Raw genomic sequence first — 62,289 nt, 5'->3', positions numbered from 1 at the left:
AGGGAGTTACCTAAGAAAAAGAAGATAAAAAATATGAACAGTAAAAATGACAGCAAACTCACAGTTATTAACGACCACACCTAAAACCAAAACAAGAGCAAACTAAGCAAACAACTAGAACAGAAACAGAACCACAGAAATGGAGATCACATGGAGGGTTATCAATAGGGGATTGGGAGGGGGAGAGAGGGGGGAAAGGTACAGAGAATAGGTAGCATAAATGGTAGGTAGAAAATAGACAGGGCGAGGGAAAGAATAGTGTAGGAAATGTAGAAGCCAAACAACTTATAAGTATGACCCATGGACATGAACTATAGGGGGGGAATGTGGGAGGGAGGGGGTGGGCAGGATGGAGTTGAGTGAAGGGGCGGAAATGGGACAACTGTAATAGCATAATCAATAAATATATCAAACAAAAAAGAGGAAGCATTGGATGGCCTGGTTCAAATCCTGGTTATGCCACTTAGTAGCTTTATGATATTGGGTATGTTTCTTAGCCTCCCTATTCCTCAGTTTCTCCATTAGCAAAATGGAGATAATAACAGAACTCACCTTTTATGGTTGCTAGAATAGATGCTTTGATGTATGTGAAGCATTTAGAAGAGTGCTGGGTACTTAATAAATTTTATTGATGTTAGAGATTATTATTATTATTGCTATCATTATTAATACTACCAGACAACCTGCATCCTTCCTATGCTTCTCTCCCTTTCTCACTTCCCAGCCTCCTCCCTTTGCGGTGAATCCTCTGCACCCTGCCTTCTGTTTACTCTCCCTGCTCTCTCCTTCCCCTACCAGATGAGCCATCAACAATTTTCCCTGCTGAGATGGACAGATCACTATTAAAATTAAGTTATTAATGTTTAAAGAATGAGTCAGAATGCTAAGAAATATAGGTTTCTGGTGGAGCAGTAAGGCATTTCTCAATCTTCTCCCATTCACTATTTCTCACCCATAATTTGGCTGAAAGTGTAGAAGCCACATATCAGATATGCAGGCAATTAGAAAAATAACAAATTTTTTTTAGAAAAATAATAAATATTTTTAATGGAGAGTAAGCATACAAAAATATCATGACCCTTAAAGCAATGGGTGAAATATAACCAGATGAAATGAGCAAGGATAAATGTAAATCTTGTGCAAGGGTCCAAATAAAACCCCACTTGAAAATATATAAATTAATATGTTATATATTATAACATATGTTATAGTATAATAACATATAATAACATGTTATTATACTATATACCACATAATTCCTATATTAATTATTAGATATTATTTATTATATGTTTACATAATGAATAATATAATGGAATAAAATATATTACTATGCATAGCTTACAATTTGTATATCCTTTCGATGTAGAAATTCTACTTCTAGGAATTTACCTTAAACAAAAAGTGTGTGGATGGGTGGGTAGAGGGAATGACAAAAAAAGGGACTAGAAATACAGTGAGTGCAGAACTAATAATAATATTTAAAAACTGGAGAGCAGCCTACAAATATGTCAGTGGGGATTGATAGCTAAATTATGGTAAATGTAAACAAAAGAAAATGAGGCAATTTTTAAAAAATGATGCTGTACCAATTGAGTATTTATCAAACTGGGATCTGAAAACCTTCTAGGTCCTCCTTAGCATAATGAATGAACATCTCTGGGGGAGGATCAAGGGAAATATGTTTTTTAACAAGCACCCTCAGATAATTCTGATACAAAGTTAAAGTTTGAGAATTTCTGTGTAAAAGAACATTTAATGGCATAGGAAAAATGTTCATGATACAATAAGTGACAAAACAAGTTCAAAGCAGGATGACCTGTTTCAATAAAAGGCAAAAGATTTATACGATCTGAAGAGAAACCAGAGTATATGATGATCCCTTTTATATAAAAATACATATTTGTGTAGAAGAAATTATGGAATGATAAAGGCCCAAATGATAGCCATGGTTAAATTAATGTTACATGAAAAGATGGTGTGCAGATGGGTAGTCTCACTTTCTTCTGTACTTGTATAATACCTAGAATATATAATACTTAGAATATTCAATTTGAGGAGGTAAAAATCTATTTATATTAAAACAATATTGGATGTAAAGTCAATGGAGAGGAGGAGTCAAAATGGACTGAAAGTTTAAAAGAATGGTGATGCATTAATATAGCAAGGAGTTCACAATGATAAACTGATTTAGGGAAGAATGATGCGTTGCTTTTGAACATGGCAAGTTTGAGGTAGTACTGATGGCATATCCAGCAGGAAATAAACAAAAGGCAGTTGGAATTCTGGGTCTAGAATCCAAGAAATTGACTGGGGCTAGAGTTGTTGATTTAAAGACAATAAAAGTTGTAACATCGGCTTAATCAAGGTGGAATACTGAATAAAGATAGAAGGTGGCCAAGATCAGTTCTCTAGAGATTGCCTTTGATTAGTGGAAAGGAAAGGAAGAAAAGTGAGTAAAGGAATAAAAGAGGGCATGGTCAGAAAGGTAGAGGATGAGCCAGTAAACTCCAGTGTTACCAACTATGCCCCAGAGGAGAGTTTTGGGGAAAAGTCAAAGATTTAGCCACTGGTCTGGACAAATAGGTCAGTGGGGACCTTCCACAGAGCTGTTAGGAAGAGCAGTGGCACCCATAGCCAGGTGGCAAGGAGTTAAGGAACAATCAAGTAGTGAGAAAGATGAAATAGCTGGTGCAGTCATTGCTGCATTTTGAGGTCATTTAGTGGCCTTTCTCATTGTGGAGAATGACTCCCTGGTCTTCATGCTCCTTTGAAGATGAACTTGGGATAATTTCCCCCAGCATCCTTTCTCCAGAGAAAATGAACTGGAATTTGGGTGTTTCTCTTTTCATGGAACTTTCAGTCACCCTATGCAATATAATTTTAGAGAGATAATTTATACTTCCTTTCTGTGCATTTTTCCTTTTCTTTCCCTAATCTGGTGGTTTGTTTGTTTGTTTATTTAGCCATGGTGAAGGTTTGAGGCTAGACAAAGAGTAGCAGTTACCCCCAAAATATTTCCCTTCCTGGCTTTTGTTTCCAAAAGTCTCAGTCCCTCCAGAGAATTTTAATACTCTCCTAGAGTGTGAGGCAAAAGAAAGAGAATACTTTTGAGAAGAAGAAAGATTTTCCTAAGACAAAAAGCAATTCCTCTAGCTTGGGACAGGAGAAATGCCTAAGAACCTGGAGAGCCACGAGTCCCTACATTCCTCATCCTGGAAGTACCAGAAGAGGAGGCTGATCTCAGACAATAGAGCTGAAGGAGAAAAATTGGACCAAGGCCTAGGCTTCCAGCCAGCCAGGGTTTCCACAGCTCCTGTCACAGCCAAACTCTAGCCGAGTCTAGGGAGCTAAAGGGATCCTTCCGTCTGGGGCTGTTACATCTCAATAATACCTCTGGGTCTGTGTTCCAGAAGGTCTCCCTGATGTCTTAGCAGTGCCTGAGACCCAGAACCTTGGGTAGAGACCTCTCCTCCACTCTGGGTCTCGGAATGGAGGAGAGGACCTAAAGAGTGTAGGAGAGGAACTATGAATGTCTGGGGTTGAAATTCCCACCAGCTTGGCAGGATGAGGGTGGTTGCTTTATTGATGATAAAGACAAGCAATGTTTCTTGCTCCCCTGAGCTTGTGGATTGAGATTCCTGTCTACTGCACTTGGGAAGTCAGATTCATGTTCTCAAGCAAGATGAATGTTGTCTTCACCTGGGAAGAAAACTAAGGGATTGGAATGAGGGGCTTTGGATGATGTCAGAACTGGTGTATAGGTAGGAAGCAATTTGGTAAGATGTCTAGAGGAGTGTGAAAAAGGGTGGACTTATTGTCAGAGAAAACAGATTCTAGTCCTTCTCTGCTGCTTCAGCTTCCTGCAAGTTCAGCCAAGATATTCCATGTCCCGGGGCTTCGGTTTCTTCTTATGTAAAATGAAAGCATTAGATTAAGTGACTGCTTAGGCTCCTCCCACATTCCAATACCCTTTGGCTTGGTTCTCTCTTTTCTAATGGTAAACTGAGTTTTCCTCTCTAAGAAATGAGGTCCATTAAGCAGCCCTATAACCTCTGAGCTACTGTCAACTAGCCTCGAGCATGGGAGAAAACCAGTAAGCTGGGGCAGCTTGCATTACTGAGGAGGATGCAAGACTGCATTTTGGACTCCAGAGATGGTCCCTGAGCTCCTGCAGATTTAATTGAGGGGAGCAGAGGGTGATAAAATTACCAAGTTGTCTCTTTAAGGCTGGGCCATCCAGTGAAGATGGGTTTGCATACTAGTCTCAGAGGGCTAATTTATCACTTTGGAGAGCCATTTTTTATTAACACAATGTCAATATTGCTGGGGATTGGCTAGACCACCTTTGGAAGAGGTTAAATTACCTTTTAATCAGTGTATGGAAGAACAAAGCTTCTGTTCCATCATGGTATAGCAGCCTTGCTAATTTGACATCTTATAAAAGCCAAGGCAGCTCTAATTACACCTGTGTGATACAACCAGGATTATTTCCAGAGAGGCAGAAGACAGGAAAGGAGGGTTTCTGTGGCTGTTATTCCAACTGGCATAATTGATGTGGGTGTGGTGTGTTATAGCTAATGGTCTGTGTTTAATTATGGAGGCAGTTACACAGGCTTCCAGGATGATAAGGTACTAACCACATGATGTAGCACTTGCTCAGTGATGAGCTCACTGGCCAAGGTCAGTAGAGTAGCAAGGTGCTCTAAATTCCATGTTTCTCCTGGCATGTGGCCTTGGTCCCCAAGAGGCACAGGGCTATATTTATAAGATGTGTCCTAATCCACTCTGACAAGGTCTCCTGAAAGAGCAGTCACATACAGGCCCTAGATGTAAGTGCTTTGAAATCCACCTCTCTGGGAATTCATTCTTCATTTAAACCAAGATAATTTACATTTTATGTATTGATATCTAAAACTCATCAGCCATAGTGGAAAGATGGGACTTTTCACCTGCTCTCATTCCTCAGAGCAATAAAACAACAAACAAACAAAATATCCTTTATCTACTAGCTTAAAAAATATTGACAGTAACTGTTGTTGAACTGCATATTATCACATATCTATTATCAGCTTTTAGCAATAAAACCTTCAGGTTTTAGCTGGACACATGGCTGCCCAGCTAAAGACTATACTTCTCAGCCTCTGTGGCAGCAGTGTGAGATCATGTGACTCAGTTTTAACCAATAAGAAAGGGACAGAAGTGATGTGTGTAACGTCTGTGTCATTCTGTAAAGGAAAACTACTCATCCTACCTCCGTCAACTGCTTACAAGCTTGGACTTTTAAAGAGTACTGGATGTCTATCTTGTTTAAGCCATTGTTATTTTGGTCTCCGTTAAAACAAATGCAGTGATTTATATCAGTAAAACACCTTCCAGCTTGCAAAGCACTTTCTTTTATATGTTCTATCTCTTAGTTGCACAAGACAAGTAGATGAAATAGACAGGCAGGGTGTAGTTAGAGCATCTACCTGACAGGGGAGGAAACTGAGGCTCAGAGAGGCCATACATTTTGTCCTCAGTCACATACCTATGTAGACATGGAACTACATCTTAAACCCAGGTATTCTGACTCCTGTTTGAGTGCTCTCTTAACTGTAATATTGCTTCTTCATCGTTGGAAACCTCAAGGCAAGGTCCTATATGTGCACAAGAGGGAAATCTCCATTCATCAAAACTCTTGCAATTTTGATGGCTTAAGCATCCCCATTCAGCTCTTTCTCCTTTCCACCTCTTACAGACTGTCCACCAAAACAACAAAAATGCAGCATTCCATAAAGTAGGGTTTTTGTTTGAATGGTTGATAGCGTTGCTTAATATCAGAAGTTCTGAGGGTCAGGGGTGACAGGGGGAGTTGTAGTGGAAGGAGTATTTTACCAACAACATTGTTTAGAATTGCCAGCACATGGGGTAATAAAAAGCAGAACTACTTTTAGTCAGTTTTATTATTGTTTGTAAATTCTTTACAGACAATGAACCCCTTATTACCTGTACCCCAATTTTTGCCCGTACCTTGGATGGATCACTTCCATCACTCCCCCCTTACTATACCACAAACTAATAGTAATGAAGGAAAAGCAAGATCATGAAATGTCACATCAAATTAACTCTTGCCTTGCTTCCTTTGATATGTATAAATGTCCAGGAAATGTCTGGGATGTATGTAGCAATTGTCATCTGTTACATTTAGAAGAGCTTCTGTAAAGAAAAGGAAACCTTGTCTATTTCCTTGTTTCTTTTCCTTCCTTCTTATCTCCATAGTTACAAGAGTTGGTGCATTTTTTAAAGCTGGCATCTTGCCCAACTCAAATTGCTTATAAAGGATGGGAGGGACAGTTGAGATCTGTGGCTTGATTCCCGGGTAAGTTGGCTGTTTAGAAAGATAGCATTGACAGCCGAGACAGCCTGCAGATGGGAAGGCAAGTCTGGAGATTCCCTTGTTTATTACGGAGCTGCTGAATGACTCACTAGGTTGGGCTCTTCCTTGGAGGAACACATAAAAATAAGTGCTTAAGTGTCTGGGAGAAATCAGCAAAAAGGTTTTTTCCTCAAAGGCTTTATAGGAGAGGTTGCCAGATTAAATATAGGACACCAGTTAAATGTGCAGTTCAGATAAACAACAAATACTTTTTTACTATAACTGTGTCCCTGATATTTCATGGGACATGCCTACACTTACATATTATTCCTTGTTTATGTGAAATGCAAATTTAACAGGGCATCCTATATTTTTCTTTGCTTATAGAAATCTAGTAAGATTTTATGAAATGATCTCTTTCAATTCAGGGATAGCCAATATTGTTTGTCTCCTAAAGGGTTATGTAAGGTAGGCTGTTTGGTTTTATTTATGGCTCAGGTGGAGATATATGGGGAAGGGGGATGCAGATCAAGGGGAAATAGATTGGACGGCAGGACAGGAGACTGGTGTCTCAGTCTTACCTGCCAGCAACTGGCTGTATGTATAAAGTTGGACAAAGCATTTCACCTGTCTGAACCTTAGCATCCTAATAGAAGGGGATTAAATGGTGCCTCTAAGGATAAAATAATTCTATAGCCTTATGTTTTTCTCCACACTACAAATATTATAACAAAATTCATTTTCCCCAGAGATGATATAGGTTGGCACTGTCCAATAGAAATAAAATGCAAATCACATGTGTAAATTTAGGTTTTTTAGCCCTGGCTGGTGTGGCTCAGTGGACTGAGTGCCGGCCTGTGAACCAAAGGGTCGCTGCTGGTTTGATTCCCAGTCAGGGCACATGCCTGGGTTGCAAGCCAGGTCCCCAGTAGGGTGTGCGTGAAAGGCGACCACACATTGATGTTTCTCTCCCTCTTTCTCCCTCCCTTCCCCTCTCTCTAAAAATAAATAAATAAAATCTTTAAAATTTTAGATTTTCTAGTAGCCACATTATAAAAGTAAAAAAGAAATAGGTAAAATTAATTTTTTAAAGATTTTATCTATTTAGTGCCATTATTAGTGCCAATATTTTCAGAGAGAGAGGGGAAGGGAGGGAGAAAGAGAGGGAGAGAAACATCAGTTGGTTGCCTTTCACGCCCCGCTACTGGGGACCTGATCTGTAACCCAGGCATGTGCCTCCAACCAGGAATCAAACTGGTGATCCTTCAATTTGCAGGCTGGTACTCAATCCACTGAGCCACACCAGCCAGGGCAAGTGAAATTAATTTTAATAATATATTTTACTTATCAAGTATATTAAAATATTGTCATTTTAATACTTATTCAATATAAAAATATGAATTAGATAACTTTTTTTACTAAATAGTCAAAATCTGATGTGAATCCTTATAGCACATTTCAATTTGGACTAGCACATTTAAGGTATCAATAGCCTCATATAAACAAGTGTCCTATTTTTGGTCTACTTAGTGCCATGTTTTTCACATTTTTGTGCCTTTTGTGGATGATTTCACTGTTTAAAATGGCCCCCAAGCATAGTGTTGAAGGGCTTGCTGTCTAGTATTCCTAAGTGCAAGAAAGCTGAGATGTGCCCTATGGAGACAATTCGTATTAGATAAGCTTCTTTCAGACATGAGTTAGAGTGCTGTTTGCCATGAATTCAATATTCATGAATGAACAATACATATGAATAAGGCATCTTTAAACAGAAACACACTTAAAACAAGGTTATTCCATGATCCCAAAATGTGACCAGAGGCTCATAGCTATGGGTAGTGGCTCAATATTCACCAATTCAGTGTTCACAATGACTTTATGGAACATAACTACTGCAGGTAATGAGAATCAAGTGTACTTTGTCTTTTTAATAGTTTTAGATTTATAGAAAAGTTAACCAGATAATACAAAAATTTTTCATATACCTATCTACTGCACACACTTTCCCTTCTTATTGACACCTTACATTAATATGATCCATTTGTTACAATTAAAGAACCAATATCAATGCATTATCATTAACTAAAGTCCATAGTTTATTCAGATTTCCCGAGCTTTTACTTAACAGCCTTTTCTTGGATAACGGGATCCCGCAGTGCATTTAGTTCTCATGTCTCCTTAGGCTTCTCTAGGGTGTGACAGTTTCTCAGACTTTCCTTGTTTTTGAGTTTGACAGGTTTGAGGAGTACTGATCAGGTATATTGTATGATGCTCCTCCCCAAACATTGGGGTTTGTCTGATGTTTTTCTCATAATTGGACTGGAGTTATGGGCTTTGGGAAGAAGCTCACAGAGATAAAGTATCCTTTTCATTGCATCATATCAAGGGTACATATAATCAACATGATTTATGAGTGTTGATATTGGTCTTGATCACCTGGCTGAAGTAGTTTGTCAGGTCTCTCCACTGTAATCTTTTCCTACCTTTCCAATACTGTCCTCTTTAAAGCAAAGTCACTATGAGCAGCCCACAACTAAAGAGTGGGGAGTAATACTCCATCTCCCTGAGTATGAATATCTGTATAATTTATTTGGAATTCTTGTACATAGGAGACTTGTCTCTTCTCCCCTAATCTATTAAGATATTCAATCAATTATTTATATCAGTAAGGACTTAGGGATATTTATTTTTACTTTGAGTTATAATCCAATACAATTTATATATTTTGTTGGTCATGTTATTCCAGCTTTGGCCATTAGGAGCTGTTTCAGTTTACTCCTGTGACATGACATATCCCCATCATTGTGGGGATGTGTTGTGTGCACTTTCTTACTTTCTGGCATTATAAGATACTCCAGGCTCATTTTATGTATTTCCTGCCCCAATCATAGAATCAACCCTTTTTTCAAGGAGCCCTTGTTCCTTGTAATGGAAAATGGTATTAGAAACCAGGATGTGGATACTAGATTTGTTCTTTGTTACTGAGATGTTGTTTGTTTTAGGCCCTCTCAGCTGACAGGACAAAGAAAGATATATGTGCGTATACTAAATATATATAGATATCTATAAATATTTCTATATGTAGCCATCATATCTATATTAAGCTAAATACAAGTTTGTACCAATGTCTCAAGGTAATCCATTACCAAATGGATCATTCTAGCTTGCTCTACTTGCTAATCTGTAAATTTCCACTGTAACAATGAAAAACCTGACTCCCACCATCTGCCATCCATTTACTTAATTATTCAGTTACAGTGTACATGTATGAAGGTGTTAGCTATACACAAATATCATAGACTTTTATAAAAATAAATTTATTTCTATTATAAAACAAATACATGTTTAACGTAAGAAAATTAGAAAATTAGATATAAATTGGGAAAGAACATCAAAAGTAGCATCTGTCACCTAAACATATTTAGGGTTATTGCTGATATTTAGGATTATTTTCTTCCTCTCTGCCTTCTCACTGGCCCTTTAAACCAGTGAAACTCTCCCAACTCCCCCTAAAATGATTAATGTCCATATTAGGACCCTTCCTGTCTCCCCCTGAATGGCCCTTAACTCCAGTCTCCGCACCCAGAAGCTGACCTGCTCTGCAGCCTTTGGACTTGATGCTTTACTTGGCCTCCCTGGATTTGTCAGCCATCCCAGGGACACTAGCCTAGCCCTTCCCTTCACCTCTTGAAGCAAGAGACTGGTTTGGCTGAGACCCTACTCTCTAACCCCCAAGCCCCAGGATCCAACTACAGCTTAGGTTGTTTCCAGTCTCATTTCTAGTATAATGTTTTTGTTAATTTTCAGTTGTATTCACATTTTAGATATGACTTTTTTAAAGATTGTATTAATTTATTTTTAGAGAGGGGGAGGGAGGGAGAAAAAGAGGGAGAGAACATCAATGTGTGGTTGCCTCTTGTGCACCCCCTACTGGGGACCTGGCTTGCAACCCAGGCATGTGTCCTGACTGGGCATCGAACCAGTGACTCTCTGGTTCACAGGCCAGTGCTCAATCCACTGAGCCACACCAGCCAAGGCTAGATATGATTTTTAATACTGCCTTTTCACTGTCAATATTATATCATAAGCATATCCCATGTCATTGCAGTTTTTCTCATCGCTATTTTCCTGTGTAAGTTCAGCAGCAGGATTTACCATGCTTTTTAAAAACTCCTTCCTACTATACCCTGAGCAGTCCCAATTTTCAGCTATTATAAATCACCCTGAAATGACACCTTTGTATCTTCTTACCTTTTCTGTATTTAGAGCAAATAAGATACATTAAAATATATTTAGATTCATTCCAAGAAATTGAATCAGTAAGAAGAAGAATATTTGAAATTCTCAATGTACATTAGTAAATTCCTTAAACAAGTGTTGTACTAATTCAACTTAGGCTTAGTGTCAAAAGAGAAGCTCCCAGCCCTCCCACTCTCCAGCCCCATAGGGCTGGCTTTTGGTATTCTTTGGAGAAATAGAAAGGACCTGATATCTGATCCTGTGAGGCAATTCTTTGGTTTTCTTTTCATATTATGACAGAAATCCAGATATATCACAGATAAATCGGGGCCTATTGGTATTGTAATACCAATAGCTGACATTTATTGAGGGCTTCCTACACGCCAGACACTACTCCAACAGCTCTACCTATATTAAGTAATTTAATTCTGACAACTCTAAGAGGTAGATATCTGGTGGTTTCCATTTACAGATGGAGATACTGAGGCATAGAGAAATTAAGTAACTTGCCAAGGTCACTAGGTTTGAAGAGGGTAGAGACAGGCTCTGAACTCAGGCAGTCTAATGCCAGAAGTCATTCTCTTGGTGCCTCCACCGTGGTTGTGTGAAATAAAAACACTGTGGCCTCATTGCTGTTGACTATTTCTCAATACAGCATATATAAAGGGCTGTCCCTTGTCAAATTTTATGTGACCTTTTAAAAAAAGTTTTCATTATAAAAAAAAATGTCTTATTTAAATGAGTCAGAGAACACTGTGAATAAAGGTCACAGTGTTTCTTTATTGACAAGCTTTCCAAAAAATAAATTTGCATTTCTGTTAATAAAAACTGTATCACAGATACAGATGATGGTCCACAGTTTTCAGCAAATACGGAAGTGCAGGGTGCCGAGCTAAGCTCAGCAATGGAAATCTGGACTGTCCTCACTCTTCAAAGAGCAATCTTTCCCCTACTGTCTCAGGGATGCCTAAAAACAATCTTGAAAAAGGTACATGAGTCTAGAAAATATGTTCTTACTTATAAAAAGAAGATCAGTTCCTTATCTTTTTGGATATAGTGTCTAGAAATTGTCTTTCCTATACAAATAAGGGGTTCTGGTTGCTGTGGCCTTTAGTACCTGGAAAAAGCAAAACATGATTTAAAAAATAGCCTTTGAAAAGTTTTAGATCCCCTTCACCATTCCTGTTATGACTAATTTACCTCAGGCCCTACTCCCTAACCCCCAAGCCCCAAGATCCAACTCCAGCTTAGGTACTGTTACAATAACACTTGAATATCAGCAAATGAACCCACTAACCATTTATTTCCCTAATATCATGTCCAATGCCAAGGCTTTTGCTCAGCAGGTGGCCTTCGATAGCCTCTCATCTTGAGCTAGGCCCTCAGGGTCTAAGGATGAAGAAAGAGACCCTGTAGAAAGCACATTTGCATCTTAACCACCTCAGCCCAGAAGCGAAAAGTATATTTCCACTTCCATTCCACTGATAACAAGGAGTCAAATGGCCACCCCTGGAAGGCCTTGGAAATGGACTCCCTGGCTGGGCAGCTGCTTTCCAGCCACAGCTCTACATCATGGAGGGGAAGGTCCATCCTGGCAGAAGATGCTCTGTGGAAGGGTAGAGCACCGATCCTATGCTCTCTGCTGATAGGGATCACAAGTTCCCAGACTGTCACTGGCTACCAAAGTGAGGGGGCAGCTATATTTCCATGCACTGGGTATAGAGATCCTGGGAGAAATCATGGTCCCAGATGGTTTGATCATAAAATGAACACAAAATAAGAAAAGGAATTTTAATATGGCATGTAGAACAAATACATAGAAGTGGAGAGTTGGGATTGTTCATCTACAGGCACCGACTTAGTGAGCAACATAAAAACTTCCTGATATTTTAGAACCAAAACCAAAAAATCAGATGCTTTCTAACCACGTGGCCTTGTATATGACATTTGACCATTCCCAGTCTTAGTCTATGCAAAAATGATGATGTTGGCCTAATTGTTTCAAAAAGTGTCTTCTATGATCCTATAACCTATCAACTACAGAATATTAATGAGAACTTCCAGAGTCCTCAGAAAAGCTTACTGTTATATATCTTGATCTGGCTGGTAGTTACACAAATGTGTTTACTTTGTAAAAATTCATTGAGCTGTACACTTAGGATTTGTGTACTTGCCTTTATGTGTGTTATTCTTCAATTTAAAACATTTACAAAGGGGGAGAAAAGCCTATCACCTTATCCACCTCTCTTCAAATATGGAGGCTAATGTAGTTTTCAAAGTCTAAGAGTCATCAAAACGTAGAGCCCAGGAAAGGCAGCCATGAAACCATGAGCTGCTAATGAAGAGCCCCTCCCCCAATACCATTCCAGCTCCTGTGAGGCCACCTATGCTGCCATTCTTGCTTTTCCTTCTAGGTATAAGCACAAGATCAAGATTACTCTTTTATTAAATCTCTCAGTTCCCTCATCCATAAATCAAGGATAATAATAATGCCTACTTCTCAGTGTTTTATAGAGATTAAATAAGTTAATACATGTAGAACACTTAGAATAGTACCTTGCACATAATAACTTTTCTTTTTTTTAAAGATTTTATTTATTTATTTTTAGAGAGAGGGGAAGGGGGGAGAAAGAGAGGGAAATATCAATGTATGGTTGCCTCTCATGTGGCCCCCACTGGGGACCTGGCCTGCAACCCAGGCATGTGCCCTTACTGGGAATCGAACCGGCAACCCTTTGGTTTGCAGCCCGCGCTCAATCCACTGAGCTACGCCAGCCAGGGCACATAATAACTTTTCAATAAATATTTGTCAAATTGCTAATGGAGAAGATGATTATTCTCACATGTGCTCTTGCCCACAAGACCCAAGGCAACCAGAGTGACTTTCTGTTACTTTCAAACAAAAGAGCCTAATTATTTTAACTGGTTATTTTTAATTCCAAAGTGTACAAATCAGTATCAATTCCACTCTGGCCTTAACTCCACTCATAACTTTGCTTCTAAACACAGTCCAGTGTCCTCCCTTAGAGCTGTTCTCTAAAATAATTGATTATCTAGTGTTGTGACTATTAATGCCTTCACCATCATATGAAGGAAGTCTATGGATATTTTAGGAATTAGACAATTTGTGGCAATCTAGAGGCATAGGAACCAAGCAGTAAAGAAAAAAGACATGCTAGATATATGGATGTGAATTTGGAATGCAAAAGTGACTTTTAACCCAAATGGTAAACTGGAAAATGTGCACTCATTTGGCACAATATACTAATATATGTCCTCCTCAACTGAAGCCTTGACATCTTGAAGCCTGCCAAAATGCTAAGTTGCCAGGACCTCTGAGAGAAGATAATTGTCTTAGACTGGGTTCCTCCAGAGGCTAACTCAGAAAAAAGGAGTTAAGTACATGTGGCCGATTTGAGAGTTGGTCCAAGGAATCACCATAGAGGAACAAGAAACTGAAACAAGGAAGGGAAGGCAGCCAGTGAAGAGATTGGTATCAAGCCAGTTATCACTGTGGGCAACTGGTGTTCATTCCCCAGCACTTCTGACCTGCTGCATGACAGGGTTGAGCAGACTTCGGGGGCCAGAAAAGGCAAAGAAATGCAGGCTCTGGCAAGTGGAAGTCAGGCTGGAAGGCCCTGAAATGGTAAGGACAAAGGGACACAGCAAACCCCTGACAGTGTCTGTTACAATAGACCAGACCTCCTCTGAAGATGTGGCTATGTCTGCACTTCCGGGGATCAGGCTGACAAGCTGCAATGTGTCATTTTGCACATCATTTGGGTTGAGACAAATGTGGTGTCTCTCCTAAAATGATAATTGTATTTTCCTGGAAATCAACACAGGTTTGTTTATATACCACTTGTACGTTGCAGCACGTAACACATGCAGATCTTGAACATCTTGAAAAAGCAGTACAAGGTCCCAGCATAAGTCTGTTCATAGACCTGCCCGGACAACACCAAATGGTATGTTATTTCCTCCTTTCAACTGCATGTCACCAACACAGGAACCCTGCATGTTGGAAGTGGTGCATTTGGAGATCTCGCAACAGGCTACAGATGTGAGATTTATGTCAGTGGAAGGTCTGGCATACTTTCTGTGGTGTGTCAGTGGGATGGATCAACACTGAGGGCCAAGAAGGTTGCTATTTTAATTTACATGCTATTGTTACCCATTTTGGCTGGAATACTCAGAATGCCCCAGATACCTATGTGAACGGGAAGTATTCCATATTTGTAAGACAGACCATCTTGTAGAAATTGGTGTTTTGTCATTTTCCTGAGCAGTGTGAAGTTAAGAAAATGGCTTGTGTGTCTTGTTTGTGTTATAGAATTCTAACATTTTTCTCCCTTTTTTTTCTTATCAGCATTTTTCTCAAGGGAGCTAAGTCAAAGGATCCTTTTTACCATTTTTCAGAACCTATAAAACATGAAAAATATAACCTTCTGTTACACTTTAATTATTGTTTGCAAAAAAAACTATTAACAGTTTCAAACCATGATTTCTATACATTATCAAAATTGCTTGGTAGTGCCCCGGCTGGTGTGGCTCAGTGGATTAAGCACGGGCTGTGAACGAAAGGGTTGCTGGTTCGATTCCCAGTCAGGGCACATGCCTGGGTTGCAGTCCAGGTCCCCAGTGGGGGCCGCGTGAGAGGCAACCACACATTGATGTTTCTCTCTCTCTTTTTCTCCCTCCCTTCTCTCTAAAAGTGAATAGATAAAACCTTTAAAAAAATTGCTTGGTAGTAATTTGAAAGCTATCAAAAACCATTTTTGTTTTTGAGAATTTCTTGTTTTTATTTTTCTCTTGGAATATTGATATATTAAATAAAAGTTGTCCTATGTTCAAGGCCCAGTATGATAGTCTGATTTAGATGTTTACTCTTAGAAACCATATAATTTCTTTTGTGTTCTAACTATTATTTTGCAACATATTTGTAGGCATTATTGAATTATCACATTTCCAATTTATTTTTACACAAGTGAGTTTGTTTATAAAACACTTAAATTGCCATGTATAATATACATCCTTATTTACAATGATAAAGAGAAGCATTCAAAATTCCAACACAAGTCTCATATAATTGTGGTAATGTAGTAGAATATAATGCAATAAAAAAGTAATTTATCCTAGAACAAATTTGGCAGAATGCAAAGGTCACTGTTTTCTGACCCTAATTTTCAAGCTACTGTCTGACATTTACATTGTATATCATTAACAACATACACACATATATCATGTCTTTTTGAGACTAATTTTACATAAATTATGTGCCTGTATGATTTGTTTGCATGATAGGATATTCAGTCTATATTAGGAATGTCACATAGATCATCCCCCAAGCCAGTCCCCCATCACAAGAATGTTGGAAGTAAATCAGAGAAAAGAAAGATTGGAGAGTTCTTCTGAGACATTCTAGAAAGAATTAAGAGCAGACTACTTCCAGCAATAAGACAGACTGAGCTTATGAGTAAGACCTCTCTCATTATTAACACACAAAAATGTTAGATGAAAAAAAATCACAGATTTTAAATATATAAATGAGCTCAAAAAAGGATAAGAAGGGAATCCCCAATGCCAGACATGAAGGAATTAAAAGTCAGAGCAGTAACACTGAACAGGTACCACAAGACCATGAATATTTCACACCCGGGTTTCTAATACCTGTGTGGTACAGGAAAACAGGCTCTAGACCTTGATGATGCAGGGGAGCAGGCATCTCAGAGAACCCTCCCATCAGGTTCTGAAAAGGGGCCTGGAAAGTTTGCTAGGGAAGCAACTGTGGCCTGGGGAAGTTATGAGGGGGCTTGTGTCTGGGCCCTTGGGTGGAAAGAAGTCATCTGCAGGAAATGATAAACCCAGGACTTTACCCCACTCAATGTGGAATTCAAATCCACACTACCCATATGGTACAGGAAACCCAAGCAAAATAGCTAACACAAGAATTGTTCTAGAACTTTTGAAACTTCCAGAATTCCTAGTTGAAACAAATGCAAAACCATTCTTCAGGTCCATTTTTACAACTAGTGGCTCACAAGACTCTAGGGGAAAGAAAGAACCAGCTAAAGAGAAATTCACATTAAAAGGTTATGAATGTATAAAATAGTGCATCCATTGTGAGGGACAGTTAGAAAACTCAGAAAATGAGACTCAGCACCCCAAATTGGATATAATAGAATAATCTCAAGGACACTTTAAAATAACTATATTTTGAATAGTTGAAGACATAAAACAGAGAAGAGAAACCAAAATAAAAGCCCATAATAATATGAAAAAAAGCAGAAAGAACCAGAGTTTCTAGTAATGAAAAATAGAGTGATGGAAATTAGTGGACAGGTTAAAAAGCAGTCTAGACTAAAGTGAAAAGAAAATTAGTGAACTAGATGGTATATAGGAAAAAATTGCCCCAAATATGTGGTGTAGAGTGGGGGGAGAGAGGAAATTAATTATGAAAGTTATTGGGAAGATGTTCCAACATATCCTTAAGTTGCAGAAAACAAGTAAAGGGAAATGGGGGAGAAGCAATATTCCAAGCAATAGTGGCCGAAATTTTTTTTAGAACAGGAAAATGACTTGAGTTTTTATTTTTTTTTAATTTTTTAAAATATATTTATTTATTATGCTATTACAGTTGTCCCATTTCCCGTCCCCCTCACTCCACTCCATCCTGCCCACCCCCTCCCTCCCACATTCCCCCCTATAGTTCATGTCCATGGGTCATACTTATAAGTTGTTTGGCTTCTACATTTCCTACACTATTCTTTCCCTCCCCCTGTCTATTTTCCACCTATCAGCTATGCTACTTATTCTCTGTACCTTTCCCCCCCTCTCCCCCTCCCACTCCCCTATTGACAACCCTCCATGTGATCTCCATCTCTATGGTTCTGTTCCTGTTCTAGTTGTTTGCCTAGTTTGCTATTGTTTTTGTTTTAGGTGTGGTCGTTAATAACTGTGAGTTTGCTGTCATTTCTACTGTTCCTATTTTTGATCTTCTTTTTCTTAGGTAACTCCCTTTAACATTTCATATAATAAGGGCTTGGTGATGATGAACTTCTTTAACTTGACCTTATCTGAGAAGCACTTTATCTGCCCTCCCATTCTAAATGATAGCTTTGCTGGATACAGTAATCTTGGATGTAGGTCCTTGCCTTTCATGACTTGGAATACTTCTTGCCAGCCCCTTCTTGCCTGTAAGGTCTCTTTGGAGAGATCAGCTGACAGTCTTATGGGAAGTCCTTTGTAAGTAACTGTCCTTTTCTCTTGCTGCTTCTAAGATTCTCTCCTCTTTAATCTTGGGTAATGTAATGATGATGTGCCTTGGTGTGTTCCTCCTTGGGTCCAGCTTCTTTGGGACTCTCTGAGCTTCCTGGACTTCCTGGAAGTCTATTTCCTTTGCCAGAGTAGGGAAGTTCTCCTTCATTATTTGTTCAAATAAGTTTTCAATTTTTTGTTCTTCCTCTTCTCCTTCTGGCACCCCTATAATTCGGATGTTGGAACGTTTCGAGATGTCCTGGAGGTTCCTAAGCCTCTCCTCATTTTTCCGAGTTCTTGTTTCTTCATTCTTTTCTGGTTGGATGTTTCTTTCTTCCTTCTGGTCCACACCATTGATTTGAGTCCCAGTTTCCTTCGCATCACTATTGGTTCCCTGTACATTTTCCTTTGTTTCTCTTAGCATAGCCTTCATTTTTTCATCTAGTTTTTTAACAGATTCAACCAATTCTGTGAGCTTCCTGATTACCAGTGTTTTGAACTGTGTATCCGATAGGTTGGCTATCTCTTCCTCGCTTAGTTGTATTTTTTCTGGAGCTTTGAAGTGTTCTGTCATTTGGGCCTTTTTTTTTTTTTTTGTCTTGGTGCGTCTGTTACTTAAAGGGGTGGAGCCTTAGGTGTTGGGGGGGGTCAGGGGGGGTAACGCCGCTCTCTGCGTTGTGAGGCTGTACGTGGGGGAAGGGCCGAGAAGGAGCAATGGCACCTGCTCCACTCTCCACTGGATTTCAGTCACTCCCTCTGCTACCCACAATCAGCTGGGCCCCTCTGGTGCTGGTTCCCGAGTGGGTGGGCTTGTGCACACTCTAGGCCCCTGTGGGTCTCTCCAACGCCCTCTCCTGTGAGGCTGGGAGTCTCTCCTGCTGCCGCCCCAACCCCCACAGGTGTTTTCAATCAGAGGTTTGAGGCTTTATTTTCCTGCGCTGGAGCCCTGGGTTACGCAGTCTGCTTCGCTCCCCGCCGTTCATCCCAGTTTATCTTTGCACGAGTGTGGGGCCGCGGGGTGCTACCCGCCACTCCGCCTGCCCCATTCTCTGCCACTCTGAGTCCAGCCCTCTAGGTTTATATGTGCGCGAACGTGGGGCCTCAGGGTCTGCTAGTGGTCCGACTGCCTGCCCCATTCGTCCCACACTCCGCCAATCTCGGTCCCGCCATGGCAACGCGAGTCCTCTCTGCCCTGGTGCCCGTCTCCGCCCCTCCTACCGGTCAGGATGTATGTTTCTTTTTTATCTACTTGGCGTCGGACTTCCTTGCCGTTCGATTTTCTGTCAGTTCTGGTTGTGCGAGGAGGCGCAGTGTGTCTACCTATGCCACCATCTTGGTTCTTCCCAATGCTTCCTCTTAAGTGTGCAAACTGCCATAGTGCATACATTTCAGCTACTACTATTACTGGTGTGTGTGTATGTACCTGCACACACATTCACACACACGTGCACATAACCCATGGTCAGGAAGCAAATCACCATTGCCTTTCTTATGTGCACAGAAATGAGTTGGCTTTGGAAGTCTGTCCTTGTGCTTATTTGGAAGCAGTGTTTTGAGGAAATGGACATTTCAGCTATGCTCATACTTAGGGTGACCAACCTTACCCAGGTCTCTTGGGACTTCACCAGCTTTAGTACCACAAATGTCATGTCCAGGGAAACCCCTTTTTCTAGGGCAAGCCAAGAGAGTTGGTCATACTACCCATACAGAATGGAGAACCGACTGTGTGTTTTGTTATTTCTTCCTACTGAATACACAAGGGGGCATTGTAACCATTCATTCATGTATCCCTCATTCACTGAGCAGCTAATCAGAGATGTGATTGCTGCCCAAGAACCTAGCACCAAGGATGGGGTACAGCAACAACAAAATGAGAAATGTTCAATGATCTCCATGAGAAAGAATTAAATATGTATTTAATGAACAAACACATAGCACTGTGTGTCAAGCACAGTAATAAGCACTTTACAGTTTAACTCATTTAATCCTCATTAACACCCTGTGGCAGAGTTTACTATTATTATCATCCCCATTGGAAAGAAACAGAGGCAAAGAAGTTAGGTGCCTAGCCCATCACACAGCTGGCAAGTGGCACAGAACAGGATTTGAACCCAGACAAGCCCACACTGCTCCAGAGTCCAGGCCTTTAAGTGTTGTGCTGTGTTGGGAAAAAAAGGACCTGAACCCTGCCAAGAACTTCAGATGGCCTCAGTCTCTCCAGCTCCGTTTGGAGTTTTTCCCTAGCCCTGTAGTTTTCAACCCTGAGTGCACATTAAAATCACCCAGGAGTTTAAAAATAATACTGATTCCCCAGGGCCCCACTTGCAAAGATTTTGATTTAGATGAGTCACTTTGACCTGGACAAGATTTTTCAAAGCCACCCACAAGGATCTATTGTGTAGCTGGGTCTGAGAACGGAGGCTGCTAGACCCTCTCCTCTAGCAAGCTGGGCTACCCCATGTCCCTTCATCCAGGGCTTCTCTAATGCCAGTGTATATGTCATTCAGCTGAGGACCTGATTAAAATGCAGATTCTGATTCAGTGAGTTTGGGGTGGGGTGGGGGGACCAGAGATTATGCATTTCTAACTAGCTGCCAGGAATAGCAATGCTGCTGGTTCATGCAACACACTGGGAGTAGTAAGGATTTTGAGCTAAGTATGGTCTTTAGACCAGAAGCCTCTGCATACTCTGCTAGTTAGAAATGCAGACTTCAGGGACCTGCCCTAGACCTAGTAAGTTAAAATTTGCATTTTAATGCATACGCACATTTGAAAAGTGTTGCTCAAATCCTAAGCTGTCCACAGGTATTGGGAATGGGTTCCAGGTGTGCCAAAGTACTGTCTTCCCTGGGTCCTTAGGGAACTTGGATGGTGGCCTCCAGAGTCCAGCTGTAAGTAGCCTCATTGATCCTATGTGTACGCAAACATTATAAGTTTCACTGCTTACTGTCATGGAGAACAGGGCAGGAAGTCCTGCTCTAATTGAGTCTTGTTGCTTCCTTCCCTCATACCCCCAGCAAGCCTTTGCTTGAACTGTTTCTCCCACCTAGGTGGCCTTCGACTAGCTTTACCCAACTTTTGAAGATCAAGCTCATGTCCTAATTCCTCCTCTACAGAAGAATTTCCATTTCCATGTGGTCATTTCAAACCAACAGACTTTTTTTCATATAACAAACACATAATAACATTTCTTAAGCCCTTAACATTATTAATTCATTTAATTCTCAATTCACAGATCAGGAAAACTGAGGCACAGAGCAGTGGGGTACATTGCTCAAGGTCACACAGCTAGTAAGTGGTAGTGCCAAGATTGAAATCCAAGTAATTTGGCATCAGAATCACTCCACCGAACCACAACACTAAGCTTCTTCTCACCAGTGTGAGACTTAGAAAATAATTTATAAACAATGCAGAGTGTGCACAATGAAAGAAAATGTATGAGTTTCCTATGGCTTCCACAAAAAACCCCACTACAACCTGGGTGGCTTAAAACAACATAAATTTACTATTTAAGAGGTCTGGAGGCCAGACACCCGACCTCACATTGTCCTTATAAAGAGAGGCCTCTTCCTGGCTCCTGGCAGTAGACAGAAAACTGTGATATTCTGTGGCTTGCAGATGTGTCTCCCGAATCTCTGCCTCCATCAGCACATGACCTCTTCTCTGTGTGTCTCTTTGTGTGCTCTCCTCTATTTACAAGGACACTAGTCACTGCATTAGGATTCACCCTAACACAGTATGGCTACATTTTAACTAATTATGTCTGCAAAGACTCTATCTACGAATAAGATCACATTCCAAGTTTCCAGGTGGACATAAATTTAGAATAGGGGACACTATTCAACCCAGTGCAGAGGAGCACAGAGATTGTTTCAGGGCAGAAAGTGTCTCTTAAAAATGCTCAGCTACTCACAGTGTCAAAATGTTGCTGAGTTGATAGGACTCATGGATGGCACTCTCCAGATACTGCTGAGGAGGAATGCGTGTAAGTTTTGGTCAATAGACTGCAAGCTCTTCAGTGACAAAATGATATCATTTTCCAATTCCACCAAGTGTTCAACATCTGATAGTGCCTGCAGGTTCTCCCCAGACCAAATCAGTCAGATTGATTTTATGTGTCACAGGTAGGACAATACTGCCACTTTTGGAGATTTTGCAGGTGACAGGTGGAAAGGTGAAATGTTCACTGTTCGAGGGGTAATGCATTATCTAGGCCAGTATATTAATGGTGAAGCAGCTTATGGCATGCTGTTGTGGAGAACTTTTGGGAGAACTACTTGGAATTCAGAGCTTCTCCATGAAAGATCCAAGCCCTCTCTATGACACTCTAAGAAGGAATCTTGTCACCACCACTCCAGGGTCACAGTATGGACATTCTGAAGCAACATGTCAAGGAAAGTCCAACACCAAGAAAAGAACCAAAGAAGGCAGTATTCTCATGCTGCCTACCTTGCTGCATAAATGCAGAAATTGTAGAGGGTAGGTAGGTCTTGCCATTTTTTTTCAGACACTTGGGATGAAGTATGGATTTTAAACGAGTCAGTATTTGATCTTACATGCTGGAATAAAAGTAGAAGCTGCAAATACTGACCAAAAAAGTGAAAAAATAGGGAATGCAAGTGACAAAAATGTGATTGAGGTGAAAAAAATGACCTTGAAGACTCCACATTCTTAAGTAATGACACTGACGGAGAAGTATGTGGTTTCTAAGTATGTGGTTGTGTAACTGAGTGCAAGAAACTGAACTCTGTAAACAAGAGATGTTTCTGTTGATGTGCACTGAGGAAAGGTTAGTATTGTAAGTGAAGCCATTATCTCTTCATTCATGCTATCACTGCCACACTTGTAAAGAAGGAAAATGAAGGAATTGATGTCCCGTATTGCCAAAGAACCATTTTGACTCTAGTGGTTAGAGCCAAAGATCTAAAAGGAAAGGAAGAGAAACCCAAACTTCTTGATCCCTGCAGCTCAGTGGAATTCTTGGATTTCCCTCACCTTTCTGAGAGCATCTCAAGCATGACAACACAATCAGATGGACTTTTGGCACAGAGACCAGATAGAGAAAATAGGGAGGACTGACAGAATCTCCTGCATCCATGTAGCATATGTGAGAAAACACCATGAGATGGGAATATTGTTCATGGAAGAACAGGCCACCCTGTCACTTGTTTCCACTGCATAAGATTAAAGAAGGCTGGGGCTTCATGACCTCTTTGAAAGAAGATTCAGCTGGTTATTAAGGTTTTTATGGCCTAACTGAATCGGCGAGTTCCAGAGAAATGATAACTAGAGCCAGGTCAGGGAGAAAATTGTCAGTACTGAGCTTCTCTCCACTCAGTGTGAACCACTGCATCCCTTCATTGATTCATGCAAATGTCTGTGTTCAGGGCAGTTTCCTTTCTAAATTTATGTGCAATTCAAGAGCCATTCTTTAAAAGTACACTATCAATTTGGGGACTCCATTTGCATGAAAAGCTACTTTAATCACTACATTCTTCATCTAAAAAAGAGGCTCTGGGAGGAGCAATTACAAAGACAAACAGGAAAATACATCCACTCACCAAATTATCTGAAGATAAGGCTCTACTTAATTTCATTCCCCATCTTTCTCTTCTATTCTGTTAGAGAATGTTTTTAGGAATAAAAATCCAAGGTGGCTATGAGAAAAACATTAAAAATAATAATAATAAAATAACTAAAAGGATATGTTATTAATCACTTCACCTTACCGTCAAAATGTATGGTTCTGAGAAACCTAAAACAAAAGTAAGAATCTCAAAAAAGAGAGTTTTTTCCCTCATGTATGTCTAGAACAATAGTTATCAAACATTTCTGCTAACATACTCCTAAATTAAGTTTGAGGAACTGAATACTCTTTTTCACAGATTAAAAACTGAGGTATAATTAATGTAAAATAAAATATACAGATCTTAGGTTTCCTTTCCTATCAGTTATAGACAGTTGAGCACATTCCCACTGCCCAAAACAAGCTATAGAACATTTCCATCACTCCAAAATAGTCCCTCATGCCCCTTTGAAGGTAATCCTCCATTTCCCAACTATTACCCTAGGTTAGTTTTCCTGGGGCACATCTTTTATTTGATGTCTAAATTTTTTTAAATACACTTAATTACTTACAAAGACAAATAATTAGCTAAAGTTTTCCACAGTTCCTTGATGAGGACTGATTGAAAGTGAATATTAGAACTACCTTGTGGGCGCACACCCAGATTAGTGGACTGGGGGCCCACACCTGAAACCTCTGGTGGGTGCGCACCAGGAGCTGAGGCTAGCTGCCCCACCCAAAGGCCCAAAGCAGCGGACCCGAGGGCCTCCCGACTCAGGACCAAAGCCGCTGGATCAGCAGGCCCCTGCGAGACTGAGGCCCAGAGCTGCGGATTAGCCAGCCGCCAAAGACCCAGGCCCAAAGCAGCAGATCAGCTGATCAACAGCCTGGCTGCCTGTGAGGGACCACACCTACAACTCCTACCTAACTCCTGTGCACTGAGCCCTGCAGGGCCTACTGGCTCTCTAGGACAGAGGCAGAACACCCAGCAGAGGGGAGCTGCAGGGCTGGGGGAGACTGCATTCCCCGGAAAGACTCGACCCAGTAGGGGGCTGAACTACCCCATAGCAGCACCCAGAGCCCCTAGCATCTAAGACAGCAAAGAGCAAGAAGGGGGAGTGTGAGTTGCCCCTAATTGGTGCAACTCAAGGACAGCACAACTGGTGAACTAAAGGCCTAGTGGGGAGCAGAAGGACCCTGAGGAACTGGACTGGAGGCTGAAAAACAGCGAAGAGTGTGGCTCAGGAAAGGAGAAAAGTGAAACCAATCCTTCCAACCACCCCATCCCGTTCCACAGACAGGACAACCAGCAGAACTAACCTGACCGGTTTAAAGCCAGCAGAAGATTTTCTTTTTTTTTTCCTTTCCTCCTTTCCCCCTGAATTCCTTCTTCCTTTCTGTCCTTCTTTCTTTTTTTATTCCTTCTTCCTTCCATCCTTTACCTTTTTTATTCCTTCTTCCTGTCTTCTTTTATTTATTCTTTTGTTTTAATTTTTGTTATAATTCCTTCTTATCTAGCCTCCGATCTTTCTTTATTCCTTCTTCCTTCCTTCCTTTCCTTTTCTATTCCCTTTTTCCCTCCTTCCCTTCTTACCCCCCCACCCCGGCTTTCTCTTTTTCCCACAGGTGAGACAACAAAACCTGGAATGCTGAAAAGACCAGAGTGAGACCTTGTTACACCCATAAACATCAACTCAAGACCAGTGAGCACAGGAGATTAAGGAGACAGCACCACTGAATCCCATTGGCATTCTACCATAGAAGTTCATACCATAAACCCAGGGAGTCAGAATAGAGCAATTTAAGAAGCAGAGGCTAACAAGAAGAGTCTCACAAACAATGGGAAGACAAAGAAACAATCCCCAAATGAAAGGAAAGGAGGCAGCCTCAGAAAGAAGGCTAACTGAAAAAGAGGCAAGTCAACTATCAGATACTGAGTTCAAAGCAATGGTTATCAGGAAGCTCACTGAACTCTCTGAGCTCAAAGAGAACTACCAGAAACTACAGGGAAACTACAATGAACTCACTGCAAACTATATCAACATGAAAAAGGAAATAGAAACTATCAACAAGAGCCAAGAGGAAATGAAGAATACAATTTCTGAATTGAAGAACACAGTAGAAGGAATGAAAAGCAGACTTGATGAAGCAGAAGATTGGATCAGCGAGCTGGAGGACAAAGGAGAAAAAAACACCCAGAAAGAGCAAGAAAAGGAAAAGAGGCTCAGAAAGAATGAAGAGGGATTAAGGGAAATGCAGGAAAACATGAAACATAACAATATCCGTATAATAGGAATACCAGAAGGAGAAGAAGAAGAGCAAGGGATAGAAAACCTGTTTGAAAAAGTAATGATGGAAAATTTCCCTAATCTGAGGAGAGAATAAGTCACCCAAATCCAGGAAACACAGAGAGTCCCAAGCAAGAGGAACCCAAAGAGGCCCACTGCAAGACACATCATCATTAAAATGGCAAAATTCCAAGACAAAGAGAGGATCTTAAAGGCAGCAAGGGAGAAACAGGAAGTAACATACAAAGGAGCCCCAATAAGGTTAGCAACTGACTTCTCAATGGAAAAGCTCCAAGCCAGAAGAGAATGGCAAAAAATATTCCAAGTAATGAGAATCAGAGGACTACAACCAAGACTACTTTACCCAGCAAGGCTCTCAATCAAGATAGAAGGCCAAATAAAGAGTTTCCCAGACAAAAGAAGTCTAAAAGAATACACTTCCACCAAACCAGCTCTGCAAGAGATGCTAAAGGGACTGCTTTAAGGAAAGGAAGGAAAAGAGAAAGACAGAGGAACACAGGTAGGAAAAAATGGCAATGAATAACTACCTATCGATAATAACCTTAAACATAAATGGATTAGATGCTCCAATCAAAACACATAGAATAGCTGAATGGATAAGAAAACATGACCCACACATATGCTGCCTACAAGAGACCCATCTCAGGACAAAAGACTTATACAGACTGAAAGTGAAGGGCTGGAAACAAATTTTCCAAGCAAACGGACAGGAAAAAAGAGCAGGGGTAGCAATACTCATATCAGACAAAATAGACTTCTAAAGAAGGGCCACAGAGAGAGACCCAGAAGGTCACTTCATAATACTCAAAGGAAGAATCCACCAAGAAGACATACACATTGTAAATATATATGCACCCAACATAGGAGCACCCAAATACATAAAGAAAATCTTGGAGGACTTCAAGAAAGATATTGACAGCAACACAATTATAGTAGGGGATTTTAACACCCCACTGTCAAAAATGGACAGGTCTTCCAGACAAAATATCAACGAAGATATTGTGTCACTTAACAATACCCTAGAGGAAATGGACTTAACTGATATATACAGAGCTTTTCATCCCAAAGAAGCAAAATACACATTCTTTTCAAGTGCCCATGGAACTTTCTCAAAGATAAACCACATGGTAGGACACAAAGCAAGCCTCAACAAATTCAAGAAAATTGAAATCATATCAAGCATTTTCTCTGACCACAAGGGACTGAAACTAGAAACCAACCCCAAAGAAAAAAACTCAAAACACTCAAAATCATGGAGACTGAATAGCATGCTATTAAACAATGAATGGGTCAAGAACGAGATTAGGGAAGAAATCAAAAACTTTCTGGAAACAAATGAAAACGAACTCACAACAACCCAAAACCTATGGGACACAGCAAAGGCAGTCCTGAGAGGGAAGTTCATAGCAATACAGGCCTACCTTAAGAAGATAGAAACAGTTCAAACAAACAACCTAACCCTATGCCTACAAGAACTGGAGGAACAACAACAAAGACAGCCCAGAGCAAGCAGAAGGAAGGAAATAACCAAGATCAGAGCAGAACTAAATGACATAGAGACTAAAAGCACAATTGTAAGGATCAATGAATCCAGGAGCTGGTTCTTTGAAAAGATAAACAAAATCGACAAACCTTTAAGTAGGCTCATCAAGAAGAAAAGAGAGAGGATCCAAATAAACACAATTAAAAATTAAAGAGGAGAGATTACAACTGATAGCACAGAAATACAAAGGATTGTAAGAAATTACTACGAAGAACTGTATGCTAAGAAATTTGAAAACCTAGGTGAAATGGACACATTTCTAGACAAATATAATCTTCCAAAACTGAATGAAGAAGAAGCAGAAAACCTGAACAGACCAATAACAGCAGAGGAAATTGAAGCAGTCATCAAAAAACTCCCAACACACAAAAGCCCTGGACCAGATGGTTTCACAGGAGAATTCTACAAAGCATTTAAGGAAGAGCTAACCCCTATCCTTCACAGTCTATTCGAAAAAATCCAAACTGATGGAAAACTCCCAAACTCTTTTTATGAAGCCAACATCATCCTAAACCCAAAACCAGATAAAGACACAACGAAGAAAGAGAACTTCAGGCCAATATCGCTGATGAACATAGACGCTAAAATTCTCAACAAAATATTGGCAAACCGCATCCAGCAATACATTAAAAAGATCATCCACCATGACCAAGTGGGATTCATCCCAGGGATGCAAGGATGGTACAATATTCGCAAATCAATAAACATAATACATCACATCAACAACAGCAAAGACAAAAATCACATGATCATATCAATAGATGCGGAAAAAGCATTTGATAAGATACAGCACCCATTTCTGATAAAAACACTCAGCAAAGTGGGAATAAAGGGAGCAGTCCTCAACATAATAAAGGCCATATATGAGAGACCTACAGCCAACATCACACTCAATGGACAAAAACTTAGAGCTTTCCCACTAAGATCAGGAACAAGACAAGGATGCCCTCTCTCACCACTCATATTCAACATAGTATTGGAAGTCCTAGCTACAGCAATCAGAGAAGAAAAAAGAAATAAAAGGCATCCAAATTGGAAAGGAGGAAATGAAACTGTCATTGTTTGCAGATGACATGATAGTGTACATGGAAAATCCTATAGACTCCACCAAAAAACTACTCGACCTAATAAATAAATGGATTTGGCAAAACAGCTGGATACAAAGTCAATACTCAGAAATCAAAGGCATTCCTGTATACCAACAATGAAACTGCAGAAACAGAAATCAGGAAAGAAAAATCCCATTTGATATAGCAACAAAAAAAAATAAAGTACCTAGGAATAAACCTAACCAAGGAGGTAAAAGACCTGTACTCAGAAAACTACACAACACTGAAGAAAGAAATTAAGGAAGACACAAACAAATGGAAGCATGTACCATGCTCATGGATTGGAAGAATTAACATCATCAAAATGGCCATACTACCCAAAGCAATTTATAGATTCAATGCAATCCCTATTAGAGTACCCATGACATATTTCACAGATATAGAACAAACATTGCAGAAATTCATATGGAACCATAAATGACCCCGAATAGCGGCAGCAATTTTGAGGAAGAAGAACAAAGCAGGAGGGATCACAATACCTGATATCAAACTGTATTACAAGGCCACGGTAATCAAAACAGCCTGGTACTGGCATAAAAACAGGTACATAGACCAATGGAACAGAACAGAGAGCCCAGAAATAAACTCAAGCCTTTACGGTCAATTAATATTTGACAAAGGAGGCAGAAGCATAAAATGGAGCAAAAACAGCCTCTTCAACAGATGGTGTTGGGAGATCTGGACAGCTACGTGCAAAAAAATGAAACTCGATCACCAACTTACGCCATACACGAAAATAAACTCAAGATGGATAAAAGACTTAAATATAAGTTGTAACACCATCAAAGTCCTTGAGGAAAACATTGGCAGGAAAATCTCAGACATTCCACGCAGCAACATCCTCACAGACACATCCCCTAAAGCAAGGGACATAAAGGAAAGAATAAACAAATGGGACCTCATCAAAATAAAAAGCTTCTGCATGGCTAAAGAAAACAGCACCAAGTTACAAAGAGAACCAACAGTATGGGAAAACATATTTGCTAATGATACCTCAGACAAGGGCTTGATCTCCAAAATATATAAAGAACTCACACGACTCCACTCCAGGAAGACAAACAACCCAATTAAAAAATGGGCAAAGGACTTGAACAGACACTTCTCCAAGGAAGACATACAGAGGGCCCAGAGACATATGAAAAGATGCTCAGCATCAGTAGCCATCAGAGAGATGCAAATTAAAACCACAATGAGGTACCATCTCACACCAGTCTCAGTGGCCAACATAAACAAATCCACAAACAAATGTTGGAGAGGATGTGGAGAAAAGGGAACCCTCGTGCACTGTTGGTGGGAATGAAGACTGGTGAGGCCACTGTGGAAAACAATATGGAATTTCCTCAGAAAACTAAAAATGGAACTGCCCTTTGACCCAGCAATTCCGCTGCTGGGATTATACCCTAAGAACCCTGAAACACCAATCCAAAAGAACCTGTGCACCCCAATGTTCATAGCAGCACAATTTACAATAGCCAAGTGCTGGAAGCAACCGAAGTGCCCATCAGCAAACGAGTGGATGCAAAAACTGTGGTATATTTACACAATGGAATTCTACGCAGCAGAGAGAAAGAAGGAGCTTATACCCTTTGCAACAGCATGGATGAAACTGGAGAGCATTATGCTAAGTGAAATAAGCCAGGCGGTGAGGGACAAATACCATGTGATCTCACCTTTAATTGGAACATAATCAATAGAAGAAAAAAGCAAACAAAATATAATCAGAGACATTGAAATTAAGAACAATCTAACAATAGCCGGGGGGTGGGGACAGTGGGAAGAGGGGATTACAGGAACTACTATAAAGGACACATGGACAAAACCAAGAGGGAGGGTGGAGGTGGGGGAGGGAGGTGGGTTCAGCTGCAGTGGGGTGGAGGGATGGGGAGAAAAGGCATACAACTGTAATTGAATAACAATAAAAATTTTAAAAATAATAATAATAATAATAAAGAAAAAAAAAGAAACGGAAACAAAATATAGCCAGAGACATTGAAGTTAAGAACAATCTAACAATGGACAGGGGGGAGTGGGGAGGGGACAGTTAGGAGAGGGGATTACAGGAACTACTATAAAGGACATATGGACAAAATCAAGGGGGAGGGTGGAGGTGGGGGAGGGAGGGGGGTTTGGCTGGGGTGGGGTCGAGGGAAGGGGAAAAAAGGCACACAACTGTAATTGAATAACAATAAAAAATTAAAATTAAAAAAAATCACTTTAGCAGACACTTCTCCAAGAATGACATACAGAGGGCCCGGGGGGGGGGGGAAGAGAACTACCTTGTGTATTATTGGCAGTTTGCTATATACAGAATTTTAACTAAAAATGTCTAGTTCTCACAGTTTTTGTCCAGGCATTCTCTCAGTCTCTTTCTGTGTTCTTTATTTATAATATCCTGAATAAAATAACATTACCAACATTTTCAACCACGAGTTTGGTGTTCAGAGTGAGCCAACTGGATCAACAGTGCCCTTTCTAGAATGCTGCATTCCCCAATAAGAGTTAGGGAGGACAAATGGGGAAGTGTGCTCCCTGCTGTATTTGACCATTCAGTTGGCATTTGTCATAACCTGCCTTGAACCATGGGGTAACTGTTTGTGGATGGGATGTCTTATTCCCCAGCTAGACTGAGATATAATGACAAAGGAAAAGGAACTAGAACTAGAAGACCTGGGTAGAAGATTCAATTTTGCCACTATCATGTGATCAGGAACAGATTCCTCAAATTTCTGAGCTTCTATAGACTCTGTCAAATCTGACTAACGCCCACCTCACTGGGACATTGTGAGGAAAATATTAGGTAAGAAGAGTAAAAGTACTTAAGTACTTTGTTAAATGGCAAGTTATCATCACTGGGACTTTATTACCATTCTTTTAAACAGCAGCTAATTCTTAAGAATTTAATCCTCATTGAATGTTGAATGTAGGAGGTCTCAACAATTATGTGTTAACTGAGTGATATATCTGTTTATAATAAATAACAATAAGGAATTACAAATGTTATTGTTTAGGGAATCAAAAATTTACAAACTAAATTTTCGACACACACATATGAATATAGATTTCTTATCGGTGCTTAATATACATGTATAAGGTGTGAGAAGTAAGTGACATTCAGCTTACAAAACAGTGATCCACAAATTTCCATCCTTTATTAATTTGAAGATCTGTATGTAAAATCATCACCACTCATTCTTTTCCCATCAGAAAAGTGAAGTAGTAGCACATATAACCTCCCTTTGGAAGATCTACAGTACATTCTATCCTTAATCACATCTGCAATTCTCATGAGAACCATTTCAAACATTTTCACACTTATATAAATTGTAAACCTGAGAACAAGAAATGCTGTTCTGGCAAGAGTATGCCATAGCTGATTTTATGAATCTAGATAATTCATTAGTCCACCTAGCAAACCATTGTTAAGGTCCTACTCTCAGCCAGGTATTCAGACAGGAATTTGGATACAAAAACAAGATGATGAAGGGAGTGCTGGCCAAGATGGATAAGCCCTCTACATCCTATATACCCCACTGATTACAACTACAAACTCTAGACAGGCTACAAAACAATGACAACAACAACTGACTTATAACTTTAAAATCCTAGCAGGCAGATTGGGACGAGAAGACAAAATTTGATGAAGACAGTGTGGTGATGAATTTCCTGGGGGTGGGGGCAATTCCTTCTTTTTCCCAGTTTTGACCCCATGGTGGCCCAAGCTGCAGAACTGTACAGTGTCTCTATCTACCTCATAGCACCTCCCTCCTGTAGGTCCTTAGTCCTCTCTACTTGGATGAGGGGAAAGAGAGGGAGGGCCATATGTGAAAAGTTTTAATGAGTCAGACCTGGAAGTGGTACAATCACTTCCATCCACATTCCATTGCTCAGGACTCAAGTCATATGGCCATCCTTAACTGCAAAGGAGGTTGGGAAATGTAGTCCAGCTGCATACCCAAGAGTAAAGTAAAATATAGATTCTAGTCAGCACTAAAATAGTCTGTGCAATGTAAATGCCTTAGTATAGAAAGGGGTGTACATGGAGCTCTGTGAACATAGAGAATGGACTCCTAAGTCAGAATGGAAAGACAGATACCAGAAGACTTTCTGAAGGACAGGACATGAGTTTGGCAGAAAATCAGGAAGGTAAAAAGGGAGCATGTAAAGAGACCATGGTATGTGCAAAGATGTAGAGGCACAAAAATATGCTAATGAATTTGGAAGACCCCAAGTGATTCCCTCTTCCTCAGGCAATAGCAGCATGCAGAGAGAGCCAGGAGATGAGACTGGAGAAGGAGGCACAAGCAAGGATTTGAGCCAAAAATCTCAGTAGCATCACTGGTGTATTTTAAGCAGAGGTGCATTAGAATCTGATTTTTTAATTTAGTAAAAGCCTGGTAATTATGTGGAAGGGGGCTGGAAGCAGGGAAGAGTTAGGAGAGTTTTGTCATTGTCCAGGGAAGAAGCAATTTGGAGTAATAAACATGAAGTAATAAACAGTGGGGTGTGTTTACTGATGGGATCAAACATGAGATTTGAGCTATTCATAAGTCAAAGTCTATAGGGATGATTGAATATGATAGATGACATTGTAAAAAGAGTCAAGGAAAATTCCTTTTTTATTCATTTGTTAGTTCATTCACCCATTCAACAAACATTTATTGAACATCTACTATGTGTTTTCCTCTAGGTGCTGGAGATACAGCAATGAATAAACAGGCAAAATTCCTATCTTTATTACGTTTACATTTTGGTGGAGAATTAAAAAAACATTAACAAGTAAATATAAATTCATAGTGTGATTAGGATTGTCATGTTGGGCAAATAACATCCTGTATTTGAGATGTCTTTGTTGGACATCTGTGTGGGGACTGTTTAATTGCAACTTATTTCTATGACTCTTTTGCTCAGAAGAAAAAGCCTTGACTACAGATCTGGGAGTCATCAGCATATGGTTGTTTGCAAGTGACCCCCCCTGCCAAAAAAAAGCTATTAAGGGAGTTCATTGGCTGAGGACACCAAAAAGCCCAGGGGTTGTTTCTTCAGGTATAGCTGAATCCAGGGGTTTTTGATAGTATTGGATTTCTTTCTTTTAATCTCTTGGATTCTCTTGGGCATGATGTCCCCTGGCAATCCCAAAAGCTCCAATTCATATCTATTCATTCCACAACTGAGCAGAGATTTGTTTTGCTTTGTTTTTTTGAGTTTCATGGAAAAGTCTAAGTGAAGACTATGATTGTTTCACTGGGGGTTATGTGTCCATTCCTGAACCAAGGCCTATAAGCCAGAGTTGAAGTATTCTGATTGTCCATGCCTGGGTCATGAATCTAAACCTGTGGCAATGTGTGGGGCAAGGTCAGCTCTATAATAACACACAAGTGTGTTCCTCCAGGAAAGAGAAATCCTGGTACTAAAGGTGAGCAAAGAGGTGTTGAACAGGCAAAGACCAGAATGTTCTATGTAGATGGAAACTGAGGCCTTGGGTATTAGTGAGGTCACCTTGGGACAAAACCCTGAGGAACACAACACTGAAGAGTTGAGTAGAAAAAGATGATCCTGCAAAAGAGATGGAGAAAGAGTGGGCAGACTGGTAGGAGAGATCCTGAAGCTGGTGATGTACCAGAAACCAACTCTGTGAGTTTCAAAAAGGACTGAATAAAGAGTCATAGAGGAGCCAGTGAAAATGAGGACAACAGGAGATGTGACCCAATATCTGACCATCACAGGCCATGACATAAAACTAGGCAGTGCCACTTGGAGGATAGAGGATGATATTAAGAAGAAGCTGGTAGAAAGTACACCAGATTGTCTGGGAGGAGAATCTGGGGAGTTCATGGAATCAGATGGCTGTAAATGTCTCAGCTTCTCAAACTGAGCATCCAGAGGATCAGGAAAGCCTGGGATGAACACAAAGCATCTCTCTTGATCCTCAAATCTAAGCAAAAAAAAAAAAAAATGATCAGGTGGGTCACATTATTTCTAAAATAAAACAAACATAGTTATATGTGCTACAGGATGTAAAATCTGTTGGACCTTTAAGCTAAAATATTAAACTATAAAGAGATTTGTACTTGCAAGAGGACCTCTTCAGACTATGCTCCCACAGTTCCTTGCAGTGAGCATTCCTTCCCCTCTTAGAGGGTCTTTGGGTGGGGAAGAATGGGAAACATGGCTGTTATCCATGCACATTTCAAGGATGTTTGATGACAGACCCACTCTTGGCCAGTCTTGCTTCATCTACATTCCCCTTTCCATATTCCCCTTTCACAGGCTGTTTATAAAGCAACGATTAGCAACATTTCCTGTCATTGGGTATGTATTCTTAGCTTGGTTGGAGGCAAGAAAACGTAGAGGTGTAGGCATTATTATATTTATTTCATTTCTAAATCCTTGGAAAAGGATCAGATTAAATGCAACATTTTGAGTGGATCAGATAAACGGCCATTTGGTGTTTTGCTGGGGTTTTCTTTGAGCAATGTTTAAAATAAAACCAAATTCTATACAAATAGCACTAATACTCTATGTTATGAATACCAAACAGAATATTTGTGTCACACATGTTCTGCCGGCTGTGCCCAGATCTTTAATAGTACACATTTTCCCAAGACTAACTGAATAAAATATAAAACAAAAAATTTTGAGCCTAATTATAATTTTGGAAAAAGAAAGAAAAAATGAAAAGAGACACCATCAATTAATTTAGATTTGAAGTGGTACCTGAATTATGACACTCCCATTGGCAAAGCTCCTGGGTTCCTCTCACCCTCCTTCTCTCACCCTCCTTCTAAGTTTGACAATCTGCTCTTTTCTAAACAGCTCTTGGGGGGGCCTTAGAGAATGGTGCATCTCGTTGCCTGAGAGAGAAAAGTAGTTCATACTTTTGGGTATCATAAGGTAATAACACAGGTCATGATTTATTGAGATTTACTACTGCAATGACCTTGTTTTTTCTTGTGGAGACTTACCATAAAATCCACAGTAACACCCCGATAACTGTGAAATCATAGTGTGTCGCCATCTTGCCTGTTCTGTGGTTACCACCACAAACAAATGACAAATGACAGCCACATTGGCTTGTACAACATTAAAAACCCAGAGGAGTAATGAAAACTTGTCATGGGTTAGGTCAAGCAAATAGAAAGAGAAGAGCTATTGAGAATTTCCAGTGCCAAAAAAATACAATCTTGGCAAACAAGAAGTGATTGGTTAGGATTGTAAATTGGTTCAATACTTTTGTGAAAGGTTTGGCAGTACCTAATAAAGTTACCCACTCATACACCCTATAATCCAGCAATTCCACTTTATGGCCCTAGAGGTCAGAATCGTGCCTACCCTGGGGTACTACTGGCTGAAGGGGGCATGAGTGAGCTGTTTGGGGTTCTGGAAATGTTCTGTATCTTGATCTGGTGTAGGTCTCATGGGTGTAGGAAGACATAGGTAAACATTCATTAAACTGCATATTCTGTATTTGTGCTCTCTCCTGTAAGGTATACATCAAAAAAGAAAAGTAATTTGTAAAAATTCTGAATAAAGGGGTTTTTGCAAAGTGCTGGCAATTTAAGAGGACCTCTCTCTCTGGCTTAAGACAAAATACTGTGTTCACTAGGGGTTCATTATAGCTCCCCAGGTAGAGAACCCCCAACCAAAAGGTGGAGATTGGGATACAGTCTCTACTGTCTCCTAAGACAGTAGATGCCTCCTGTCCTGTTCTCCAAGAACCTGGGTCACACTGAGATAAACATCTACCTTTCCTAGAAGGGCATTGCTATATTTACAGGCACAGATACAGACTTTACCTCCATATATTTTGATTATTCAAATGGCTTTTCTTTGATGAACTGATTCCAATTGTTGATTGGTTGGGTTGCTTTTGAATAGCCCTTTCTTGGCAAAACCAAAATTGTCATATCATATCCTAAGTTACTTTTTAAAATTAAATTAAATGGCAGGTTCTGTTGGTATTTCTTAATATCTGTTCATAATTATATGGTAGCCTCTACCATTTAACATTGTGTTTCAGTGTCCTTTAGTTAGTCATTTTGTGTTCAATTACTCAGGTGCATCCATTTGGAAGTAAATCATTGAAAACCACCATAGTTGAGAGTCTGTGTTGCTATGCTACTAGCAGAGTACCTGGTAAGAGTTGCTTGCACCAAGTTCCTTTCTGTTCACATATTGGAAAGAAATTGTATTTTGTAAAGGGATGTAGACTTACACCTGAGGTCCTTTACCTAGGAAAGTCTAATGGGCCTCTGGTGAGTACAGCATTGTCTTTGTCAAAAAACAGATCCACTTCAATTGTCAGCCTTTTGCCGAGGAGGCAGATCTGATGTAAGAGCATCAGGTTGTCAGCGGATGTGGTTTCCAGTTTATGATGAAAAACTGGGAGAGGAAAAAAGCAAAACAAAAATAAAATCTGAATATTTGAAGTGCACAGAGAAGCCTAGAATCAAAATATGGACAAATCTAAGTGCATTTTCTAGGTTAAACTGGTTTTATGTTTGTTCATAGGTAGGCTTAGGAAATGTGATAGTGTTAATGTAAGAATATGGCTATAATGTAGAAGGAATTGAAGTTAACTTGGGAAACAAAATGATGTTACATGTACCAAAACTGAACACTCTTTAATATTTATCACAACCTATGGTGTCTTTTAAATATGAAAAAATCTGTGAGGATATAATGAATTAAAGCTGTGGAAATTTTCTGGAGATAAAAATGCTCTATATTTCAAACCATTACATCCCCTGGATATTTTTATTTGATTTTAATTCAAGGGTCAAATTTTTATGTTTGGGTAAAGAGTTGAGAAAGATTCCATCAGCTGCTTTTGAATTATTATAATAGGGGGAAACACAGTATACCTTTGCTATTTAAAATATTTTTTAAAAGATTAGAAAATGTGTTATACTTCATAGTATCAAACACAGAGCAAAATGGCTCTAATTGAGACCATAACTTGGTCAAAGGACTGGGTTAGAATGACTGAGAGTTATAAATGTCTGAAATGTCTACTTCAGGCACAGGTAGGGGAAATAGCAGTAATTTCTACAGTATGCACATAATGATTAAATTATTCCACAGAGATGAAGAGTATATCAGCATGTACCCTGGAGAAGAAATGCCATATGATTATGGAATGAGCCAATCAATTCTTTAGTGGGCAGCAATCGCCATGAGAAATGCCTTCAGTAATTTGTTGTATCCTCTATCACACTATCACTTAGCTAGCCCATTTTTCCATAATCCCATTACCCTCCTCTGTAGCATCCACCAAACTAAACAAAATACTGTATGCAACCTTGTTCTTTAGCTAATTGTTCTTTTTGGCCATGTTTAGGGTTTTTAAAAGGAGTCCCAATAGATGGACCACACTTACGTTGGTAAAATGGGAAAAAGCCAATTAACCTTTGACTTTTGACTTAACCACTGACCCAGTGGACACCACCATTTATATCTTCTCCCGAGTCTCAAATTGCTTTTGGAATAAGTTGGTAAACTCTAATAAGAGAGATGTGTAAAAAGACACAGCTATGCACACATCTAGTCTCTGTGCACACATGTCTGTTTTTGCTGCTCTTTCTCTCCTAGATGCTGACTCCTGGACCCAACAATCAAGATAAGGGCACCATCCCTCCCTTGTTTCAACCTATCTGGATGTGTGTGTGTGGTTGGTGAACATTATAAGATGAGAGGAAACAGTCTGAGTGGCAACAGGTTTGAGGGATTGGTACTGGAATAAAGGGACAGACACTGTTGGTGGGGACCCTGCACACATCCCCTATACATTTCCACTCTGACAGTGTCCTACTTTAAGCAGTATCTATGACTCTCTGCCTGAGGTTTTCTCTTGGTCTAAGCACTGCGTAACCTAGAAGGGCCATGAGAGCTCCCTTCAACTTGCTATTGGATGAACTGAGAGGTAAATACCAACTGCCTCGCCCTTGGCTGGGTATAACTTCGAGGCATAGTCTACCCTGCCTCTGAGAGTTTCTGGGTGGGAGCGAGCCCAGGTGTTCCCACAGGCAAAATACTGCATAATGTACTCTTTCCTGCCATGCTTTCCTGTTCTCCCACTGGCCTTCAGACCACCTCCCAAATAAGCTTGTTACCCTCAGGGCTTTGTTTCAGGGTCTGTATCTGTGGGACCCAACCTGATGGATTGGGTCCCACAGATACAGACCAGATGCATCTGAGGCCAGATGGATTTGGACTCAAGGAATTCAGAACTCATGGCATTCAGAACTCAAAAACATGCATTTGAGCCTGGCCTTTGAAATTTCTTCTTGGTGACCATCAGTGAGCCACTTTATCTCTCTTAGCCTCAGTTTCTTTATCTATAAAATGGGGATAATAGTATACCTTTGCCACTTAACAGTGTTGTTAGGAGGTGTAAATGAAGTAACCTATGTGAAAGCATTAAAAACTATAAAGAGCCATATAAATACTTATTATAGTTTATGAGGATTATTTTCCCCCCACACCATCCCCAGGTAGGGCTTCTTTTAAACATTTCATTTAAAATAATTATACACTCACAGAAAGTGGCAGCAATAGTAGAGTCCCATGTACCCTTCCTCCTGCTTTCCCAACGGTAATATCTAATATGACAGTAGTAGGATATCAAGACCAAGAAATTGATGTTGCTACAGTAATGTTAACTAGACTACTGACCTTATTCAGCTTTATGTTTTTTAAGTACTTACCAATCTACCATTCTATTTCTCTTCAGTCCTCTGCCACTCTTATCATCTCCAGTGATCTTTGAGGGGTCCAACCTAGCCACTTGGATCACTAACTCTCAGCATCTACCACATGAGAGCAGGTTCTGAGTTAACACCTTCAACCACTGTCCTAGCCATACTTTAAAACAAGGACAAAATTTTCCTTTTAATCTAAGTCCTTCTAACACTGCCTCTTGGCTAACAACAAGTAGATTTCACAGATGAAATCCCAAGATCCTGGATCCTGCTAAGCAATTTCCTAAAATGATGAATGCAGCAGTTACCAAAAGAGCTGTTTCCAATGATGAATTGGATAACAATATTTTCATTAGTAGGTTAATACATTTTCTTTAGTTGTTTTGAAGTCTTGGGTAAATACCTCCTTGTTTAGTTGATTCATACCCTTATTAATATTTCAGGTGGTCCTGTCACCTTTTCCTTAGTACTCCTGGGACTTCACCTTTAGTACCCAGATAAAACGTGGGGGGAATCTTTTCTCCATCAGTCCTCCAATGGAGAGAAGGGTTGTGAGGTCATTCACAGTAGCGCCTCAGTAATCTCCTATTCTCTCTTTGAATGCAACCATTATTCCTCCTTGAGCAAATAATTTATCTCCTCCCTGATGGCCTCCTTGGTTAAAGGTTAACAAAATGACATCCCCTTCAAGTTCAAACCCTTGGAATGCACAGACTCCTATTGCCAACAGACTTTCAAACCAAGGCAACAAAATATACCAGGGCCAGGTCTCAGAAACTGCTGCCATATCCCTTTCTTCCTGACCCCTATGGGTCTTGCTGACTATTCTTACCTTCTGAAAACACTTTAAAACATACATTTTCAAGGACCCAAGCTTGATCCTCTTAGGTCCATTTTCCAAGTGCTGGAGATATGCCTCTCAGAGTCAACCCTCCATTCTTTTCTCATAAGTTCTCTCTTGGAGCTTTCCACCTCCTTCCCGGTTTCAAGGCATTAGCTCTACAGATATTATTCCAAAACTAAATCTGATTCCCAACCTCACTGAAGGAATGTGATCCCATATTCCACTTGCCTTCAGGCCCTACCTCAATTGGGAAGACCCCATTCTCACAGTTGCTTGGACTCTATCTCTCAGGCTTCTTTGATTCCCTATTAAGAAGCTCCTGGAACTGAGTCGGAGTTTGAGTCTAGGCAACTGGACAAACTCAATAATGCTAGAGGAAAACATCACAGGTCAATGTAAATGGACAACACCTGGCTCTGCTGATCCTAACCCAGAGATCAACCACTCAGGCCCTCCATACCCAGTACCAGATCACTGGTTTTTGCTTCAGTTCTTTTTTCAATAAATTTTTAAAATCCTTACCAGAGGACATTTTTTTTCATTGCTTTGAGAGAGAGGAAAGGGAGAGAGAGAGAAACATCGATGTGAGAGAGAAGCATGGATCAGCTGCCCTCTTGTACACACCCTGACCAGGGATCAAACCTGCAAGCTGGGTATGTGCCTGGACTGGAAATTGAACCTGTGACCCTTCTGTTACAGGATGACACTCCAACCAACTGAGCCACGCTGCACTGACCACGGTCAGTTATTCTTCTCGACCAAAGCTACTCTACTGACTCTTTTCCACCTGTGAAATTCCACCAGGCTTGAAGGATCTGAGCACGCCTAGCCTTGTTTGTATCATTTGTTGGCACTAATGCCATACCACCTGGTATTGTTCACTAATTTTCAATATCCCTTAGCTTCCTCAGCTATATTGCAAGCTCCTTAGAGACAAAGATAATGTATTCTACTTTTCTGCAACTCCACAGCATCTAGGAATCTGCCTCATCCAGAGAAGTGACACCATATATTTCTCATGATGTATTGATATTCATATTCCAACAGTTTCAATAAAGTAAAAGACAATGAAACCGATTCTTACTGAGCAGCTATGATGTGCCACAGACTTCTCTACCCACCTAATTAATGTAAGTGCCCCATTCCACCATCTGTCATGTTACCCAGTTTTGTTGTCTTTGTAGCACCTATTGTTACCTGAAATTATCATGTTCAGTTATTTATTTCTGTAACAGATGCTTTGTTGTACCCTCCAGGTTTGTTGTACCTTCTTTCAGGACTAGAGTTCTCATTTCTCCAGGTATTGGGAGTGATGGTTGCTGAGTGTTCTCAGCTGGATGTCCCTCTGAGAATTGTCCCTGAAAGGGACCACATAGCCTTTGATCACATCCCTTGCCTGGGGAAGCTTGGATTTAATGACTGATCCAAGGGGGTGGGTATAATGGCCCATATACTTGCCTTGCCTGGGGTAACTCTGAAAGGCTATCCCAGTTTTTGAGCTTCTGTGGGGTTGACAGAAGCCTCTGTTACAGCTGCTTCACTGTTCAGCTTCTCTCTGCCAGTCTCTCTTTCCTCACTCCCCTACCTACCAGTGTCCTTCCTAAGGAGCATCCTTTCCACCACATAGATGTCCATCACAGCCTGTTTCCAAGGAACCAGACTTAAGGCAGTTTATTTGTTTATTGTTCTCCTCACTAGAATGTTCCATGACACCAGGAACCTTATCTGTCTCATTTACTGCTGGACCTAAAATAGTGTCTGATGCTCAAAAAATATTTGTGGACTATGAATGAATGAACAAATGGTTTTTATTTCTCTAAATCTCACAACTCTACCTCATTTTCCATATGAAAAAAACAAGCATAGAGAGGCCAATTAAGTCTCCCAAGGACACACAGCCAGTCAGTTGTAGAACCAGAACCACACATGTATGATTCCAATATCCATGCTCTTTTTAAAACCAAGCACTGCCTCTTGATGTCTTCGTGATTGTGGGTAGTACTCCTGCTCAGCTGGAGCCCACATGTCTTTGGCTCTTGTGGTCTGGCTGACTTCTTGGTGCACTTGAAATGGAAAACTCGGTTTAGCCTTTAACTCTTCTATCTCTCTGTTCTCTACCTCACCCACACCATTGGCATCTTCCATGTCTCTCCGGATAACTCTACTCCAAAACGTCTTTCTCCTCTGATTTTATGGACAACGTGTTGGTCTGGAGCCTGATTAATCCCCAGTTCAATCACTACAGTCCTTGCATTGGTGAGATCCTCTCACACTCTCAATCTCCTTCAGTTGACTCTTTAGTTCACTCTCAACATCTCTTCCTCATCATCTTCTCCACCACAGTCAGGGTCCATGGAGGGTATAGAATTCTTAGCGGGTTATTTAAATGAAGAAAACTCAATGAAGGAACAACATATTGAGGTATGGGCTGGGTCACAGGAACAAAGATGACAAGGCACTCAGGGACCAACAAGAGCAGGGAGCTATTGCCACCCCTAAGGCTGGAGGGGTGAGGGAAGGAAATGATGTTACTTGAGCTGGTGAGAGTTAGGGTGTGGAGGAGGGGTTTCCCAGTGGGAGCTGTAATCCTAGAGAGATGCAGACACTGCCAAGGACAGGATGTGAGAGCAGGGGGAGAGCAGGGAAGAAAAACCCTGGCTTCTCTTTCCTGCCACTCAGAGCTCCTGCTGGTGTCTGCCATTGGTAAACCCCAAGTGGATTCCAGGTGGCAAAGGAAAATGAATGATGCAGTATATAAGTTCCTGAGGTACAGAATGGTGCAGAGAGGGGCAGAGGCTGGATCTTGGGGTTGGAAAGGCAACACCTCAATTCTCCACAGAATAGCTAATTTTCATGTTCCACCAACACCATCCCACAATAATTTTCCATTTGTAGATTACAGTGCCAATTATGAAGCCTTTTGAAACACATACATCCTTTGAGTCTCACAATGTCCCCATGAGGTAAGTACTATGAATGGCCCTAATTTACAGATGAGGAAACAAGGTTAGAGAATTTGTGGCTTACCCAACACCATTGCACAGCTAAGAAATGGCACAGTTGAAACATGAGCCCAGATTTGTGACTTCAAACTTTTTTTTGACCAAAACAGAAGGCTCAATTTGATCACACAGTTAAGGTGTATATTTTCTGGAATATTTCTCCATTCCTACCCTTTCCTTTTTCTACACACACATACACACATTATTCATGTTAATGCCTCTCAACTTATCATTCAGCCTTGGCCTTCTGTCCTTCCATAATTCTGTTTAGGATACTTTCATCTCTCAGCCTCATTCCTACCAGGTAACTCAGGTCTATCAGCTCCTTCTTCAGCACCTCACCTTCTCACCAGCTGCCTCTTACCTTCAATATTGAAATGTGGTCATGTACAATGCTGTACTATCCAATGTAGTAGCCATGAGCCACTTGAAATATGGCTAGTGTGACTGAGGAACTAATTTTTTATTTAATTTTAATAAATGTAAATTTAAAACTGATACCCGGCACTTAATCCCAAGACCCACACTGCACCCCCCCCACACATACCATCCTTTAGTGTAGGCTGTGCTTAGTGACTTGCTTCTCAGGAATAGAGTATGGAAAGGGGAAAAAAGTAACTCAGAGTGCAGAAATCTGGCAAACACTACTTCAGCCAGGTTATCAAGGTCAACATCACTAGTAATAAATTATGCTGATAGCATGGATGGACCCTTGATATGATGTGATGAGAATGGCACTTCATCTCCTCCCCCAAACCCAAAACCCCAGTCTCATTATGAGAAAAACATCAGAAAAATCCAAAATGAGGGACATTCTTCAGAACATCTGGCCTCAAAACTGTCCTTCAAAGTCCTCGAAACTATCAAAGTCATAAGAAACCAGAACAGTCTGAGAAGCTATCACAGACCAAAAGAGACTAAGGATATATGAATAAATACTATGTGGTATCCTGGCTTGGCTCCTGAAACAGAATTAGGGCATTAGTGGGAGAACTGATGAAATACAAATAAAGATTGGAGCTTAGCTGATAGTAATGTGTTAAAGTTGTTTTCCAAGTTGTGACAAATGTCCATAGTAATGTAAGATGTTAACAATAGGAAACAATATAAGTTACATACAGGAATGTGTGTACCATCTTTGTAACTTTTCTGTAAATGTAAAATTATCCTAAAATAAAAGCTTATTAGAAATAAAAAATAAAAACTATTATTCGGTCCAGTGATTAGATAGCTTTTAAACATGTTTGGAACAACTTGAGTATGTTAAGTTACTTTTTCAGCTATACATTTTTTGAAATCTAAATACAAATCAAGTATTTCCAATGACACAAGATGTATTACAAGTATAAAATACATACCAGATATTGAAGACTTTATACAAAAAGAAAAAGAATGCAAAATATCTTAATAATTTCTAAAATATTGACTACATGGTTGAAATTATATTTTTGATTCAATAAAACATATTAGTAAAATTAATTTCACTTATTTTATTTCATATTCTTAACATGGCTAGTAGAAAGTTTAAATTACATACATGGCTTGCATTTTATTTTATTTTTTTTTAATTTATTTATTGTTATTTAATTACAGTTGTATGCCTTTTCCCCCATCCCTTCACCCCACCCCAGGTGAACCCACTTCCCTCCCCCCTCTCCACCCTCCCCCTTGGATTTGTTCATGTGTCCTTTATAGTAGTTCCTGTAATCCCCTCTTCCCACTGTCCCCGCCCCCACCCCCCCACCCCCGCCCTTGCTATTGTTACATTGTTCTTAACTTCAATGTCTCTGGTTATATTTTGTTTGCTTTTTCCTTCTATTGCTTATGTTCCAGTTAAAGGTGAGATCATATGGTATTTGTCCCTCACTTCCTGGCTTATTTCACTTAGCATAATGCTCTCCAGTTTCATCCATGCTGTTGCAAAGGGTATAAGCTCCTTCTTTCTCTCTGCTGCGTAGAATTCCATTGTGTAAATATACCACAGTTTTTGGATCCACTCGTTTGCTGATGGGCACTTCGGTTGCTTCCAGCACTTGGCTATTGTAAATTGTGCTGCTATGAACATTGGGGTGCACAGATTCTTTTGGATTGGTGTTTCAGGGTTCTTAGGGTATAATCCCAGCAGCGGAATTACTGGGTCAAAGGGCAGTTCCATTTTTAGTTTTCTGAGGAAATTCCATATTGTTTTCCACAGTGGCCTCACCAGTCTGCATTCCCACCAACAGTGCACGAGGGTTCCCTTTTCTCCGCATCCTCTCCAACATTTGTTTGTGGATTTGTTTATGTTGGCCATTCTGACTGGTGTGAGATGATACCTCATTGTGGTTTTAATTTGCATCTCTCTGATGGCTAGTGATGCTGAGCATCTTTTCATATGTCTCTGGGCCTTCTGTATGTCTTCCTTGGAGAAGTGTCTGTTCAAGTCCTTTGCCCATTTTTTAATTGGGTTGTTTGTCTTCCTGGAGTGGAGTCGTGTGAGTTCTTTATATATTTTGCAGATCAGGCCCTTGTCTGAGGTATCGTTGGCAAATATGCTTTCCCATATTGTTGGTTCTCTTTGTAATTTGGTGCTGTTTTCTTTGGCCATGCAGAAGCTTTTTATTTTGATGAGGTCCCATTTGTTTATTCTTTCCATTATGTACCTTGCTTTAGGGGATGTGTCTGTGAGGATGTTGCTGCGTGGAATGTCTGAGATTTTCCTGCCAATGTTTTCTTCAAGGACTTTTATGGTGTTACGGCTTATATTTAAGTCTGTTATCCATCTTGAGTTTATTTTCGTGTATGGCGTAAGTTGGTGATCGAGTTTCATTTTTTTGCACGTAGCTGTCCAGATCTCCCAACACCATCTGTTGAAGAGACTGTTTTTGCTTAATTTTATGCTCCTGCCTCCTTTGTCAAATATTAATTGATCGTATAGATTTGAGTTTATTTCTGGGCTCTCTATTCTGTTCCATTGGTCTATGAGCCTGTTTTTATGCCAGTACCAGGCTGTTTTGATTACCGTGGCCTTGTAATACAGTTTGATATCAGGTATTGTGATACCTCCTGCTTTGTCCTTCTTTCTCAAAATTGCTGCTGCTATTCGAGGTCGTTTATGGTTCCATATGAATTTCTGCAATGTTTGTTCTATATCTGTGAAATATGTCATGGGTACTCTAATAGGGATTGCATTGAATCTATAAATTGCTTTGGGTAGTATGGCCATTTTGATGATGTTAATTCTTCCAATCCATGAACATGGTACATGCTTCCATTTGTTTGTATCTTCCTTAATTTCTTTCTTCAGTGTTGTGTAGTTTTCTGAGTACAGGTCTTTTACCTCCTTGGTTAGGTTTATTCCTAGGTACTTTATTTTTCTTGTTGCTATATCGAATGGGATTTTTTTCCTGATTTCTGTTTCTGCAGTTTCGTTGTTGGTGTACAGGAATGCCTTTGATTTCTGGGTATTGACTCTGTATCCAGCTATTTTGCCAAATTCATTTATTAGGTCGAGTAGTTTTTGAGTGGAGTCTATAGGGTTTTCCATGTACACTATCATGTCGTCTGCAAACAGTGACAGTTTCATTTCCTCCTTTCCAATTTGGATGCCTTTTATTGCTTTTTCTTGTCTGATTGCTGTGGCTAGGACTTCCAATACTATGTTGAATAGGAGTGGTGAGAGAGGGCATCCTTGTCTTGTTCCTGATCTTAGTGGGAAAGCTCTAAGTTTTTGTCCATTGAATGTGATGTTGGCTGTAGGTCTCTCATATATGGCCTTAATTATGTTGAGGACTGCTCCCTTTATTCCCACTTTGCTGAGTGTTTTTATCAGAAATGGGTGCTGTATCTTATCGAATGCTTTTTCCGCATCTATTGATATGATCATGTGATTTTTGTCTTTGCTGTTGTTGATGTGATGTATTATGTTTATTGATTTGCGAATATTGTACCATCCTTGCATCCCTGGGATGAATCCCACTTGGTCATGGTGGATGATCTTTTTAATATATTGCTGGATGCGGTTTGCTAATATTTTGTTGAGAATTTTAGCGTCTATGTTCATCAGCGATATTGGCCTGAAGTTTTCTTTCTTCGTTGTGTCTTTATCTGGTTTTGGGATTAGGATGATGTTGGCTTCATAAAAAGAGTTTGGGAGTCTTCCATCAGTTTGGATTTTTTCGAATAGTCTGTGAAGGATAGGGGTTAGTTCTTCCTTAAATGCTTTGTAGAAATCTCCTGTGAAACCATCTGGTCCAGGGCTTTTGTGTGATGGGAGTTTCTTGATGACTGCTTCAATTTCCTTTGCTGATATTGGTCTGTTCAGGTTTTCTGCTTCTTCAGTCAGTTTTGGAAGATTATATTTTTCTAGAAATGTGTCCATTTCATCTAGGTTTTCAAATTTCTTAGCATATAGGTCTTCATAGTAATTTCTTACGATCCTTTGTATTTCTGTGGTATCAGTTGTAATCTCTCCACTTTCATTTCTAATTCTGTTTATTTGGATCCTCTCTCTTTTCTTCTTGATAAGCCTACTTAAAGGCTTGTCGATCTTGTTTATCTTTTCAAAGAACCAGCTTCTGGATTCATTGATCCTTACAATTGTGCTTTTAGTCTCTATGTCATTTAGTTCTGCTCTGATCTTGGTTATTTCCTTCCTTCTGCTTGCTCTGGGCTGTCTTTATTGTTGTTCCTCCAGTTCTTGTAGGCGTAGGGTTAGGTTGTTTGTTTGAAATGTTTGCATCTTCTTAAGGTAGGCCTGTATTGCTATGAACTTCCCTCTCAGGACTGCCTTTGCTGTGTCCCATAGGTTTTGGGTTGTTGTGAGTTCGTTTTCATTTGTTTCCAGGAAGTTTTTGATTCCTTCCCTAATCTCGTTCTTGACCCATTCATTGCTTAATAGCATGCTATTCAGTCTCCATGTTTTTGAGTGTTTTGGGTTTTTACCCTTGGGGTTGGTTTCTAGTTTCATACCCTTGTGGTCAGAGAAGATGCTTGATATGATTTCAATTTTCTTGAATTTGTTGAGGGTTGCTTTGTGTCCTATCATGTGGTCTATCTTTGAAAAAGTTCCATGGACACTTGAAAAGAATGTGTATTTTGCTTCTTTGGGATGAAAAGCTCTGTATATATCAGTTAAGTCCATTTCCTCTAGGGTATTGTTAAGTGACACAATATCTTTGTTAATCTTTTGTTTGGAAGACCTGTCCATTTTTGATAGTGGGGTGTTAAAATCCCCTACTATAATTGTGTTGCTGTCAATATCTTTCTTGAAATCCTCCAAGATTTTCTTTATGTATTTGGGTGCTCCTATGTTGGGTGCATATATATTTATAATGTTTATGTCTTCTTGGTGGATTCTTCCTTTGAGTATTATGAAGTGACCTTCTGGGTCTCTCTTTATGGCCCTTCTTTGGAAGTCTATTTTGTCTGATATGAGTATTGCTACCCCTGCTTTTTTTTCCTGTCCGTTTGCTTGGAAAATTTGTTTCCAGCCCTTCACTTTCAGTCTGTGTAAGTCTTTTGTCCTGAGATGGGTTTCTTGTAGGCAGCATATGTGTGGGTCATGTTTTCTTATCCATTCAGCTGTTCTATGTCTTTTGATTGGAGCATTTAATCCATTTACATTTAAGGTTATTATCGATAGGTAGTTATTCATTGCCATTATTTCCTACCTGTGTTCCTCTGTCTTTCTCTTTTCCTTCCTTTCCTTAAAGCAGTCCCTTTAGCATCTCTTGCAGAGCTGGTGTGGTGGAGCTGTATTCTTTTAGACTTCTTTTGTCTGGGAAGCTCTTTATTTGGTCTTCTATCTTGATTGAGAGCCTTGCTGGGTAAAGTAGTCTTGGTTGGAGGCCTCTGGTTCTCATTACTTGGAATATTTTTTGCCATTCTCTTCTGGCTTGGAGCGTTTCCATTGAGAAGTCAGTTGCTATCCTTATTGGGGCTCCCTTGTATGTTACTTCCTTTTTCTCCCTTGCTGCCTTTAAGATCCTCTCTTTGTCTTGGAAATTTGCCATTTTAATTATGATGTGTCTTGCAGTGGGTCTCTTTGGGTTCCTCTTGTTTGGGACTCTCTGTGATTCCTGGATTTGGGTGACTTTTTCTCTCCTCAGATTAGGGAAATTTTCCATCCTTACTTTTTCAAACAGGTTTTCTATCCCTTGCTCTTCTTCTTCTCCTTCTGGTATTCCTATTATACGGATATTGTTACGTTTCATGTTGTCCTGCATTTCCCTTATTGCCTCTTCATTCTTTCTGAGCCTCTTTTCCTTTTCTTGCTCCTTCTGGGTGTTTTTTTCTACTTTATCCTCCAGCTCGCTGATCCGATCCTCTGCTTCATCAAGTCTGCTTTTAATTCCTTCTACTGTGTTCTTCAATTCAGAAATTGTATTCTTCATTTCCTCTTGGCTCTTGTTGATATTTTCTATTTCCTTTTTCATGTTGATATAGTTTGCAGTGAGTTCATTGTAGTTTCCTTGTAGTTTCTGGTAGTTCTCTTTGAGCTCAGAGAGCTCAGTGAGCTTCCTGATGACCATTGCTTTGAACTCAGTATCTGATAGTTGACTTGCCTCTTTTTCGGTTAGTATTCTTTCTGAGACTTCCTCCTTTCCTTTCATTTGGGAATTGTTTCTTTGTCTTCCCATTGTTTGTGAGGCTCTTCTTGTTGGCCTCTGCTTCTTAAATTACTTTGTTCTGAATCCCTGGGTTTATGATATGAACTTCTATGGTAGAATGCCAATGGGATTCGGTGGTGCTGTCTCCTTACTCTCCTGTGCTCACTGGTCTTGAGCTGACGTTTATGTGTTTAACACGGTCTAACTCTAGTCTTTTCAGCACTCCAGGTTTTGTTGTCGCACCTGTGGGAAAAATAGAAAGGGGGGGAGAAAGAAAAGGAAAAAACAAACAAACAAACAAACAAAAAAAAAACCAAAGATGGGAAGGAGGGAAAAAGGAAATAGGAAAGGAGGAAAGGAAGGAAGGAGGGAAGAAGGATTAAAGAAAGATCGGAGGCAAGATAAGAAGGAATTTTAACAAAAATTAAAACATAGAAATAGATAAAAGAAGGCAGGAAGAAGACATAAAAATGGTAAAGGATGGGAGGAAGAAGGAATGAAAGAAAAAAAAAGAGAGAGAGAGGAAGAAGGAGTTCAGGGGGAAAGGAAAAGGAAAAAAGAAAAAAAAAAAAAGGGAAAAAAAAAATCTTCTGTTGGCTTTAAACCGTTCAGGTTATTTCTGCTGTTGTCCTGTCTGTGCAACGGGAGGGGGTGGTTGGAAGGATTGGTTTCACTTTTCTTCCTTCCTGGGTCACACTCTTCACTGTTTTGTAGGTGTGGTCCCTGGCAGGCAATCAGGCCGTTGATCAGCCAATCCAGCAGCTTTGTTCTTGGGACTCTCGAGTGGCCGCTCCAGCCGCTTTGGCTCGGGACGCGTGGGCGCGCAGCAGGGGAATCCAGCCGCTTCGGGTTTGTGACGTTATTTGGGCTCTGAGCGCGCAGCCGGCCGACCAATCGAGCCGCCCAGGCTAGGGAGGCTGGCCCGCTGCAAGCTGCTGGTTCAGCCGCCTTGGTGTTACGACTCTCGCCATCCCCTTTGTGCTTGGGAAGTGCGCATCCAGCCGGCCCTACGCTTGGTGAGCGCGCAGCCCGCCGCCGAGCCAGAGGCTCTACGCTTGGGGGCCCGATCCAGCCGCCCGGGGCTTGAGACTCTCGGGTGGGCGGGGCCGCCCTGGGACCGAATCACGCGGTATTCGGTTCCGAGGTTTTGGGTCTGTGGGTGGAGCAGCTAGTCTCTGCTCCAAAAGATCTCGGAGGTTTCAGGTGTGGGCGCCCCTCCGGGGTTTCATGTATGGGCCCCGTTCGCTAATCTGCGCGCGCGCGACCGCGCGCAACCGGACCTCAGGTGAGCGCCGGTGCTGCTTATCCTGCGTTCCGCGTTCGCGTTCGCAGTCCAGGGGCGGAGGGGGGAGGGGCGCCAGGGGCCTCGGCCACCACCGAGAGTTCTCTAACTAGCCCCTGAGTGTCTCTATTTTCTTTTTCTTTTTGAGAAATTCCTCCTTTTCAAGCCCCCCTGGTCCAATCAAGCACCTGGCTGCTCACAGCGCAGCCTGGCCCTCTCCCAAGACTCCTGCAGCAGCCCCTGCGCCAGGGCTGGCGCCTCTGCAGCCCTTGTACCGCGCGGTCCCGGTTCCCGGGGACCTTATTGTCCTTGAGCACTCTTCTTACCGTCAGATCTTTCAATGTCCTCTATCTTTGGTCTCTAATCTTCGTATATGCTGGAGTACTGTTGGCTGTTCGCTCTGCTCCTCAGATCAGCTAGGTATTTCCCTGGCGCTGAGGGGAAGTGGATTCCGCTCCCACCTATGTTGCCGCCATCTTCCCTTCGCATTTTATTTCTATTGGAGGTTAAGAATATAGACCCTGGAGTCACACAGCCCCCACTGAAATTCCAGCTCTGCACCTAATAACTAATTGACCTTGAGCAAGTTAGTTAACCTTTCTGTGTCAAGTTACCCATTTGTAAATAGAGCATCTACCTCATTGGGTTGTTGGGAGAATTCAACACATTCATCTATATCATGTGCTGGGTTATAGTAAGCACTGGGTCATAGAAAGCACTCAGTAAATGCTAGCCATTATCATTACGGTAGGGCTGTCTATACCCAAAGGGCCTTTGGAGCTTCCACAGGGTATTGAAGGGATGCACTGCCAAAGCAGAGAGGGAGCAAGAACATGACCTTCACTGCTTTCTTCTATTGCCCTCACCTTGCTGCCAGGACCTCCTATTGCCTTCTCTATAGGAAGTGGTCCAGCAAGTGAGCCCAAGCAATGCCCTCCACAGGGCACAGAGCAAGGCAGAGAGAGGTGGGGAAATCCATCTAGGGGTTGGGGACAGTGAGACAAAGGAAGAAAACCAGCACACTTCACTGCTCCTGCTTTCCACACTCTGAGCCTGGATCCTCAGAACAGCCATGTTTCATGAATTTCCCTTAGCCTCTCCCATCCCCCATTTCTTAGCAGACTCAGCTCTGGCTGTGCTCACAGCCTCTGAGCCATTAACAGTCCCAGACCCAATCTTTTCAGAGATAAGTCATGTATATGAAGAGATGGACAATTTTTTGTCTTTTCATTGATTTCTTGTCTTTACTATACGAAGGGAACAGCTGATCTTTGAAGGACAAGAGCAGGTATTCTTAATATTATGTACACCCCACTGCAATCTCAACTGACTGACTAATGACGATGATGGGAATTATGACCTCAGAATTGTGTTTTGAGTGTTTTCTTTTTCTACTGTATTCTTCCCAGTGTTCCTAACATCTCCCTTAGCTGGCCAAGTCACTGTTTTCTGTGATAAATGAAGCTAGGGTGGATCTCCTTTGTGTAGAGTGAGCATTACCTTTGTGAACTGACCTCACTAACTCTCTTCTTGCACTGGCCATATGGTCTCGCCTCTGCTCAGTTTTTCCAGGGCTCATGTGCAGGGAATCTAATAACAGATTCCAGCCAGCCTCTGGGCTATTATGCAAATAAGAACCTTCTAGCAATCCACACCCCCTTGGGAATCTCTCTAATTAATTAACTTAAGCTTAAAACACACTAACACATATACTCCTCTTCATGGTGTTAGGTGGTGTTAACACTACTCTATTTTGGGGTGTGGACCTACTTTCAAGGGTAGGGAGCACATGATTTTATGGCCCTAATAATTAAGTGTTCAATCTCATTAAGCTCCTAAAATCATCACCTACTCCCAAGGTCTCCCAATGGGCTGTTTTCCCTCTCCATAGTTATGAATTTTATGCTGTTTTATTAGGTGCACATAAATTTAGAATTGTTTTGCCTTTCAAAGAATTGAATCCTGTATAATGATCTAGTGATAATGATCTTCTAACACTGATCCTGCTTTTTAAAGTCTATATTCCCCAATGCCTGGTGTGTCTTCTTTTTCCTGTTTCTTTCTGCCCTTCTGCATTCTGATGCTTTAAGTGCAACTCTTGTAATAGACATAGAGCTACATTTAAGAACATCTTATGTGATAATTTGTGTTTTTTAACTAGCTAGTTTAATTTACTTGCATATATGGTGAGTAATAGTAATTAGTATATTTGGACTTGTTTGCCACCTGATTTTTTAATTTTTTATTTGTCCTGCTTTTTCTGTAATTCCTTTCCCATTTCTTGCCACTTTTTGGGTTGTTTGTTGTTTATTGTCTGTTTGTGGGTATATATTTCCTTATTTTGTTGTTTCTTTTTACTTGTTTGGACTTTATAGACTGTTATTATTCACATAGTGATTACTCTTGAAATTTTATCATGTATATTTAACTTACAAAATAAAAAATTAAATAAAAATTTAATTTCTCTATAGAATAAAGGTTGGCAAACTATGGCCCAGTGACCAAATCTGCCTACAATCTGTCTTTATAAATAAAGGTAGTTTTCTTTAAAATTTTTTTTCATTAAAGTGTAGCTGGTATACAATATTATGTTAGTTTCAGGTGTACGATGTAAATAAAATTTTACTGGAATACAGTATGTTCTTTCATTTGTGTATTGTCTATAGCTGCTTTCACACTACAATGGCAGAGTTTCATAGTCATGACTGATACCATAAGGTCTGCAAAACTTATAATATTTATTATCTGCCCCTTTAGTGAAAAAGTTTGCCAACTTCTGTTCTCTAGTATTACTCCTAAGATCTTAGGAGGATTTAACTCTGATCTCCCCTCTCTTGATTTGCATGTATTATTGTCCAGTATTTTACTTTTTCTTTTTTTTTTAAGATTTTATTTATTTATTTTTAGAGAGAGGAAGGGAAGGAGAAAGAGAGGGAGAGAAACGTCAATGTGTGGTTGCCTCTCGCACACCCCCTACTGGGGACCTGCAACCCAGGCATATGCCCTGACTGGGAATCGAACTTGCAACCCTTTGGTTCACAGGCCAACATTCAATCCACTGTGCCACACCAGCCAGGCCCACTTTTTCTTAACTCTATAAATTTGACATTACTATTCCTTTTACCCAAATACTATTTACTCATATGTATATATGCTTTTTTCCATTTTTTCATATTTGCTCATATGTATATATGTTAATTTCCTTTTTGTATAATATGTCAGATCATCCTTCTGACATAATTTTCCCTCTTTCTGAAGTCCAACTTTCAGACGACTTTCTTTTAGTGAAATCTTTTGGTAGTAAATCTCTCTGTTCTTGTGTATTTATACATATGTTAATTTTATCATTCTTCCTAAAATAAGATTTATGGACTACAGCTTTCTAAGCTGTTGGTTATTTTCTCTCAACAATTAAAAAATAGTATTCTATTCTCTTCTGATTTCCATTTTTGTTGAAGGAAACTGTAAGTCTAATTGTCATTCCTTTAAGGATGATCCATCTTTTCCCTCTGGTACTTTTTAACATCTCCTGGCAGTTGGTGTTCTGCAGTTGAATTATGACATGTTTAGGTGTGAATTTCCCTCTTTTTAAATATCCTTCTTGGTATACATGTATATTTTGATTCCTGGATATATGATATTATGTTTTACATCAATTTTGGAAGATTCATACGATTATCTTTTTCAAATGTTTCTCTCTGCAACTCTCTCTCCTTAGTCTAAAATGAAACTCCAATTAGATTTATGTTTTACCTTCTCTTTCTGGCCTCCAATCACTTTCTCTTTCATATTTTTTATCTCCTTTCCTCTCTGTGCTGCATTTTGTGTGATCTAATCTTCTCTTCATCTGGATTTAATCTATTGTTTAACCAGTCCATTTGTTTTTTTTTTTAATAATTGTATTTTTATTTATAGAAGTTCTAGTAAAAGAAACTTCTGGTTATTTCTGCTAGCCTATTGTTGCTGGCTCATCTCTGTGACTGCATCTTTTATGTCTTTAAACATTTCATACATACCTATTCTATATTATGTATTTGAAAAGTCCTATATCTTCAATCATTGTGGAGATAAGAATCTCTTGTATGCTGCCTCTGGCTCATGGTGGCTTGCTTTAGCATATTGCCAGATTATTGCTTGATTCTAATCTGTAGGAATCCTAAAGGTCTAAATTAGGAAAGCTTTTTTCTCAGAGAGGATTTACTTCAACAGAAAGTCAGAGACATCTCTGACTTAAGACCACTTCAGCCACTGTGAGCATCTTGACTTAGTAAATGAGTCCTGGGATTAGCATTCCTATCTCAATGCTGGCCCACATCCCAGCATTTCTATACATGTTGCTTTCCCTATACTCTCTGGGCATACCCCCACACACCTATTACTTCCAGTTTAAGGGTTCCTGCTCTCATCCAGGCTTGGATTAGTTTTTACTTGGGGGGCTGCTGTTGCAGAAGCCTTTGGAAATCTCTCCAATGACGTGCAAGGCCAGAAGTGCCTTGAAGAGTGTTCTTATATCAAGGATATAGCTTCTATGCTGTGGGAGATTCCCTCAGAGCATTCTTTTCACCCCCAACACACACACATACATACTACCACCAGTATCACCATATTGCTAGAAGCAGAAGGTTCATTGTTAAACTTCAAAACATTTTGTTTTAGGGAAAAATCTAGTTGAAAAATGCCATTATTCATAGTTTTACTTACCATACTAAATATAAAACTAGCTTTCTTATTTAGTCATGATTTTATCATCTAATATTGAGAATGGCTATGGGCCTCAAGATGCTTCCTTCTTGTGTGTAAAACTGATAGTCTGGCACATGGTACCTAAAGATATGTCCTGTACTGTAAGTTAATTTGCCTTTAGAAGTGGGCACTGATGATCTTGGCTACTTGCTTTAACCTTACATACATATGGAAACTATTGATACTTCAACACTACAAGATGTTATTTAGCCTTCATAGCCTGCTATTATAACCCACGTTTTTTGTTAAGTCATTTCACACTATCACTCAGAGAAAAAAGCAGGTTGGTCCACTTTGGATTCCTTTTAGTGTTTCACACTATTGACCTTATTGAGACGAGATGACTCAAACCCTCCAAACGTCCATTCCTTTCTCCTCTACATTTACTGAAACTAAATGAAAAACTGGCTGCCACATCCTCCTTCCTCATTCCTGATACCATTCAATTTTTAATTACTTACTAGGAAAAGGGGGCTGATCTGACAATGAACACTGGTATACGAATTATACTGATTTCTCTTTCTTAGAACTCCTGCTATGGTGCAAGAGGAAAACTTCACATCCAGTATCAGTGTTGTAGACATGTGTCTTGTTGCAAGGCTCCTTCCATCATTGGGCAAACTATGCCTCATATTCAAAGGTCCTCATAGATACAGGGAGTGTGCTGTCACAGAAAGCACAGGAAACCTTTAAGCAGGTGGCCTTGGGAGAAGTGGGGTAGTTTGAGTGGTGAAAGTATTGGAAACATTCCAACCATTTTGAGAAAACTATGACGGGAAGAAGAGAAATTCATATTTATTGAATTCTTCTTGTGGACCTGGTACTTTTCTTTGTTTCTTGAACAAATTATGAAAAAAAAAGTCAAAAGTAGCAGAGACTAAGGAGAGTAACTCCCATTAATTTAACAATTAACATTTTGTTATATTTGTTTCATCTATTTTTTGTGTTTAGAATTATGACATAATCATATTTTATCCTTAAAAACTTTATTACATGCTATATGCTCACAATGCCATTATCACAGCTAATAAAATTAATAATAACTCCCTAATGTTATCTAACACTCATTCTATATTAAGATTTCCCCTACTTGTCTCCCAAATGTCTTTGGCAGCTAATTGTTCAAAGCAGGGTCAATTAAGGACCATATACTGCATTTGGTCATTACACCTAAGACTCTAGTAACCTACATGATTATCTTTGTATCTTTATAACAATCCTAAGAGGCAGTCATTATTTCCATTGTACAAATACAAACATTGAGGCTAGAGAAGTAGTTAGCCCAAGATTACACCATCAGTAAGTACATAGAGGACATTTTCTGCTTATCTTCCCAGCATTCAACCCCCTCCCTATTTTGAGTAAGTTTTGTCACATCTTGGGGAAGGAGCACTCCTGGTGGCCAAGCAGTAAGCACATAAACTAGCTTGGCAAATTGGACACCTTGGTCTAGGACTTTGAGTCTAGACCAGCACTGTCCAATAAACCTTTCTGTAATGATGGAAATGTTCTACATCTGTACTGTCCAATATGGTACCACGAGCCCCACATAACAGCTATTGGACAATAGTTTGAGACAGAATGATGCCAAGATGAAGGGACTTTTGAAAAATTATAACAGCAGCAGTGGCAGCATTTAGTCTGGTGGTGTTGGCAGCAATGAATGTTGGGTTGATGGCAGTGTTCTGAATAGATCATTTGCCACTTTCAGAGCATGACCCTTTACTCAGCCTATAAAATATCTGAACTACCCAATAACCACCCAGCAAATTCTCCTTTTGCTTAAATTTTCTAGAGTCAATTTATATTGTTTGAAATCAAAATCCCTTGGCATACACTGCTAGTTGTCACCCAATTACTTTTTTTTTTATTAGGAACAGAATCTCGATTTTTAGCTGGGTGCCAGTTTTAGCTAGTGGTGGCTACATAGCTAATTTCTGATCAGTGAGATAGAGGTGAAAGTGTGTGTGTGAAAATTATAGAATACTCTGTTCTCTCTTCCATCTTCCAACTGTCTGGAATATGGATGTGATGGGTGGAGCTCAAGCAGCTATTTTTGGACCATGAAGTAGAAACCAAGTCTTGAAAATGGCAGAACATTAAAATAGAAGGGGCCTGTGACACTAGAGATTCTAAAGTCACTATAGTAGTCTTGATTGCTTACATTTATGTGAGAGAAAAATTATATTTTATTTATGAACCTGTGGGTTTTTTCTTCTTTTTTTGTCTGAATTCTTATCCTACTGCTACTTTTCAGTTGAACCTAATCCTAACTGACTAAAAACTCTGAGATAGCTGTGGGTGGTAGATATAAATTTGAACTCACATCTGGGATAAAAAGGATGGGGAATGAGATAAGTTTATTCTTGTCTAGAATTGTTCAAACACTGATTTTCATGTTTTTACGGGTCAAACCTATAGTTTTTAGGATTCATCCACTATCTTGATGTACACAGTGCTATTCTTTGATCCCATCAGGTGGGGCCCTATCTTTAGCTTTGACCATTAGAGAACCCAACTCTGGCTGGGCCCCTTTCTACAAGGTAAAGAGCAAGCAAGGTGAAAACCTCCTAGACCATGTATTGGGTGATAGGAACTTTGTAATTCCTTAACCACATGGCCCCAGCCAGCTTCCAGAGCTTCTGAATGGGCTTCTTCCCTGGATGTTTTGTCCTAAGGGCAGATTATGTAACCAGTATGAACACCATATGCTAGAAGTAAGGTTAAGGGGTAGATGTGTCCAGGGAGGTGTGGATGTAATTTAGGATACTCCAGCCCATCGGTACATGTACCCAAGAGGCTCCTTATAGTAGGAGATGGAGTCTAGGAAGGAAGGGATAGGTGGGTGGGCTACAGGATAGTGACTAAAGCTTACTCTCCACATGTCGTTAGAGTCCAGTGTGGAACTCCAAGGAGTCCAATCATTTTATTGTATTTTTCAGATCATAAGACACACCGGGCCAGGAGAACCGAGATGGCGGCGTAGGTAGACACACTGTGCCTCCTCGCACAAACAGAACTGACAGAAAATCCAATGGCAAGGAAGCCCGACACCAAGGAGATAAAAAATAAACATTCATCCAAACCATTAGGAGGGGCGGAGATGGCAGCCCGGGAGGAGAGTACTCGAGTTGCCATGGCGGGACCGAGACTGGCGGAGTGTGGGACGAACAGGGCAGACAGTCTGTCCACTGGCAGACCCAGTGGCCCCACATGCGCGCACAGATAAACCGAGAGGGTCGGACTCAGAGTGGTGGAGAATGGGGCAGGCAGTGCGGCGGGTAGCACCCCACGGCCCCACATTCGCGCATAGATAAACCGGGACAAATGGCGGGCAGTGAAGCAGACCGCATAACCCAGGGCTCCAGAGCGGGGGAAATAAAGCCTCAAACCTCTGATTGAAAACGCCTCTGGGGGTTGGGGCGGCAGCAGGAGAGACTCCCAGCCTCACAGGAGAGGGCGTTGGAGAGACCCACAGGAGCCTAGAGTGTGCACAAGCCCACCCACTTGGGAACCAGCACCAGAGGGGCCCAATTTGATTGTGGGTAGCAGAGGGAGTAACCGAAATCCGATGGAGAGTGGAGCGGGCGCCATTGCTCCCTCTGGGCCCCTCCCCACGTACAGCGTCACAGTGCAGCGTCAAAGTGCAGCAACAAGCATTACCCCACCCCAGGGAACGCCTAAAGCTCCGCCCCTTAAAGTAACAGAAGCACCAAGACAAAAAAAAAAAAGGCCCAAATGACAGAACACTTCAAAGCTCCAGAAATAATTCAACTAAGCAGCGAACAGACAACCAACTTATCAGATGCACAGTTCAAAACACTGGTTATCAAGACGCTCACAGAATTGGATGAATTTGTTCAAAAACTAGATGAAAAAATGAAGGCTATGCTAAGAGAGACAAAGGAAAATGTACAGGGAACCAATAGTGAGGTGAAGAAAACTGGGACTCAAATCAACAATTTGGAACAGAAGGAAGAAAGAAACATCCAACCAGAAAAGAATGAAGAAACAAGAATTCAGAAAAATGAGGAGAGGCTTAGGAACCTCCAGGACATCTTGAAACGTTCCAACATCCAAATTATAGGGGTGCCAGAAGGAGAAGAGGAAGAACAAAAAATTGAAAACTTATTTGAATAAATAATGAAGGAGAACTTCCCTAATCTGGCAAAGGAAATAGACTTCCAGGAAGTCCAGGAAGCTCAGAGAGTCCCAAAGAAGCTGGACCCAAGGAGGAACACACCAAGGCACATCATCATTACATTCCCCAAGATTACACAGAAGGAGAGAATCTTAGAAGCAGCAAGAGAGAAGGAGACAGTTACCTACAAAGGACTTCCCATAAGACTGTCAGCTGATTTCTCCAAAGAGAACTTACAGGCAAGAAGGGGCTGGCAAGAAGTATTCCAAGTCATGAAAGGCAAGGACCTACATCCAAGATTACTGTATCCAGCAAAGCTATCATTTAGAATGGAAGGGAAGATAAAGTGTTTCTCAGATAAGGTCAAGTTAAAGGAGTTCATCATCACCAAGCCCTTATTATATGAAATGTTAAAGGGACTTATCTAAGAAAAAGAAGATAGAGGAAGATGGCGGCAACATAGGTGGGAGCGGAGTCCACTTCCCCTCAACGCCAGGGAAATACCTAGCGGATCTGAGGAGCAGAGCGAACAGCCAACAATATTCCAGCATATACGAAGATCAGAGACCAAAGATAGAGGACATTGAAAGATCTGACGGTAAGAAGAGTGCTCAAGGACAATAAGGTCCCCGGGACCCGGGACCGCGCGGTACCAGGGTGGCAGAAGCGCCAGCCCAGGTGCAGGGGCTGCTGCAGGAGTCTTGGGAGAGGGCCAGGCTGAGCTGTGAGCAGCCAGGTGCTTGATTGGACCAGGGGTCATGAAAAGGAGGAATTTCTCAAAAAGAAAAAGAAAATAGAGGCACTCAGGGGCTAGTTAGAGAACTCTCGGCAGCAGCCAAGGCCCCTGGCGCCCCTCCCCCCTCGGCCCCTGGACTTCGAGCGCGGGATAAGCAGCACCGGAGCCACAGCGCTCACCTGAGGTCCGGTCGCGCGCCCGCAGATTAGCGGGGGCCCATACATGAAACCCCGGAGGGGCGCCCACACCTGAAACCTCCGAGATCATCTGGAGCAGAGGCTAGCTGCTCCACCCACAGGCCCAAAACCTCGGAACCGAGTGCCACGTGATTCAGTCCGGGGGTGGCCCCGCCCGCCGAGAGACTCAAGCCCAGGGTGGCTGGATCGGCCCCCCAAGCACAGGGCCGCTGGCTCAGCCGGCTGCGCGCTCACCAAGCGCAGGGCCGGCTGGATGCGCGCTTCCCAAGCACAAAGCCACTTGCGCGCGTCTGGAGCACAAACCTGCTGGATTGGCTGATCCACGGCCTGATTGCCTGCCAGGGACCACACCTACAACGCCTACCTAACACCTGCACACAGAGCCCTGCAGGGCCTACTAGCTCTCTAGGACAAAGGCAGAAAACCCAGCAGAGGGGAGCTGCAGTGCTAGGGGAGTCTGCAGGCTGAACAACAGGGAAGAGTGTGACCCAGGAAGGGAGAAAAGTGAAATCAATCCTTCCAACCACCCCCTCCCGTTGCACAGACAGGACACCAGCAGAACTAACCTGACCGGTTTAAAGCCAGCAGAAGATTTTTTTTTTTTTCCTTTCCCCCTGAATTCCTTCTTCCTCTCTCTTTTTTTTTTTCTTCATTCCTTCTTCCTCCCATCCTTTACCATTTTTATGTCTTCTTCCTGCCTTCTTTTATCTATTTCTATGTTTTAATTTTTGTTAAAATTCCTTCTTATCTGGCCTCTGATCTTTCTTTATTCCTTCTTCCCTCCTTCCTTCCTTTTCTCCTTTTCTATTTCCTTTTTCCCTCCTTCCCATCTTTGTTTTTTTTTTCTTTTCTTTCTTCCCCCCTTTCTCTTTTTCCCACAGGTGAGACAACAAAACCTGGAGTGCTGAAAAGACTAGAGTTAGACCGTGTTAAACCCATAAACATCAGCTCAAGACCAGTGAACACAGGAGATTAAGGAGACAGCACCACCGAATCCCATTGGCATTCTACCATAGAAGTTCATACCATAAACCCAGGGAGTCAGAATAGAGCAATTTAAGAAGCAGAGGCCAACAAGAAGAGCCTCACAAACAATGGGAAGACAAAGAAACCATTCCCAAATGAAAGGAAAGGAGGAAGTCTCAGAAAGAATGCTAACCGAAAAAGAGGCAAGTCAACTATCAGATACTGAGTTCAAAGAAATGGTCATCAGGAAGCTCACTGAGCTCTCTGAGCTCAAAGAGAACTACCAGAAACTACAAGGAAACTACAATGAACTCACTGCAAACTATATTAACATGAAAAGGAAATAGAAACTATCAACAAGAGCCAAGAGGAAATGAAGAATACAATTTCTGAATTGAAGAACACAGTAGAAGGAATGAAAAGCAGACTTGATGAAGCAGAGGATCGGATCAGCGAGCTGGAGGACAAAGGAGAAAAAAACACCCAGAAAGAGCAAGAAAAGGAAAAGAGGCTCAGAAAGAATGAAGAGGCAATAAGGGAAATGCAGGACAACATGAAACGTAACAATATCCGTATAATAGGAATACAAGAAGGAGAAGAAGAAGAGCAAGGGATAGAAAACCTGTTTGAAAAAGTAAGGATGGAAAATTTCCCTAATCTGAGGAGAGAATAAGTCACCCAAATTCAGGAATCACAGAGAGTCCCAAGCAAGA

The 62,289-nt window shown here is 40.7% G+C and overlaps 1 pseudogene; it reads left to right on the top strand.

The window, feature by feature from the left end:
- The first annotated feature begins 21,877 nt into the window (after nt 1–21,877).
- On the top strand, nt 21,878–23,107 carry LOC112313225 (protein Mdm4-like; annotated as a pseudogene).
- Nucleotides 23,108–62,289: the final 39,182 nt, after the last annotated feature.

The sequence above is a fragment of the Desmodus rotundus genome, chromosome X (genome assembly GCF_022682495.2).
Source record: "Desmodus rotundus isolate HL8 chromosome X, HLdesRot8A.1, whole genome shotgun sequence".
In the NCBI taxonomy this organism is placed as follows: domain Eukaryota; kingdom Metazoa; phylum Chordata; class Mammalia; order Chiroptera; family Phyllostomidae; genus Desmodus; species Desmodus rotundus.
The sequence above is the reverse complement of the archived record's forward strand: the minus strand, read 5'-3'. Positions and strand labels throughout refer to the sequence as shown.